Below are 72,089 nucleotides of genomic sequence, written 5' to 3'. Positions count from 1 at the left end.
ATACCGACTACCGAACCGAAAAATTAGTCGGTCAAGTCGGTAGGCGGTCGATGGTGGTTCGGTTTGGTTCGGTAAGCGGTCGGTAGGTGGTAGGCAGATAATTTGCCCACCCCTATTGGCCACAGACTTTGGTCTTCCGGATGGGATGTATCGGGCTAACCTTGTCAATCTTCAAGTTAGCATAAAATTCTCGCAAAAGTCTAGGATAGACTATGTTGGAAGTGTACAAGCTTCGCTAATTATTTTCTTGAAAAATATGGTCGATGAGATCAAATGGAGGCACCATCACATCCTGTCTGACAATGGCCCATTCTATTATGATGGTCCGTTGTTCGATCCTTGCCTTTGCAACTGCAATCTCAATCTTTGTCCTTCTATCTGTAATATAGAACAAAAACAAATATATCTAGAATATGCACCAATAATCCAAATAGTTAGATCCCATTTGCATGTCAAAAACAATATGACCAAACTAATAGCATAAGCATGCAGAAATAATCTAGTCCAATAATAATTGCACATGGAAAACTAATATAGGACAAAAAAATAAAAATCATGTGCTTGCATGCAATTAAAAACCAAAAATAGGATCATAGTAATGCAATAAATATTACAACCTCAGCAAGCAAGCAATATAAATATTCTCATGAATATTGAACAAAATTATTCCAACCCTAGCAAGCATTTAATCTCAAAAACAATTTTCACAATAGCAGAATATTCCAAAATCCATATATTCTCATAAACAAATAAAAAAAAATTGTAAGGGAAAGAAGAACATACCTGGAATATTGGTGAGAAGAGATAATGCCAAAAAAAAAAAAAAAAAAAAAAAAAAAAAAAAAAAAACCCAAAAACCCAAAAACCCAAAACCAAAAACCAAAAACTCAAGAGACACCATGAGAACTTGAGAAAGAAACAAAAACAACTCCAGAGAAGAATGAGGTGCGGCGGCTGGGAGAGAAAGTGATAAGTTTAAAAACCTAGGTCGCGCGTTCGGACGATCAAGATGCCTGTCTGGACAGGCCTAGCTGATTAATGCACTAATCAGTGTGTTCGGACTCTAGCAACCTAGGTTTGGACTCTCCACCAAAAAAAACAAAAAAAAACCAAAAATAGAGAAAAATAGCAGACAACGGAATTTTTTTAATGTTAGCTTCAGAACACGCATGTATTTAAAACTGATAACAAAATTAAATAGAAAATTAAAAATATGTAAACATATAATTGAGAGTCAAGTAATTAATGAGCCAAAGAATCTTTGCAGATGAAAAGTTTTGAAATATTTTACTCAACTCTTTCTATGCGTGTCGTGTGTGGAAGCTTTCTCAACAAGGCATATGTTCACTGATAAAGTTGAAAACACTTAATTTTCCATTAGGAGCTCTCTGTTGTGTAATTACTATGTGTTTGATTTGAGGAAAAACTTAAACAGATAGATGTAATATGGCTCTTTGGTTATGATTATTTGTTATAGAGGTTCATGTTATGATTTCCGCTATTTAGGTTTATGTTTTTCACTTCATAGATGGATAGATGTCATACTCTGATTATCATGTACATGTTATGGGGCATGTGTCATATGTTGGTTGAGGGACACATCGTCGTGCCATTGTGATGACTCGTTTTATGTTTGTATAAAAAAAGAAAAAAAAGGGGGGGGGGGGGGGGGGGGGTCGTCACAGCAAATGGTATCATAGCAGTTAGCTCTAGGATTTTTTAGAAAAGCAAAAATCTATGTTTGTATTAGAATCTAGGATAACAAAGAGCCTTAGGAATTTAAAAGCTTTAACAAAGACAAAAAGATTTAAATTAAGATCTTTGTGTGCATTGCATAATTATGGTAATGCATATGTTTGGATTTGTGTTGTGTACGTAGCATAGCTCTGTGTAGACAAGCTATGCCACTTAGACAATGACCTCTTCCTTTGTTCGGAAGTGTTGCATGCGTCTCGATTGATTTAAGTGCAACACCTCGATTGAGTCGTGTTGGTAGAGAATAAAGCCTTAGGTCAAAACATGCGTGGTCACTCTTGTGATGACGCTATTATGGGTAGTCCTAGGTGTCTAGTAGCTTAGTCTTTTAGAAGAGTCTAGCATGATTGTGTTAGGCTATAGGCGATGTAAGAGATAGCTTCTCATGAGGGTAGACTAATAACCGTCCTTTGAGAAGTGATGACTTATTCTTAGGGCGCATCGAAGGAGACTCGAATCTTGAAGAGCACCTTCAATTCAAGGAAGCTGCCTAACTACAACTACGAGGATGAACCATAGCAAGGAGACGACCATCAACGAAGATAACTACTCAAACGACGAGAGATGCATCCTCTAGGGTGTCGACCTATTGGTACGAGTTAGAATAATAAAATGTTAATGTGAAGCAAGCTAAACAAGTAAATAACTAAACATGATAAATCTTTAGATGTCTTATTTTAATAAATCATGAATTTAAGAACAATTTTAAAACTAGTAGTTAAGTTAAATATGACTATTTAATAAAATTTATGGCTAAGCCAAAATACCTTTGAAACACGATTTCAAACATAAGAATTAACTTAAAAGTTAGTAGTTCAAACATGCTTTATGTGTAAAGTATAGTGTTTAACACAAATGATTATCAAAGTAAAGGTGATAGTTCAAATATGAACTTCAATATATAATTGTACGTGTTAGAGAAAGCTATTTGAATTAGGTCCAAGTGTTAGAAAGAAGTTAATTGCTAGTTGATCTTTGGTGAAATAATGGTGTCATAGTATAATTTCAGTTGTAAAACAAATATTAAGTGTAAATTTATGGTTTAAAGGTACTGATCCTGGTGAAATAGTAAGGAGTTAACAAATTGGATAGATAAAATGTTGAGAATAAGCCACCAATCAGGAATAAGGAGCAAGTTAAGGCCTTGTAATATTAGGTTAAGTTTGAAAATTTCAATGGTTTACCTATTTGAGGATGCTAGTACCTAAGATTTAAAGAGAAATAGATCATAATATCACTTAGTGAGCCCACGCTAAATCTTTGGTGTCTTATAGGTCAAAATTGAGGCCAATTGGAGATGATCCAAGTATGATTTTAAGAGTTTATAAAGTAAACGATATAGGAGATTCATGTAAAGCAATTAAATCGTTGTTGAGGTTGCTTAAGGAATAAATTTCATGACTAGAGTCTTGGGGATAGTTTGCCACAATGACTAAGAGTTTGAGGCTCTAAGGATAAATCAAAGTATATTGTATAGAAGAATGAGAATGATTCACCTTAAGTCATAGTTTGGATAAAGAGTTTTAAACTAAGGAGGTGAGAGTTAGTGAACTGACTTGGACTTGTAATAAAAGAGACAAGTGGTACTTGTAAGGTTTTGTATAGTAAAGTGATATATGAGTTAAAGTGATTGAGGATTTTAGAGGACGATGTAAGCTCATATGAATAAAGTATAAGTTAACTGAGTGTTGGGACTAGATAAGACTTTGAGACTGAGGATAGGATGCTTGATGCAAATTATTTTTGAGGACCGTTGGGATAGTTTCATGTAAGCATGTGAGATTAAAAGAGTTGTCTACAAATTTCGAGGATGAAATTTTTCTAAGGAGGGGAGGATGTGAAGACAAAGAAATTAAATAGGAGATTTATCAATTAATAAATTGTATTTATTAAATAGATGTGACTAATAATTGTATTTCAGGTAATAATAATTGTGTTATCAAAATAAAATAAACTTAAGATAAAATAATAGAAAGTATAATAATTATTATAGTGGGTTCTAGTTGAATAAATAATTAATTACGTTAACAAAACTGTGGTTTAAATATATGTAGGGTAAAGTATTAATTATTAAATGATAAGATTTTTAATATAGTGGGGTCCTGTAGTAATTTAATAAAAGTTGGGGCTTAAATTAAAGGAAATCTCCCCCTTACCACTTGTCAGCTTGTGATTGGTTTGGAGAAGATTGCATGATCTCTTCCCCTTATTTCTTCACCAAACACGTCTCTTCCTATCTCTATTCCTCTTTCTTTTCTTTTCTCCCTTTTCTTCTCTCCTCTCTTTGGATCGCACGACAGTTCCTTTCTTTCTTTCCTTTTCCTTTCTTTCCCTCTTCCTCTTCTCCCCCGCACGCACATTACCCCATCCCCTATTTCAGTGCCCGAACCCCCTCTTCCATTTCTCCCTTCTCCTCTTCCCTTTGTCTTTCCTCCTCTCTTCCCTCACTATCTCGCACGCACAACCCTTTCCCTTTACCTTCTTCTTCCTCTCTTCATCTTCCTCTTGTACACCCACACACACCCTGCATCTGTGAGAGAGATGAACTGAGATTGAGAGACTTTGATGAACGGAATGCAGAGTTGGAGATCTTGATTGGAAGATAGAGCCGTGATTTTCGTGGGTCATGCTACTTGAAGGAGAATCAAAGAAGGTAAAATCCCTAACCCTATTTCCCTGCATTTTTCAGAATACCCATTGCCTAAATAGCATAAATTTGTATCTTTATCTTCTGGCTTTGATTGGGAAGAAATTTAGGGTTTCATATTGATTTTTGGGGGAGTTGGCCAAATGGTGTATGTCTCTTGGGATTTTGGTTTTGTGATGCTATATTTGTGTTTGATGATTTTAAAATGAGGTTTTGGATTTGTATTTTAGAATCATTGTTGATGGGTCTTTCCGTTTGGTCTTTTTGGCTATTGATTGAGGTGTGATTTTATGGGATTAATTTAGTTTAGAAATTCTGAATTTTTGAAGCCAAAATTGATTGGGTTTGTTGGTGAAATTTTCTGGATTTATTGTTGGCTGAATGAGTCTTTGAAGTTTGATTCTAGGTGAATGACCATATGATATTTGCTGTGGATTTGTAAATTTGATTGATGATTTTAGTTAGTTTATTGGAACTTTGAATGGGCTTACATGGTGGCCGGATCAATTGAGTTGTTGTTTGGGTTTGTGTTGAAGGGGTTAATGCTAATTGAAAATGGTTGAATGGTTTGGTTAGTCTCTTGTAGTGGCCATGTATGAAGAGAGTGATTTTAATGGGTGTTCTTGATGGGATTCAAATCTGGATTTTGGATTGATAATTTGATGATGTTGGATTTTTGATTAAGTTCCCATGGAATGTGAGGGGGCTGAATAAGAAAAACAAACGACTAAGGATTAGTAACTTGCTCAGAGATTGGAAGACGGATATCATTTGCTTCCAAGAAACAAAGATTCATGGTATTTCGAGTAGCTTTGTGCGCAGTCTCTGGGGCTGCAATCATGTGGATTGGTGTTGTCTAGACTCCTGTGGGGCATCAGGAGGTATTTTGATCATGTGGGATAATAGGGTGGTGGAGAAAGTTGATGTGTGTTTGGGGGTTTTTACTCTCGCTATTTCCTTTAGGAATGTAATGGATCGTTTCGTCTGGGCTTTCGCAAGTGTTTACGGTCCGAATTCTGATATGGATAGGAGTCTGCTCTGGGATGAGTTGGCTGGGATTCTTATTTGGTGGAGCTTGCCGTGGTGTATAGGAGGCGATTTCAATGTTGCTCGTTTCCCTAGTGAAAGGTCTAGTGAGGGTAGTAGGTCTGCTACGAGAGAGTTCTCTGATTTTATCTCTAAGATGGGTATCGTGGATTTTCCTCTTGCTGGGGGTGCTTTTACTGGGTCACGTACTTTTGATCCCCTTGTGTGGTCTAAGATTGATTGTTTTCTAGTCTCCCCTGATTGGGAAGCTCGGTTCCCTGTGTCGTCTCAAAAGAGGCTTCCTCGCCTTTATTCAGATCACTTTCTAATTCTTCTTGATTGTGGTGACTTCTCTAGTGGGAACAGGTCTTTCAAATTTGAGAACATGTGGCTTAAAGCAGAAGGATTTGTGTGGAAGGTGAAACATTGGTGGGATTCTTACTCGTTTCAAGGTTGTGACTTCCCACATCGCCTGGGAATGAGGATGGGCTTATATGTATAAATGTACCCTTTATGACACAACGCGTTTTAAAGCCGTGATGGCAATGAACCTATCAGAACTCCGCAGTTAAGCGAGCCGCCGCGAGACCAATTCCAGGATGGGTGACCTCCTGGGAAGTCTGATATGGGAAGCCAAAAGCGGACAGTATTGTGTCATTGGGGGTGGATCGTTACAATGGAACTCCTAGTTTTGCCTTAGCTTGTAAACTAAAGGCATTGAAAAAGAATTTGAAGATTTGGAATGAAGAGGTTTTTGGTAAGGTAGAGAGGAACAAGATGAAGTTGTTTGAAGAAATTCAGGCTTTTGATGCTATTGAAGAAAGTAGGGCTTTAGTTGTGGAGGAGCTTCAGAAGAAGACAAAGATCGTCAGAGAGATAGAGAGGTGTTCTCTTTTGGAGGAGGTGAGCTGGCGGCAGAAATCTAGAGTCTTATGGTTAAAAGAAGGGGACAAGTGTACTAAGTTCTTCCACTCCATAGCAAATTCAAACAGAAGGTTCAACTCTATTGACTCTTTATTGATTGGAGATACTCTTTCTTCTAATAAGACAGAAATTGGCGATCACATGGTTGAGTTCTATCAAAAGCTATTTCATGAGCCGAGTAGGTGGAGGCCTAGGGTGGACGGTATTTCCTTTGATTCTATTTCAGATTCTGATGCCAGCTGGTTGGAGAGAGCGTTCGAAGAGGAGGAGGTCAAGAAGGTAGTGTTACCTTTGAATGGTGATAAGGCACCGGGTCCGGATGGCTTTTCTTTGGCCTTCTTCCAAGCGTGCTGGGATGTCGTGAGAGTGGACATTATGAAGGTTTTTGATGAGTTTCATGCCAGAGGTCTGTTTGAGAAGAGCCTGAATGCTTCGTTTATTTGTCTTATTCCGAATGTTCCAAGGGCTAACTCCATCAAAGATTTCCGGCCTATTAGTTTGGTGGGAGGCATCTACAAGATTATTGCTAAAGTTCTAGCAAACAGATTGAAGTCAGTCTTGGAGAAGGTCATTTCCAAATCTCAGAGCGCTTTTATCAAAGGAAGACAGATTCTTGATCCGATTCTTATTGCTAATGAATGCATTGATAGTAGGCTCAGATCGGGGGTTCCAAGCATCATTTGCAAAATGTACTTGGAGAAAGCTTACGATCATGTTAACTGGGAGTTTCTTTTGTATATGTTGAGGAGGTGTGGCTTTGGGGAAAAATGGTGTAGGTGGATAGCTCATTGCATATCAACTGTGGGGTTTTCGGTGTTTATCAATGGCTCCCCTTTTGGTTTTTTCAGTAGCTCTCGAGGTCTGAGACAAGGGGATCCTCTGTCACCCCTTTTGTTTGTTTTTGTGATGGAAGCCTTGAGCCGTATGATCTCAGCTGCAGTTTATGGGGGTTTGTTGGAAGGTTTTAAAATAGGTGACGCAGATTTTTCGCATCTTTTGTTTGCAGATGATACTCTGATTTTTTGTAGTGCCCTTGATTCTCAGTTACGTAATTTGAGGAGTCTCTTCCTCCTATTTGAAGTAGCTTCGGGGTTGAAGGTTAATTTGGCTAAGTCTAATTTAATTCCAGTGGGGCATGTTGATCAAGCGGAAAGGCTAGCTGACATTTTAGGGTGTGCGTTTGCCACTTTGCCGGTTAAGTATCTCGGTCTTCCTTTGGGGGCCTCCTATAAGTCCACGCATATTTGGGACGGGGTTGTTGAGAAGATTGATCGTCGTTTGGCTAGTTGGAAAAGGATGTATCTCTTTAAAGGTGGTAGAGAAACCCTTATTAAGAGTACCTTAGCCAATGTGCCTACTTACTTTTTGTCTCTGTTCCATCTCCCGAGGAGTGTTGCCGCTCACTTAGAGAAGCTACAACGGGATTTTCTTTGGGGTGGTTTGGGTGAAGAATCTAAATTTCACTTGGTGAGGTGGTCGAAAGTCTGTTCCCCAATTCCAGATGGGGGGTTGGGTATTCAAAATTTGTTATTGTTCAACCAAGCTTTGTTAGGTAAATGGTTGTGGCGGTATGGTAGAGAGAGAGAGAAGCTTGGTGGAGAGTTGCGGTGGATGCCAAGTATGGTAGTTTGTGGGGTGGGTGGTGCTCCCGCGAGCCTGTAGGTGCTCATGGGGTGGGGCTATGGAAGAATATTAGGAAAAGGTGGGGGAGTTTCTTTGGTTTCTCTAGATTGGAAGTGGGGGATGGGGTTAGGACAAAATTTTGGCATGATCTGTGGTGCGGGGATAGGGTGTTGAAGGAAGCTTTTCCTGTTCTTTTTGGTATTGCTCAGATGAAGGATGCTTCCGTTGCGGATAATACGGAGGTTTTGGGAGGCTCTATCCAGTGGAATGTGAGCTTTGTTAGAGAGGCGCATGACTGGGAAGTGGTGTTTTTGCATCCTTCTTTCATGTGTTACATTTAGCCATGGTGAGTAGAGATCGTGCTGACAGGCTTAGGTGGGTCCCTTCCGAGAAAGGGGTGTTCAAGGTTAAATCCTATTTCAGCTCCTTGGCCGGTGGTGAGGTTAGTCAGTTCCCTTGGAAGAGTGTGTGGAGGACTCAGGCTCCTTCGAGGGCGGCATTCTTTGCATGGTCGGTAGCCCTTGGTAAGATTCTTACAGCGGATAATCTCAGGAAGCGAAAGATCATCATTGTGGATAGATGCAAAAGAGACGGGGAAACTGTGGACCACCTTCTTCTTCATTGTGATGTCGCTTCTACTTTGTGGAATCATGTCTTTCCTCGGTTTGGTATGTCTTGGGTCATGCCTAGGAGAGTTGTCGATTTATTTTCTTGTTGGTGAAAGGTGGGTAGGTCAAGGAGTGCGGCAGTTTGGAAGATGGTGCCTCTATGCATTCTTTGGTGTGTATGGAAGGAAAGAAATACTAGGTGTTTTGAAGACTTGAAGAATTCCATGGAGAATATTGTTTAATCGTTTTTACATTTGTTGTATCTTTGGACGGAGGCTTTGTTGTCACCCGTGTCTATTAGCTTTTTTGATTTTCTTGTTCATTTTTCTTTGCCTTCTTAGGCGTTTCCTTGTGTATACTTCCAGTGTACTTAGAGGGGCGCCTTACGCTTTTTTTCCTTATATAAAATTTCATTTACATATAAAAAAAGAAAAGAATTGTAAAGCATTAAGCATGTGCATAAAACCCGAGGGTAAGCTTCTTAATGAATTTTAAGGGTAAGCCTCATAAAGAGTTCAAAGGTAAGCCTCATAAAGTGCTCGAGGGTAAGCCTCTTAATAAATTTTGAGGGTAAATCTCATAAAGAATAATAAGACTATCATGAGCATGCATAGCATAGTTTACATGTGTGTGTCGTTTTTATGATATGTATATTTCTATTTGCATGATTTAAAGGCATTGAGCTTTGATATACTTAGATTACTACGCTACTGGATTTGAGTAATGTAAGTGTCTTGCAGTAGGTAGGTGGAATGTCATTTGTTCTTCAGTAAAGACGTGCTTGCATATTAGAGTTTCACTCTAGTGCTCGCATAATCAATTGTTGTTCAAAGGCACGAAGCTATAAGGCACTTGACACGAAGTTACTTACATTTGGCAACGTTGTATCTTTGTATTGCTGAGTAAGATGCCATTGATTTGTGCTTGATGTACTTAGATTACTACGCTTGTTGTGAATTTTAATTGTATTCGCAAGTGCACGAATCGTTTGCAGTTAATGGATTGCAAGTGCGAGGTCGATTCCACAGGGAATTGTGTTTTTTGAAAACAAATTTATGACTAAATTAATCTAATCCTAACCTAGTTCCAAAAATTAAGAAATTGTTTTTGCGAATAAAAATCAAGAGCATAAACAAATTTAAAGTGAATTTAATCAAGTAAAAAAAGCACTAAGGTATTGGAATCCGCACTCATAAATTCATAGCAACATATTACCATGATCAATAATATTTCCTAAAGTTCTCACAATAAAATCTTAAGTATGTTTTACTTTTGCTTCAAACAATTAATCAAAACCATCCCATGTATCCATTCTTTACACAAATCACAAAAGAAATCAAATTTAAATTAAATAACCAAGTATATCCGTAAATCACAGCAAGATATCCAGTTTAAATCAAAACATTAATTGTATCCGTAGAATAAATCACAAGGGATATCCAATTTTTTTTTTAACAAAGAAAACCAAGCACAACCAATTTTATGAAACTATCTTAAATCATCAAATGTATCATTGAATCACAAAAGATATCGAAAAATCATTCCACAAAAATGAATTGAAGTAAAACAATTGGAAAATCATACTCATTAAAATTGAAAAATATTACATTACCTGAGAATAGTGTTGCTAATCATACGTGAGGCTTCATCCTCAACCTTAGTTGAGAGTTTAGCCTCTTATGACTAAAAATAAAATGTTAACTTGTATTAAAAACATCAAAAACAAAAACTTACAAAAACAAAACGTTGCAAGAAGAACGGAGACGCATGAACGACATAAAAATTTGCTCTCTATCTTCACACACTTTTTCTTGAGACCTAAAGGTCTATTTATAGGGGTAAAACAAGCCCTAGAAGCCCTAGATATTCTAGAAAAATCAGAGGTTAGTCTTCTAGTTTGATTAGGAGACTCAAAACTCAATCCAAGAAGGAAAAGGACTCCAAATTCGGCCAGATTTGCGGTCTTTTATTGCGGGGAGATTTTGGCATAGTAGACGTCCAAATTAGGAAAATCCTATTTTACAATGATTTGTAGTATTTTGGTTTAGCTTTCCAACGCCGCTTGATTCACCTTAATCCAATACTTAAGCTGAAATTTATGGCCAAATATGCAGAATCTGAAATTTAATCCAATTCTATTTTGACTCCAATTAGAGAAATTCCGATTTAATCATTTCATTGATTTGGTTAAACATAACCACATCATCTAGTTCTTCTCAAAGTGTGCTTTCTTACAAGCTTTACATTTTTCACCTTAAAGCTACCATTTTCTTTTAACAACCTACAAAACACTAAAAACACAAATCTAACACAAAACATTAGATAAAGACACAGCTAAAAAATTAACTAATGTAAATTAAAGGGTTTAAATATTCAATATTTGGCACTCATATACGCTATTGGATTTGGGTAATGTAAGTGTCTTGCGGTAGGTAGGTAGAATGTCATTTGTTCTTCAGTAAAGATGTGCTTGCATATTAGAGTTCCACTCTAGTGCTCGTATGATCAGCTGTTGTACAAAGGCACGAAGTTGTAATGCACTCGACACGAAGTTACTCACATTTGGCAACGCTGTGTCTTTGTACATTTGAGCCACCAAATACAAAAGTATTATAGTAGGTGGGAATTTATGCAGTTGCTTCGAAGGTGGGATGACTGGAACTTTTATATATGTTCACAGCTACATAGTATGCTTTAAATGTTTTCTATTAGTCAGTGTTTGCTATATCAGCTACGGGGGTTTTCAAACAAAATTTTTGTAAATTGGTAGCTGTTATAGTATACGCGAGACTAAAAATGAAAAGTTAGTTATTTGCGAAAACTCAGTGAATATTATACCTCTAAGGTCTTAGTATATTATTTATGCTAAGATGATGGGCTCATAATTCTACCTGTGCGGATGCGGCAACCCTCTAAACCGTGTAGATTCTGATGTTGTGACTGTAGGTACTCCGGTATTGTGGATGCTTTGGTAGCAGTGTACTCAGGATGTTATGATTGAAGCTCGTCGCTATGGTCATAATTGCTGTACATTCGATAGAAATATACATAAGCTCTTTTCATTTAAGACCCTTATGCATATTAACACGTCTAGTAAAAACTACTCATAGCATTAAAACATCACTCATGAAACAATACTATACATGATATGCATGAACTGAGTTTATTGTTGTTTAACTGTGTTTACTGCTGCTTTACTGCGTTCTGTTACTGCTGTACTGCTGTTGTATGTATGTTCTATATTACATGCTCCATGCTCTATGCTCTGTGCCTAACCAGTATATGTTTGTCTACTGTATCATGCTGTTACTAAATCAAGTTCCCTCAAAACTAAACAAGTCCAACATTTCATCAAATACTTTGAAATCATTCAAAACATAGTTTCTTCATAAAACATAAACAGTTTCAACATGACATGTTCTCAAACAATTTGCATAATTTAAATCCCAACCACAGCACACTCAAACACTTTAACTCAATTCAACACATTTCAGTCTTGCATCAGTTCTTAAACATCATTGATATAATTGTACATAATCAAACTATTCAAATTATCCCAAAACATATATTTCATCATACAGTCGGTTTGGATTCATAAAACAATATACATTTTACAAATCCATAATACACAAAAATATATTTTCTCAATGAGTAGAATACTCACCTCAGATCGCTTGTACTCCTAACTTCAAATGACTCTAAGTTCATCGCAATATACCGCTAAAAATACAACACATTGTGTTATTTAGTATCCTAACCAATAACCGCTCTAAGTAGCATTTTTAATTGCTCAAAAGCTACACTACTATATTACCCATAAAATTCAAGGGTTTACTTTACTACTCATTAATTAACTAAACCTATACATAAAATTATTCTTAGGTTTACAATTAAAATCTCCAATTTATACAAATTACAAGCATTAGGACCTAACCCCATAAATATCTATTTTTCATGAAAGCCATAGGTAATTTGGAATTAATCAACACACTAAATGCAATAAATCAAGAAATTAACATTCTAGGGTTCAAGCACCTAAAAGCCCTAATTTAATTCAACTCATCAAATTTAGGGTTTCTCACCTACTCTTCAACAACCCTAAAATTGAAGTTTAGTCCAACAATAATCAACCCAAAGCTTGAATATCATGAATGAATTTATTGCAAATAAAGACCCCATGTCCATTCCAATAATTTCATTACATTCCTAAAATTAACCTAACTTTGAGAAATATTAGGGGATTACGAAATTACCTCCAAATAATCGATAGATTGGAAGTTCTAACACCAATAATCGTTACCCAAAGCTCAAAACTCGGGAAACTTCGATTTGGAACAACACCCATGCCAAAAACCGAATATCGTGTTAAAGACATGAGTAAGAAGATGAAAAACACATAAGAGGTAGAGAGGAGAAGAGACTTACGGTTCAGCCCAAAAAGAACAAAAATATAACTTCAAATGCTGAGACTCATAGCTTGCCCATAATCCATGTGAAAGAACAAGAGAGGAATGAAGAGTTTGAGAAGCTTTAAAAATAGGCTAGTTGTGCGTGAAGACTTGAGAGCTTGCTTCTTCCTTTCTTTTTGTTTTGAGTTAAGTGAAGAGGTGCTGAGTGCAACACGTGAGAAGTGAGAAAAATCAAAAGTGTTGTCTTAAGTGTTGAAAAGTTAAAGTGTATAAAGAAAAGAGAAAGAATAAGCCTAAGGTTTCCTATTTTTTTTTATAAAAAAACTAACGTGTGCTTCTTTTGTTGACCAGATCTGCTCGTTCTTTTACACATATATTTTTGCTTTTCCTTTTCTATTCTTTGTCTGATTGTTTTATTTGTTTGCTTTAAGTTTACCTTCCATTTCCTTTTCTTGTCTTTTAGTCACCTTACAATTTCCCTTTTTCTTTTATCTTTTATTTATTTATATTTCCTATTATCATTTATTTATTTTACTCTTAAAATGCCAACTAATATTCTGGACATTACACATGCCTATAAGTCAACGCCTTCCAATCAGACTACTTGTCTAAAGAGTTCTTCGATAGACTCCTTTAGCTTAGGGCTCCTTCCTAAGCTAGACTTCAATGGAACATTGATCAAATAACACAAATACTCCAAGAGAGTTAGCACATCTAACAATTTCTACCTAAACCCCATTTCTTAGCATAATAGAAATTACAGGTTCCTTACAAATAAGCAGCCTAGAAGCCCCTTTAAATAGGCTTCAGAAAACCTAGTTCTACTCAAACTCGAATTTCAAACGCGGGGTTCGAACCTGGCCTCTGGAGTCCGGACCTGCAACTTAAAACTTCGAGTAATCACTGAAGCGCGTCCAGACTTGCAAGCCTAGCGTCTGAATAGTTGCATAAACTACATCCACAGTCCGCTGTCACCGCATCAACGTCTGGACCTTCTTACAGACTTTTGCTCTCTGTGGCTCGCATCGGCTGGGCCGTCTGGACCTTCATAGGACTTTTGCTCCCGGTGGCTCGCGTTTGCTGAGCTATTCGAACCTTCATAGAACTTCTGCTGTCAATGGCTCATGTCCAGATGGGCTATAGGGAAAACTAACTGTTTGAGCTGTAAAGTCTCCAGAATATTTCCTCCAACAAGAACTTGTCTTCTTTACAGGTATTATGTGCATATTCATGTCTTGATCAGTCCATTCTATATTGGAATTAATATTCTGGAATATTCTTCTGGAGGATTCTGGAAATACGGTGTCCCTGTTATAGCAGTCCTTGATATGGAAGCGTTTTTGTCAACCATAATGTAGCCAATAACAATAAACCAACATTTGGAATACAACGAATGAAGTCTATCACGACGGTTGTAGGTGTTGGACTAGTGGATAGTCTGTATTTTGAGTAGATATTTTATATGTATGGCTTGCATCGTATGTGACACGCATTTTGTACAGCCATTCTTTTGTTTAACTAATATTTTAATTAAGCTTTAAACAGATAGACTATGTATTTGCTCTATTGATATAATCTACACTTGTTCGTCTATAAGATTTAATTCTGCTGCATAGTTAATATACAATGATATATCAGGTACATGTTATGGAATGTGTACTATGAGTTGGCTTTGTGATTATTCGTCAAGCCATTGTGCGAGTCTGTTTTGTATAAAAAAAAAGGGTCGTCACAGCTAGGGTTTCATATTTGTTTATTCCCGATTCCTCTCTCCTTTGTACAATCTTTTTCATGTACAACTTCTATGCTCTGACATACTACCTCCTTCTTTTTTCTTTTTTCTTTTGAGAATGCCCTCACTTTACAGAGAGCCTATATGCACTTTCTCCAATTCTATATTTTCTTTTAGTTCCTAATTATCCCAAGGGCTAAAAACCATGCGTGAGTGTAAAGTAGATTCATAATCATATGTATAGTACAAAGTGCGTACATACATAACATGTGTAAGTGGTTATCCCCCCCTCCCCCGACCCCCACTTACAAGATCATGGGTCAAACGTTCAACTCCCGCTAAACATTGTGTGTTGGTGTAGAAAAAAAAAAACTCAAAGTAATAATCGCTATCACGTGCAAACTGACTAACAAATAAAAGGTTAGCCGAAACAGATCGAGAAGGAAAAATATTTTTCATATGAAATTTGGACAATTTATTAGCAAGATAATAGGAACCAATATTTGAAATAACAAAACCAGCACCATTTCCTACTCCAACATGATCCCTGACATAATTTTCATGATGAGTAACCACTACACTCTAGAATCGAATCCCTTAATGCACAAGATATGTTTTCTACTGTTACTATATATACAAAGCTCGACTTAAGTTCTAGAATTCTTTATATGTAAAATTTATACCATTAAAGATGATATTGTGAACTACAATTCAAAAATCATGAGGACATTGTAGGGTCTTCCCTTACATCTATTCAAACCTCTTTAGGCCTGACAGGTTAGCGAGTTGGTATTTTCCGATATAAAGACCAATTAATAATGTTGTTTCATTATTATTGACAATGCCTCGATATAACTTAGATTTAAAAGAAAATATGAGCAAAGATTTATTGTTGATTTAAAGATATATTTATTTGTTGTTGAGTTTTATTTTTTTAAAAGAGATATCTCAAACAGTGTGGATTCAAAATGTAGTTAACTTTAATCATGCACTTGTTCTACCTCCATTATCACTCCGTGACCAGAAAATAATAACAAAAAAAAAAAGGAGAGAGAGACAGAGAGAGAGAGTGTATATAAGAAAGAATTTTATTTCATTGAAGTTATTGCTATGGCATTACAACATTGGAATAATGGCAAGCTCCATCTGAACCATCGAATGATTCAATTATTGGCAATTACAAATATTTATCTAATTATTGTCCCACTAGAACTTTTTCTGAAGAAAATTAATCACATTTCTGTCCAGTTGGAAGGCCTTGGCGAGAACATCAGCATTGATGGGAGGATTAGATCCAAAGACTGCATTTGCTATGGTGATGACCCCAGGATTCTGGCTGCTGAGACCGGCAAAGGCTACGGCATTGGTATGCCCAGAATTGAACTGAAAGTGAATGAGACCAATTGGAAAGACAAAGACGTCTCCAGCATTAAGAACTTTGGTGAAGAGACGGTTATCTGTGTTGGACGTGACAAAACCAACTAACAGAGTACCCTCTAGGACTACAAGAATCTCGGTTCCGCGAGGGTGAATGTGGGGAGGATTTAGGCCGTATGGTGCAAAGTCAATGCGAGCCAAGGATATGCCTAAAGTGTTGAGGCCTAGTATTTTGTCCACATTCAGGAGAGTGACAGTCGATCCAAGTGGATTTGACGTATCTCTAGGAATGTTTAGTCCGGAGAAGAAGAAGTCATTGGCAGTGACAAGCTTGGGGTCCTTGCAGAACTTTCCATTCACAAATACTGCGTGGAGAAGGAAAAGCTTGTTATATAAAAAGAACGAAGCATAAATATATTTGTATGTAGAGTATTAACAAGACGGGCAGGGTAAAACAACAAAAATACAAGATTGCATACAGATGCTTCAAATGACTTCATACCTCCAGAAGCGGAATCGTTGGTTGAAACGCAAAAATCTTGAAGAGGGCTGGGGTCATATGCAGAGGCCAAGGAGCATGCCAAAGCCAAGACGAGCACGGTTACCAGATACCTAGGAACGCCTTTCATCATTTTTGAGGTTATCTCCACCTTTGAGTATGCTGTGTATTCTTGCTTATTGGGTGAGGGGTGAGAAATGTTGCATTGGAAGGCACGTATTTATGGATTAGAGTCACTGAACAGGTCTATGTTTTAACTTCCACGGGGAAGATATAAGACTTGGTAAGTCTTCATTGGTTACCAATTTTTTATTTTAAGGGCGAACATTTCTTTAACAACTACGTACGTAATGAACGCTTATATATACACTAATAGAACATGCAGCCAAATTTGACGGTTTTGGTGAATGGAATAGTTCAATTCTACTACTGTTGCTTTGGCCCATTCCTCATTAGTGAATTTTACATTGATATATATATATATATTATAGGTATATGGAGTTGACCCTGTCCCTCATGATTGATCGAGAATATGTGATGTTAAAACAAAAATGAGTTGAACACGTCAGTGGAGTCCTAGAGACAACATATCCTCTATATGTCTCTCATTTGCCCAAATCAACATTAACGTATACCGTGTATTGGAACATCCCTCCGTGTCTTTTGCATGTCGCTCTGTTTTTATTTTGATTGTTTTGTTCGATGCAGTGATTAAATAAGATTGCGATTTCGTATGCCCAAGTGATTCTGTACGCACTTTCTCACTACGTAAGATTCGTAGGGATTGTCGACGCCATGAGAAGAGCTTAAGGTCTTTTTTTGTTCGTTTTAAGACCAGGGCTGGCTCAACTATAAGGTGAGATAGGCGGTCCCCAAGTGGAATAGGGCCCCCAAATACAGGTTTGTCTGAGAGTAAAAAAAAAAGAAAAAAGTCTGATCATAAGCTGAAACGGTTTCTTCCCAATGGAATAAGGCCCCCCCCAAAAATAAGTTTGTTTGAAGAAAAAAAAAAAACTCAATCATAATCTGAAACGGTTTTGAAAAATTAAAATAAGCATGATATCTTCTTTGGAGACTCTCTTCAATAGAGAAATAAACAGTTAGAAGCCCAAGAAGACACCAATTAAAACCAACAAAAAAAAGTACATTTTCTCTCTTATTAGGAAACTCAACTAAAAGGATGTGGACTACAAGAAAGCCAATGAAGAGAGTGGGGCCCACGGAAAAAGACTTATTGAAATATAAGTCATAATTCACAAAAACAACCATCATTGAGAGTGAGGAGCACAGAAAAAGGCATCGTTTAAAATTCTCGCCTTAGGCCTCAAAATATATTGAGCCAGTCCTATTTGAGACTTTCGCTCTTCGAAACCATCGTGTTTAATTTCATCTAAATTAAGACAACATGTCTAGCTGTATAAACGAGTCTAATTTAATTTCATCTAAATTAAGACCTTGCCGCATTTTCTAAAGCACCGAAATCTCCAAATTTAGTATGCCGCTATAAATGAGTTGGTTTAGCGTCGATTTTCCGAAATGACTAGTGTTGGTTCAAAAAGAGTTGCATTATTTGCACCCACACATATTATATATATACACTCACAATGGGTATGTGTACAAAAATCATTTTCTTTAGTTAAGTATGTTTAGTGGTAGCTTCTTGTTATTATTATTTTTTTAAAAAAGAAACAATAACCGCGGTTCCACAAAGCCGCTAATTAGAAACCATTTTTAGCGGTGTTTTTTCGACCGGCACTAACGAAAAAGGTCGATGAAAATATCAACTCAGTTGAACGGATAGAAAAAGGATTTGGCAAAAGTTGTAAGCAAGGTTTTGTAATGCAACGACGACATAAATAACTGGTTGATAAGCTGAATAATCGCATATTCCACATGGCGCTATGACAGTAGTCCTCGATTTACGTAGCAGAATATGCAGGCATCTTTTTATTTTTATTTTTTATTTCGACAAAATTTAAATTGCCCGAGTGCTCTAAATTGATTACACTTCATTTATATTATAAATTCATTACATACATTACGACACAACATTGTCTTTCTTACAAAAATGCCAAAGACGATAACATATTATATACGACTGATTTTCATAAAACTCAGTCGTACTTCGGATGCAGATTCTAAGTAGGCAGGGCTCCTCCTAGCCCACAGGAACAGTAATTTGGTTATAACTTTTTTTATAAGTGTCGAAATTGCGCGAATGACCTCAATCCGAAAACTCTTTCCGGGCTACATGCCGTTATTACCCAGGTAAAGATCAATGAGGTAATTTTTGAGCTCTAAAGCCATCGTTTTCACCTCTAAAACCTTATTTCATGCTATCCTATGCCTTCTGTACAATCTCTTTTCATGTACAACTTCTACCAAAAGTTTCTTCAGAACGCCCTCACTTTACACGTACATAGCCTATATGCAGTTTCTCCAGTTCCCTATTTTCTTTTAGTTCCTAATTTTCCCGAGCGCTAAAAAACATGTGAGTACTGTAAAGCAGATTCATAATCATATGTTTAAGTGGTTAATCCCCAATTACAAGATCCTGGGTCAAGCGTTCAACTCGTGCTTAACATTGCGTCATGGTGTCAAAAAAACGAAAAAAAAAAAACTATAATTCAAAGTAACAAAGGCAATCGCGTGCAAACTGGCTAACAAATAAAAGGTTAGGCAAAATAGATTGACAACGCAAAATATTTTTCCTACGAAATTTGAAGAATTTATTTGCAAGATGAGAGGAACCAATATTAGAAATAACAAAACCTGCACCATTTCCTACTCCAACCTGATCTTTGACATAATTTTCATAATGAATAGCCACTACCGTTACAATATATACAAAGCTCGAATTAAGTGATGATTGAGTTCTTTATATGTAATATTTTTACCATCAAAGATGATATTGTCAACTACAATTCAAAAATCATGGAGAAGATTGTAGGTCTTCCCTAACATCTATTCAAACCTCTTTAGGCCTCATAGATTGGCAAGTTTGTTTTTTCCAATATAAAGACTAATTAATAATGTTATTTCATTATTATTGATGATGCCTCAATATAACTTAGTTAGATTAAAAGAAAATATGGCCAAAGATTTATTGTTTATTTAAAGATATATTTACTTGTTGTCAAGTTTTATTTTTTTTAAAAGAGATATCTCAAACATTGTGGATTCAAAATGTAGTTAACTTTAATCATGCCCTTGTTCTACCTCCATTATCACTCTGTGACCAGAAAAAAAATAAAAATAAAATGAACAAGGAGAGAGAGAGAGAGAGAGAGAGAGGATATATGAAAGAATTTTATTTGATTGAAATTATTGCTATGGCGCTACAACAAAGGGAATAATGGCAGGATCCATCTGAACCATCTAATGATTCATTATTGGCAATTACAAACATTTATCTAATAATTGTCCCACTATAACTTTTTCTGAAGATAATTAATCATATTTCTGTCTAGTTGGAAGGCCTTGGCGAGAACATCAGGATTGATTGGAGGATTAGATCCAAAGACTAGGTCTCTGGGCCTTTTGGGTTATGGGTCTTCGTGGTTCAATGGGTCTTCGTCTGAAATCCCCTGGAACCGCCGAAAATCATCCAAAAACTCCAGAAAACTGGTCCTAGAGGGTCGGGTTTCATGGGTCATGGTTCACTGGGTTACGGGTTGCACGGGTTTCGCACACATATGGGTCAAGGGTTCACCGGAGATCGCATCGCCGACGTTCTCTGGTCTCATCGGTGCCACCCACCGGAGGATCAGGCTCCATCTCCCTCAATTCTCCCGATCTCACTCCCAATCTCTCGGCTCTCTCTCTCTCTCTCGGTCTCATCTCCCTGTCTCGATCTCACTCTCTGCTCTCAACTCCCTCTCTAATCTCCCTCTCAATCACTCCATCTCACTCTCTCGTCTCTCTCTGTGTGATCGGGCGAGAAGAACAAAGAAGAAGGAAGAAAAAATAGAAGAAAGAAAAGAGGAGGGGGGGGGGGGGGGGGGGGCTGTTGACCGGTTTAGGGGCTTATTCTATTTCTTTGTTGTTTTTTTATTTCTTAAATTAAAAAGAAGGATAAGATATCCCCCCATAGCCAATCCTAACATGACATGTGGCATGGATAAGATTACATTTTTCTTTAAAGCCTCCCACTACCTTAATTTATGATATTACCCTCACAATGTTATAATCCTATCTTTTAACAATTAATATCTGACCCCACATTTATTTTAACTGCCTTTTACCCATACAATCAACAATTTATTTAACTAGGACCCATTATTTATAATTTATTTCCTAGATACCCATTGGTAGTATTTTATTATTCTAATTCCGTTATTTTATCTTAGACTCATTTTATTTTGATAATATAATTATCGCCTTGAATCTATTATTAATCACATCTTATTTAATAAACATAATTTATTAATTGAAACATTTCCTATTTTATTTCTTGGTCTTTACATCTTTCATCACTTTTGAAATCATATTCATAAATTGTAAAAAGTGTCAATTTAGAGTATCCAACTTATAATTTTTATTTATTTTCTTTTAACTTTCACCCTCTATTATAATTTTCCATTAAATCCTAAAGGAGAGGTGTCGGAATTTCTAAAATACCCCTATTTTTTTTAGGAAAATGAAGAACAAAAAATTGTAAGGATTTAACCGTTGCTTAAGATAGATTTAACAGAATTTGAAAAAATATACATTCCTAAATAAATAATTTTTTTTTTTTTTTTAAAAAAAAGGTATTTTGGATATTTTGGCATGATTTAAAGAAAAATCCTAACGGACAAGTGAAATTAAAAAAAAAATTGAAAGCTAGATACACTAAATTAACACTTTTTAAAACTTAAAGGTATAATTGTACGTAAAAGTGATGAAATATCTAGGACAGTCAGTGAAACTTTCTCTATATGTTAAGTACCCTGTTGCTCCAATTTTGCTTTTCTAATGATTCAATCGATCGCGAGGTTGGAGTTTAAAATACGCCTTTCCAACAAAAATAGTTTTAATCGGTATTTCCAACCGAGTAAAACTACGCCTGCCCGTATTGGCTTCTAAACTTTGTTTATTTTTTCTTTTGAAAAAGTTAACTATTGTACTTAATTGGATTTTCCAAAATTTATAAATAAATTGAAATGGTCATATTACGGTTTTCAGGTAGACAGATTCACACGAGGAACAATAAAATAAAATACAATTTTAGGATGATTATCAGGAAGATGCTGAACGCATCATTGATGCAGCATCAATTCTTAAGTTGTTCCTGAATAGGTCAATTGTATTTTTAAACAGAAATCATTTAACTATGAACTTTTAAATTTTTGGAACAAAATCTTACGTAATCGAAACATCGTGAATTGACTGATCGAGTACTACGTGCATAGTAATATATTAACATGCACTGGCCAGCAGGCAGCAAGAGTAGTATACTTATAACATAACACATTTATCTATAAAAATAAAAAATAACCTAACACATTGACAATATAAGAAAAATGACTATTTTATTAAGAAAAATGAATAATTTTTATTATAAATAGAAGAAGGTGAAATATAATATTTTAGGTTACGTACGTTCGACACATGAAATGACTATTCTATTAAGAAATAGAAGAATATAAAATGAAATACTCATTATCATGATTTATGAGGGAATTATTATTCCTGAAATTGAGGAATAGTATTCGACTCGGATTTGAGAGGAAAAGTTATTCCTCAATTTAAGAAATAGTCATTTTCTATGGGTGATAAGAATTTTTATTCCAAGTGTTAGATCATTATCATATATTTCATTTCCTAATAAAAGCATATATGTGATAAGGGATAGAATCTTTATTATATACTTTAAAACTTAGAATGACTATTCTCAAGAAAATGATGGGCCGTGAGAATGGCTATTTTTTTTTAGTTCCTAATTTTCCCGAGCGCTAAAAAACATGTGTGAGTGTAAAGCAGATTCATAATCATATGTATAGTACGGAATAATGATCATACATACATAACATATGTTTAAGTGGTTAACCCCCGATTACAAGATCCTGGGTCAAGCGTTCAACTCGTGCTTAACATTGCGTCATGGTGTCAAAAAAAGGAAAGGAAAAAACTATAATTCAAAGTAACAAAGGCAATCGAGTGCAAACTGGCTAACAAATTAAATAAATGGTTAGGCGAAATAGATCGACAATGCAAAATATTTTTCATATGAAATTTGGAGAATTTATTAGCAAGATGAGAGTAACCAATATTAGAAATAACAAAACCTGCACCATTTCCTACTCCAACCTGATCTTTGACATAATTTTCATGATGAATAGCCACTACACTATAGAATCGAATCCCTTAATGCACAAGATATGTTTTCTACTGTTACTATATATACAAAGCTCGACTTAAGTGCTAGAATTCTTTATATGTAAAATTTTTACCATTAAAGATGATATTGTGAACTACAATTCAAAAATCACGAGGACATTGTAGGGTCTTCCCTAACATCTATTCAAACCTCTTTAGGCCTGACAGGTTAGGGAGTTGGTATTTTCCGATGTAAAGACCAATTAATAATGTTGTTTCATTATTATTGATAATGCCTCGATATAAATTAGATTTAAAATAAAATATGAGCAAAGGTTTATTATTGATTTTAAGATATAATTATATGTTGTCGAATTTTATTTTTTTAAAAGAGAATATATGAAGGGCACGTACCAAGAGAAGTTAGGTGTGATATCTCAAACATTGTGGATTCAAAATGTAGTTAACTTTAATCATGCACTTGTTCTACCTCCATTATCACACCGTGAAAAAAAATAAAAGGAAAAAGAAGAAGAAGAAGGAAGAAACAGAGAGAGAGAGTAAGGAAGAATTTTATTTCATTGAAGTTATTGCTATGGTGTTACAACGAAGTGAATAATGGCAAGATCCATTTGAACCATCAAATGATTCATTATTGGCAATTACAAATATTTATCTAATAATTGTCCCACTAGAACTTTTTCTGAAGATAATTAATCACATTTCTGTCTAGTTGGAAGGCCTTGGCGAGAACATCAGGATTGATTGGAGGATTAGATCCAAAGACTGCATTTGCGATGGTGATGACCCCAGGATTCTGGCTGCTGAGACCGGCAAAGGCTACAGCATTGGTATGCCCAGAATTAAACTGGAAGTGTATGAGGCCAATTGGGAAGACAAAGACGTCTCCAGCATTAAGAACTTTGGTGAAGAGACGGTTATCTGTGTTGGATGTGACAAAACCAACTAATAGAGTACCCTCTAGGACTACAAGAATCTCGGTTCCACGAGGGTGAATGTGGGGAGGATTTAGGCCGTATGGTGCAAAGTCAATGCGAGCCAAGGATATGCCTAAAGTGTTGAGGCCTAGTATTTTGTCCACATTCAGGAGAGTGACAGTCGATCCAAGTGGATTTGATGTATCTCTGGGAATGTTTAGTCCGGAGAAGAAGAAGTCATTGGCAGAGACAAGCTTGGGGTCCTTGCAGAACTTTCCATTCACAAATACTGCATGGAGAACGAAAAGCTTGTTATATAAAAAGAACGGAGCATAAATATATTTGTATGTAGAGTACTAACAAGAGGGGCAGGGTAAAAAAACAAAAATACAAGATTACAGACAGATGCTTCAAATGACTTCATACCTCCAGAAGCAGAATCGTTGGTTGAAACGCAAAAATCTTGAAGAGGGCTGGGGTCATATGCAGAGGCAAGGGAGCATGCCAAAGCCAAGACGAGCACGGTTACCAGATACCTAGGAAAGCCTTTCATCATTTTTGAGGTTATCTCCACCTTTGAGTATGCTGTGTATTATTGCTTATTGGGTGAGGGGTGAGAAATGTTGCATTGGAAGGCACGTATTTATGGATTAGAGTTACTGAACAGGTCTATGTTTTAACTTCCACGGAGAAGATATAAGACTTGGTAAGTCTTCATTGGTTACCAATTTTTTATTTTAAGGGGGAACATTTCTTTAACAACTACGTGCGTAATGAACGCTTATATATACACTAATAGAACATGCAGCCAAATTTGACGGTTTTGGTGAATGGAATAGTTCAATTCTACTACTGTTGCTTTGGCCCATTCCTCATTAGTGAATTTTACATTGATATATATATATATTATAGGTATATGGAGTTGACCCTGTCCCTCATGATTGATCGAGAATATGTGATGTTAAAACAAAAATGAGTTGAACACGTCAGTGGAGTCCTAGAGACAACATATCCTCTATATGTCTCTCATTTGACCAAATCTACATTAACGTACGTGTATTGGAACATCCCTCCGTGTCTTTTGCATGTCGCTCGGTTTTTATTTTGATTGTTTTGTTCCATGCAGTGATGGAGTTGAAATGAGAAACAAATTAAGCGTTTTCTTCTCTTGTATTGAATCGTCCCAACATAATAAAATAAGATTGCGATTTCGTATGCCCAAGTGATTCTGTATGCACTTTCTTACTGCATAATTAATTAAGATTGTTACTATTATTATTTTTTCTTTAAAAAAAAAAGGGCCACAAATTTTCAACCAAAGAACTCGATGAAAATATCAACCGAGCTGAACGAATAGACATAGGATTTAGCTGGTTCAAAAAAAAGAAGAAGACAGGATTTAGCAAAAGTTGTAAGTAAAGTTTTGTAAAGAGATGACATAAATAAATGGTCGATAAGCGGAATAATCGTATATTCCACATGGCATTAGTACAATAGTGACTTTTATTCTGAAACGCTCAAGCAACGATCTTAGTATCTTTTTAATGAGTTTTGCATCCGAGATCTTCTTCGCGAGCCTTACCATGAAATTTCTCAGGTCGCTGATCTTGGTGCAAAACTCATTAAAAGGTTCATCCTCTTGCATCTTTATTCCTTCGAACTGAGAAACTAACATTTGAAGCTTGTCAGATTTTTTAATTTTTGTGCCGTCGTATGTAGTTTTCAGTATTGCCCATGCTTCTTGAGCAATTTCACAATGTGAAATTCATGAGAATTCAAATGGTAAAAGAGTTTGACAAAGATCATTTAAGGCTTGACCATTGGAAAGACGAGTACGTGTTTCAACGGTAGTCCATTCAGCAACTGTTGTAGTCGGTGGGGTCCACCCAAACTCAACAATATGCCAAACGTCAATTGATTTTAAAAAGAATCTAATTTTAGCTTTTCAATAACTATAATTCGAGCCATCAAAAGCAATAATAGAATTAAGATTAAGAGACATGATATAAAAACAAATAGGAGTCTAGGATCCACTCAGGAATTTAATCGAAAAACGAGTGAACCTGCTATGATACCAATTGAAAAATAAATATGACTCCTAATGTGTGTGTGTGTGTGTGTGTGTGTGATCACAACCAAACATGCAACCAAAATATGTAAAGCAGTAAAGTAATTAACACATATATTTTGATGACGAAGTGGAAACTCTTTAGACAAAGAGAAAATAACTTCGGGGAAGCTAAACTCAGGAAATCCACTATTCAGAACAAAAAACTAGTTATAAAGCAGTCGTACTCACATAACCTAATGCAGTAGTCGTACCTTTAACTCTGATACATACCTATACGTGAATGCCTCCCAACCAGACCGCCTGTCTAAAGGGTTCTTCAATGGATTCCTTTAACTTAGGGCTCTTCCCTAAGTTAGACTTCAATGGTTGATCGAATCACACAAATACTCCAAGAGAGCTAGTACATCTAACATAGTGCAAAGACAAAAGGGAACACGTCTGATGATGGCATATAAAAATCTGGTCCTACGAATGGTGATATTCCTGTTTCTGGAGAGCGGCCATAAATTCTACATCATGATACGAGCTAGGAGCCGGTGAGGAGATTGCAGCCATCCAATGGGAATGTTCCTCATCTCTTCAAGGCCTTGAGGATCAAATAACATCCTCAAGTCTTCAATGGAGGGGGGTTCCACATGATTTGGATAAGGAAGTCCGGGAGCTACAATTATAGGAATGTGAGTCACGTCACTGATAAGATCAGCATCAACTATGATTGATTGGCCACTAGGGGTGGGCATCGGTATGGTAGGCGGTTAATTCGGTCGGTTAACCGACTTTTGTCGGAATGCAATCGGTGAATTTATGTTGGTTAAGTCGGTTAAGCGGTTAATAGGCAGTCGGTAAAGCGGTTAATAGGCGGTCGGTTAAGTCGGTTAAATCGGTTAACATTCGATGAAAATGGGTAATGAAACGACGTCGTTTTGATTTTTTTACTCCAACATGATCCCAGACATAATTTTCATGATGAATAGCCACTACACTCTAGAATCGAATCCCTTAATGCACAAGATATGTTTTCTACTGTACTATATATACAAAGCTCGACTTAAGTGCTAGAATTCTTTACATGTAAAATTTTTACCATTAAAGATGATATTGTGAACTACAATTCAAAAATCATGAGGACATTGTAGGGTCTTCCCTTACATCTATTCAAACCTCTTTAGGCCTGACAGGTTAGCGAGTTGGTATTTTCCGATATAAAGACCAATTAATAATGTTGTTTCATTATTATTGATAATGCCTCGATATAACTTAGATTTAAAAGAAAATATGAGCAAAGATTTATTGTTGATTTAAAGATATATTTATTTGTTGTTGAGTTTTATTTTTTTAAAAGAGATATCTCAAACAGTGTGGATTCAAAATGTAGTTAACTTTAATCATGCACTTGTTCTACCTCCATTATCACTCCGTGACCAGAAAATAATAACAAAAAAAAAAAAGGAGAGAGAGACAGAGAGAGAGTGTATATAAGAAAGAATTTTATTTTATTGAAGTTATTGCTATGGCATTACAACATCGGAATAATGGCAAGCTCCATCTGAACCATCGAATGATTCAATTATTGGCAATTACAAATATTTATCTAATTATTGTCCCACTAGAACTTTTTCTGAAGAAAATTAATCACATTTCTATCCAGTTGGAAGGCCTTGGCGAGAACATCAGCATTGATGGGAGGATTAGATCCAAAGACTGCATTTGCTATGGTGATGACCCCAGGATTCTGGCTACTGAGACCGGCAAAGGCTACGGCATTGGTATGCCCAGAATTAAACTGGAAGTGAATGAGACCAATTGGAAAGACAAAGACGTCTCCAGCATTAAGAACTTTGGTGAAGAGACGGTTATCTGTGTTGGATGTGACAAAACCAACTAATAGAGTACCCTCTAGGACTACAAGAATCTCGGTTCCGCGAGGGTGAATGTGGGGAGGATTTAGGCCGTATGGTGCAAAGTCAATGCGAGCCAAGGATATGCCTAAAGTGTTGAGGCCTAGTATTTTGTCCACATTCAGGAGAGTGACAGTCGATCCAAGTGGATTTGACGTATCTCTAGGAACGTTTAGTCCGGAGAAGAAGAAGTCATTGGCAGTGACAAGCTTGGGGTCCTTGCAGAACTTTCCATTCACAAATACTGCATGGAGAAGGAAAAGCTTGTTATATAAAAAGAACGGAGCATAAATATATTTGTATGTAGAGTACTAACAAGAGGGACAGGGTAAAAAAAAACAAAAATACAAGATTACAGACAGATGCTTCAAATGAGTACTTCATACCTCCAGAAGCAGAATCGTTGGTTGAAACGCAAAAATCTTGAAGAGGGCTGGGGTCATATGCAGAGGCAAGGGAGCATGCCAAAGCCAAGACGAGCACGGTTACCAGATACCTAGGAACGCCTTTCATCATTTTTGAGGTTCTCTCCACCTTTGAGTATGCTGTGTATTCTTGCTTATTGGGTGAGGGGTGAGAAATGTTGCATTGGAAGGCACGTATTTATGGATTAGAGTTACTGAACAGGTCTATGTTTTAACTTCCACGGGGAAGATATAAGACTTGGTAAGTCTTCATTGGTTACCAATTTTTTATTTTATGGGGGAACATTTCTTTAACAACTACGTACGTAATGAACGCTTATATATACACTAATAAAACATGCAGCCAAATTTGACGGTTTTGGTGAATGGAATAGTTCAATTCTACTACTGTTGCTTTGGCCCATTCCTCATTAGTGAATTTTACATTGATATATATATATATATATTATAGGTATATGGAGTTGACCCTGTCCCTCATGATTGATCGAGAATATGTGATGTTAAAACAAAAATGAGTTGAACACGTCAGTGGAGTCCTAGAGACAACATATCCTCTACATGTCTCTCATTTGACCAAATCAACATTAACGTACGTGTATTGGAACATCCCTCCGTGTCTTTTGCATGTCGCTCTGTTTTTATTTTGATTGTTTTGTTCGATGCAGTGATTAAATAAGATTGCGATTTCGTATGCCCAAGTGATTCTGTACGCACTTTCTCACTACGTAAGATTCGTATGGATTGTCGACGCCATGAGAAGAGCTTAAGGTCTTTTTTTTTTGTTCGTTTTAAGACCAGGGCCGGCTCAACTATAAGGTGAGATAGGCGGTCCCCAAGTGGAATAGGGCCCCCAAATACAAGTTTGTTTGAGAGAAAAAAAAAAAAAAAAGTCTGATCATAAGCCGAAACTGTTTCTTCCCAATGGAATAAGGCGCCCCCCAAAAAATAGGTTTGTTTGGAGAAAAAAAAAAAAACTCAATCATAATCTGAAACGGTTTTGAAAAATTAAAAGAAGCATGATTTCTTCTTTGGAGACTCTCTTCAATAGAGAAATAAATAGTTAGAAGCCCAAGAAGACAACAATTAAAACCAACAAAAAAAAGTACATTTTCTCTCTTATTAGGAAACTCAACTAAAAGGATGTGGACTACAAGGAAGCCAATAAAGAGAGTGGGACCCACGGAAAAAGACTCGTTGAAATATATGTCATAACTCACAAAAACAACCATAATTGAGAGTAAGGAGCACAGAAAAAGGCATCGTTTAAAATTATCGCCTTAGGTCTCAAAATATATTGAGCTAGTCCTATTTGAGACTTTCGCTCTTCGAAACCATCGTGTTTAATTTCATCTAAATTAAGACAACGTGTCTAGCTGTATAAATGATTCTAAATTAATTACATCTAAATTAAGACCTTGCCGCATTTTCTGAAGCACCGAAATCTCCAAATTTAGTATGCCACTATAAATGAGTTGGTTTAGCGTCGATTTTCCGAAATGACTAGTGTTGGTTCAAAAAGAGTTGCATTATTTGCACCCACACATATTATATATATACACTCACAATGGGTATGTGTACAAAAATCATTTTCTTTAGTTAAGTATGTTTAGTGGTAGCTTCTTGTTATTATTATTTTTTAAAAAAGAAACATTAACCGCGGTTCCACAAAGCCGCTAATTAGAAACCAATTTTAGTGGTTTTTTTTTCGACCGGCACTAACGAAAAAGGTCGATGAAAATATCAACTCAGTTGAACGGATAGAAAAAGGATTTGGCAAAAGTTGTAAGCAAGGTTTTGTAATGCAACGACGACATAAATAACTGGTTGATAAGCTGAATAATCGCATATTCCACATGGCGCTATGACAGTAGTCCTCGATTTACGTAGCAGAATATGCAGGCATCTTTTTATTTTTATTTTTTATTTCGACAAAATTTAAATTGCCCGAGTGCTCTAAATTGATTACACTTCATTTATATTATAAATTCATTACATACATTACGACACAACATTGTCTTTCTTACAAAAATGCCAAAGACGATAACATATTATATACGACTGATTTTCATAAAACTCAGTCGTACTTCGGATGCAGATTCTAAGTAGGCAGGGCTCCTCCTAGCCCACAGGAACAGTAATTTGGTTATAACTTTTTTTATAATTGTCGAAATTGCGCGAATGACCTCAATCCGAAAACTCTTTCCGGGCTACATGCCGTTATTACCCAGGTAAAGATCAATGAGGTAATTTTTGAGCTCTAAAGCCATCGTTTTCACCTCTAAAACCTTATTTCATGCTATCCTATGCCTTCTGTACAATCTCTTTTCATGTACAACTTCTACCAAAAGTTTCTTCTGAACGCCCTCACTTTACACATAGCCTATATGCAGTTTCTCCAGTTCCCTATTTTCTTTTAGTTCCTAATTTTCCCGAGCGCTAAAAAACATGTGAGTACTGTAAAGCAGATTCATAATCATATGTTTAAGTGGTTAATCCCCAATTACAAGATCCTGGGTCAAGCGTTCAACTCGTGCTTAAGATTGCGTCATGGTGTCAAAAAAACGAAAAAAAAAAAACGATACTTCAAAGTAACAAAGGCAATCGCGTGCAAACTGGCTAACAAATAAAAGGTTAGGCAAAATAGATTGACAACGCAAAATATTTTTCCGACGAAATTTGAAGAATTTATTTGCAAGATGAGAGGAACCAATATTAGAAATAACAAAACCTGTACCATTTCCTACTCCAACCTGATCTTTGACATAATTTTCATAATGAATAGCCACTACCGTTACAATATATACAAAGCTCGAATTAAGTGATGATTGAGTTCTTTATATGTAATATTTTTACCATCAAAGATGATATTGTCAACTACAATTCAAAAATCATGGAGAAGATTGTAGGTCTTCCCTAACATCTATTCAAACCTCTTTAGGCCTCATAGATTGGCAAGTTGGTTTTTTCCAATATAAAGACTAATTAATAATGTTGTTTCATTATTATTGATGATGCCTCAATATAACTTAGTTAGATTAAAAGAAAATATGGCCAAAGATTTATTGTTTATTTAAAGATATATTTACTTGTTGTCAAGTTTTATTTTTTTTAAAAGAGATATCTCAAACATTGTGGATTCAAAATGTAGTTAACTTTAATCATGCCATTGTTCTACCTCCATTATCACTCTGTGACCAGAAAAAAAATAAAAATAAAAATAAACAAGGAGAGAGAGAGACAGAGAGAGGATATATGAAAGAATTTTATTTAAAAAGATTGAAATTATTGCTATGATGCTACAACAAAGGGAATAATGGCAGGATCCATCTGAACCATCTAATGATTCATTATTGGCAATTACAAACATTTATCTAATAATTGTCCCACTAGAACTTTTTCTAAAGATAATTAATCATATTTCTGTCTAGTTGGAAGGCCTTGGCGAGAACATCAGGATTGATTGGAGGATTAGATCCAAAGACTGGGTCTCTGGGCCTTTCGGGTTATGGGTCTTCGTGGTTCAACGGGTCTTCGTCTGAAATCCCCTGGAACCGCCAAAAATCATCCCAAAATCGCCGGGAAACTGGTCCTAGAGGGTCGGGTTTCACGGGTCATGGGTCACTGGGTCACGGGTTGCACGGGTTTCGCACACATATGGGTCACGGGCTCACCGGAGATCGCATCGCCGGCGTTCTCTGGTCTCGTCGGCGCCACCCGCCGGAGGATCGGGCTCCATCTCCCTCAACTCTCCCGATCTCACTCCCAATCTCTCGGCTCTCTCTCTCTCTCTCGGTCTCATCTCCCTGTCTCGATCTCACTCTCTGCTCTCAACTCCCTCTCTGATCTCCCTCTCAATCACTCCATCTCACTCTCTCGTCTCTCTCTGTGTGATCGGGTGAGAAGAACAAAGAAGAAGGAAGAAAAAATAGAAGAGAAAAGAAAAAAGAAAAGAGGAGGGGGGGGGGGGGGGGCTGTTGACCGGTTTAAGGGCTTATTCTATTTCTTTGTTTTTCTTTTATTTCTTAAATTAAAAAGAAGGATAAGATATTCCCCCATTGCCAATCCTAACATGACATGTGGCATGGATAAGATTACATTTTTGTTTAAAGCCTCCCACTACATTAATTTATGATATTACCCCCACAATGTTATAATCCTATCTTTTAACAATTAATATCTGACCCCACATTTATTTTAACTACCTTTTACCCATAAAATCAACTATTTATTTAACTAGGACCCATTATTATTAATTTATTTCCTAGATACTCATTGGTAGTATTTTATTATTCTAATTCCGTTATTTTATTTTAGACTCATTTTATTTTGATAATATAATTATCACCTAGAATCTATTATTAATCACATCTTATTTAATAAACATAATTTATTAATTGCAACATTTCCTATTTTATTTCTTGGTCTTTACATCTTTCATCACTTTTGTAATCATACTCATAAATTGTAAAAAGTGTCAATTTAGAGTATCCAACTTATAATTTTTATTTTATTTTTTATTTATTTTCTTTTAACTTCCACCCTCTATTATAATTTTCCATTAAATCCTAAAGGAGAGGTGTCGAAATTTCTAAAATACCCCTATTTTTTTAGGAAAAAGAAGAACAAAAAATTGTAAGGATTTAACCGTTGCTTAAGATAGATTTAACAGAATTTGCAAAAATATACATTCCTAAATAAATAATTTTTTCATTTTTTTATTTTTTTAAAAAAAGGGTATTTTGGAAATTTTGGCAAGATTTAACGAAAAATCCTAACGGACAAGTGAAATTAAAAAAAAATTTGAAAGATAGATACACTAAATTAACACTTTTTAAAACTTAAAGGTATAATTGTACGTAAAAGTGATGAAATATCAAGGACAGTTAGTGAAACTTTCTCTATATGTTAAGTACCCTGTTGCTCCAATTTTGCTTTTCTAATGATTCAATCGATCGCGAGGTTGGAGTTTAAAATACGCCTTTCCAACCAAAATAGTTTTAATCGATATTTCCAACCGAGTAAAACTACGCCTGCCCGTATTGGCTCTAAATTTTGTTTATTTTTTCTTTTGAAAAAGTTAACTATTGTACTTAATTGGATTTTCCAAAATTTATAAATAAATTGAAATGGTCATATTAGGGTTTTCAGGTAGACAGATTCACACGAGGAACAATAAAATAAAATACAATTTTAGGATGATTATCAGGAAGATGCTGAACGCATCATTGATGCAGCATCAATTCTTAAGTTGTTCCTGAATAGGTCAATTGTATTTTTAAATAGAAATCATTTAACTATGAACTTTTAAATTTTTGGAACAAAATCTTACTTAATCGAAACATCGTGAATTGACTGATCGAGTACTGCGTGCATAGTAATATATTAACATGCACTGGCCAGCAGGTAGCAAGAGTAGTATACTTATAACAGAACACATTTATCTATAAAAATAAAAAATAACCTAACACATTGACAATATAAGAAAAATGACTATTTTATTAAGAAAAATGAATAATTTTTATTATAAATAGAAGAAGGTGAAATATAATATTTTAGGTTACGTACGTTCGGCACGTGAAATGACTATTCTATTAAGAAATAGAAGAATATAAAATGAAATACTCATAATCATGATTCATGAGGGAATTATTATTCTTGAAATTGAGGAATAGCTATTTGACTCACATTTCAGAGGAAAAGTTATTCCTCAATTTAAGAAATAGTCATTTTCTATGGGTGATAAGAATTTTTATTCCAAGTGTTAGATCATTATCATATATTTCATTTCCTAATAAAAGCATATATGTGATAAGGGATAGAATCTTTATTATATACTTTAAAACTTAGAATGACTATTCTCAAGAAAATGGTGGGCCGTGAGAATGGCTATTTTTTTTTAGTTTCTAATTTTCCCGAGCGCTAAAAAACATGTGTGAGTGTAAAGCAGAATCATAATCATATGTATAGTACGGAATAATGATCATACATACATAACATATGTTTAAGTGGTTAACCCCCAATTACAAGATCCTGGGTCAAGCGTTCAACTCGTGCTTAACATTGCGTCATGGTGTCCAAAAAAAGAAAGGAAAAAACTATAATTCAAAGTAACAAAGGCAATCGCGTGCAAACTGGCTAACAAATTAAATAAATGGTTAGGCGAAATAGATCGACAATGCAAAATATTTTTCATATGAAATTTGGAGAATTTATTAGCAAGATGAGAGTAACCAATATTAGAAATAACAAAACCTGCACCATTTCCTACTCCAACCTGATCTTTGACATAATTTTCATGATGAATAGCCACTACACTATAGAATCGAATCCCTTAATGCACAAGATATGTTTTCTACTGTTACTATATATACAAAGCTCGACTTAAGTGCTAGAATTCTTTATATGTAAAATTTTTACCATTATAGATGATATTGTGAACTACAATTCAAAAATCACGAGGACATTGTAGGGTCTTCCCTAACATCTATTCAAACCTCTTTAGGCCTGACAGGTTAGGGAGTTGGTATTTTCCGATATAAAGACCAATTAATAATGTTGTTTCATTATTATTGATAATGCCTCGATATAAATTAGATTTAAAATAAAATATGAGCAAAGGTTTATTATTGATTTAAAGATATATTTATATGTTGTCGAATTTTATTTTTTTAAAAGAGAATATATGAAGGGCACGTACCAAGAGAAGTTAGGTGTGATATATATCTCAAACATTGTGGATTCAAGATGTAGTTAACTTTAATCATGCACTTGTTCTACCACCATTATTACACTGCGAAAAAAAAAAAAAGAAAAAGAAGAAGAAGAAGGAAGAAACAGAGAGATAGAGTAAGAAAGAATTTTATTTCATCGAAGTTATTGCTATGGTGTTACAACGAAGTGAATAATGGCAAGATCCATTTGAACCATCTAATGATTCATTATTGGCAATTACAAATATTTATCTAATAATTGTCCCACTAGAACTTTTTCTGAAGATAATTAATCACATTTCTGTCTAGTTGGAAGGCCTTGGCGAGAACATCAGGATTGATTGGAGGATTAGATCCAAAGACTGCATTTGCTATGGTGATGACCCCAGGATTCTGGCTGCTGAGACCGGCAAAGGCTACGGCATTGGTATGCCCAGAATTAAACTGGAAGTGTATGAGGCCAATTGGGAAGACAAAGACGTCTCCAGCATTAAGAACTTTGGTGAAGAGACGGTTATCTGTGTTGGATGTGACAAAACCAACTAATAGAGTACCCTCTAGGACTACAAGAATCTCAGTTCCACGAGGGTGAATGTGGGGAGGATTTAGGCCGTATGGTGCAAAGTCAATGCGAGCCAAGGATATGCCTAAAGTGTTGAGGCCTAGTATTTTGTCCACATTCAGGAGAGTGACAGTCGATCCAAGTGGATTTGATGTATCTCTGGGAATGTTTAGTCCGGAGAAGAAGAAGTCATTGGCAGAGACAAGCTTGGGGTCCTTGCAGAACTTTCCATTCACAAATACTGCATGGAGAACGAAAAGCTTGTTATATAAAAAGAACGGAGCATAAATATATTTGTATGTAGAGTACTAACAAGAGGGGCAGGGTAAAACAACAAAAATACAAGATTACAGACAGATGCTTCAAATGACTTCATACCTCCAGAAGCAGAATCGTTGGTTGAAACGCAAAAATCTTGAAGAGGGCTGGGGTCATATGCAGAGGCAAGGGAGCATGCCAAAGCCAAGACGAGCACGGTTACCAGATACCTAGGAACGCCTTTCATCATTTTTGAGGTTATCTCCACCTTTGAGTATGCTGTGTATTCTTGCTTATTGGGTGAGTGGTGAGAAATGTTGCATTGGAAGGCACGTATTTATGGATTAGAGTTACTGAACAGGTCTATGTTTTAACTTCCACGGGGAAGATATAAGACTTGGTAAGTCTTCATTGGTTACCAATTTTTTATTTTAAGGGGGAACATTTCTTTAACAACTACGTACGTAATGAACGCTTATATATACACTAATAGAACATGCAGCCAAATTTGACGGTTTTGGTGAATGGAATAGTTCAATTCTACTACTGTTGCTTTGGCCCATTCCTCATTAGTGAATTTTACATTGATATATATATATATATATTATAGGTATATGGAGTTGACCCTGTCCCTCATGATTGATCGAGAATATGTGATGTTAAAACAAAAATGAGTTGAACACGTCAGTGGAGTCCTAGAGACAACATATCCTCTATATGTCTCTCATTTGACCAAATCAACACTAACGTACGTGTATTGGAACATCCCTCCGTTTCTTTTGCATGTCGCTCTGTTTTTATTTTGATTGTTTTGTTCCATGCAGTGATGGAGTTGAAATGAGAAACAAATTAAGCGTTTTCTTCTCTTGCATTGAATCGTCCCAACATAATTAAATAAGATTGCGATTTCGTATGCCCAAGTGATTCTGTATGCACTTTCTTACTGCATAATTAATTAAGATTGTTACTATTATTATTTTTTCTTTAAAAAAAAAAGGCCACGAATTTTCAACCAAAGAACTCGATGAAAATATCAACCGAGCTGAACGAATAGACATAGGATTTAGCTGGTTAAAAAAAAAAAAGAAGACTGGATTTAGCAAAAGTTGTAAGTAAAGTTTTGTAAAGCGATGACATAAATAAATGGTCGATAAGCGGAATAATCGCATATTCCACATGGCAGTATTACAATAGTGACTTTTATTCTGAGACGCTCAAGCAACGATCTTAGTATCTTTTTAATGAGTTTTGCATCCGATATCTTCTTCGCGAAACTTACCATGAAATTTCTCAGGTCGCTGATCTTGGTGCAAAACTCATTCAAAGGTTCATCCTCTTGCATCTTTATTCCTTCAAACTGAGAAACTAACATTTGAAACTTGGCAGATTTTATAATTTTTGTGCCTTCGTATGTAGTTTTCAGTATTGCGCATGCTTCTTGAGCAATTTCACAATGTGAAATTCGTGAGAATTCAAATGGTAAAAGAGTTTGACAAATATCATTTAAGGCTTGACCATTGGAAAGACGAGTACGTGTTTCAACGGTAGTCCATTCAGCAACTGTTGTAGTCGGTGGGGTCCACCCAAACTCAACAATATGCCAAACGTCTATTGATTTTAAAAAGAATCTAATTCTTGCTTTCCGATAACTATAATTCGAGCCATCAAAAGCAATAATAGAATTAAGATTAAGAGACATGATATAAAAACAAATAGGAGTCTAGGATCCACTCAGGAATTTAATCCAAAAACGAGTGAACCTGCTATGATACCAATTGAAAAATAAATATGACTCCTAATGTGTGTGTGTGTGTGTGTGTGTGTGTGTGTGTGTGATCACAACCAAACATGCAACCAAAATATGTAAAGCAGTAAAACAATTAACTCATATATTTTGGTCACGAAGTTGAAACTTTTTAGACAAAGAGAAAACAACTTCGGGGAAGCCAAACCCATGAAATCCACTATTCAGAAGAAAAAACTAGTTACAAAGCAGTCGAACTCACATAACCTAATGCAGTAGTCATACCTTTAACTCTGACATATACCTATACGTGAACGCCTCCCTACCAGACCGCTTGTCTAATGGGTTCTTCAATGGACTCCTTTAACTTAGGGCTCTTCCCTAAGTTAGACTTCAATGGTTGATCAAATCACACAAATATTCCAAGAAAGCTAGTACATCTAACACAGTGCAAAGACAAAAGGGAACACGTCTGATGATGGCATATAAAAATCTGGCCCTACGAATGGTGATATTCCTGTTTCTGGAGAGCGGCCATAAATTCTACATCATGATACGAGCTAGAAGCCGGTGAGGAGATTGCAGCCATCCAATGGGAATGTTCCTCATCTCTTCAAGGCCTTGAGGATCAAATAACATCCTCAAGTCTTCAATGGAGGGGGGTTCCACATGATTTGGCTAAGGAAGTCCAGGAGCTACAATTATAGGAATGTGAGTCACATCACTGATAAGATTAGCATCAACTATGATTGATTGGCCACTAGGGGTGGGCGTCGGTTCGGTAGGCGGTTAATTCGGTCGGTTAACTGACTTTTGTCGGAATGCAATCGGTGAATTTATTTTGGTTAAGTCGGTTAAGCGGTTAATAGGCGGTTGGTTAAATCGGTTAACATTCAGTTAAAATGGGTAATGAAACGACGTCGTTTTGATTTTTTTAAAGGAAAAAAAAATGATCAAAAGTTTCATTCTCACTAAAATGACGTCGTTTCGTTTTATGTCGGTTCAGTTAAATCAGTCGGAATAGAAGACGGTTCGGTTCGGTTACCGCTTAAAAGGCGGTTCGGTTGCTAATCCGGCTTCCGGAATAAAATTTTATACCGACTACCGAACCGAAAAATTAGTCGGTCAAGTCGGTAGGCGGTCGATGGTGGTTCGGTTTGGTTCGGTAAGCGGTCGGTAGGTGGTAGGCAGATAATTTGCCCACCCCTATTGGCCACAGACTTTGGTCTTCCGGATGGGATGTATCGGGCTAACCTTGTCAATCTTCAAGTTAGCATAAAATTCTCGCAAAAGTCTAGGATAGACTGTGTTGGAAGTGTACAAGCTTCGCTAATTATTTTCTTGAAAAATATGGTCGATGAGATCAAATGGAGGCACCATCACATCCTGTCTGACAATGGCCCATTCTATTATGATGGTCCGTTGTTCGATCCTTGCCTTTGCAACTGCAATCTCAATCTTTGTCCTTCTATCTGTAATATAGAACAAAAACAAATATATCTAGAATATGCACCAATAATCCAAATAGTTAGATCCCATTTGCATGTCAAAAACAATATGACCAAACTAATAGCATAAGCATGCAGAAATAATCTAGTCCAATAATAATTGCACATGGAAAACTAATATAGGACAAAAAAATAAAAATCATGTGCTTGCATGCAATTAAATACCAAAAATAGGATCATAGTAATGCAATAAATATTACAACCTCAGCAAGCAAGCAATATAAATATTCTCATGAATATTGAACAAAATTATTCCAACCCTAGCAAGCATTTAATCTCAAAAACAATTTTCACAATAGCAGAATATTCCAAAATCCATATATTCTCATAAACAAATAAAAAAAAATTGTAAGGGAAAGAAGAACATACGTGGAATATTGGTGAGAAGAGATAATGCCAAAAAAAAAAAAAAAAAAAAAAAAAAAAAAAAAAAAACCCAAAAACCCAAAACCAAAAACCAAAAACTCAAGAGACACCATGAGAACTTGAGAAAGAAACAAAAACAACTCCAGAGAAGAATGAGGTGCGGCGGCTAGGAGAGAAAGTGATAAGTTTAAAAACCTAGGTCGCGCGTTCGGACGGTCAAGATGCCTGTTTGGACAGGCCTAGCTGATTAATGCACTAATCAGTGTGTTCGGACTCTAGCAACCTAGGTTTGGACTCTCCACCAAAAAAAAAAAAAAAAACCAAAAATAGAGAAAAATAGCAGACAACGGAATTTTTTTAATGTTAGCTTCAGAACACGCATGTATTTAAAACTGAAAACAAAATTAAATAGAAAATTAAAAATATGTAAACATATAATTGAGAGTCAAGTAATTAATGAGCCAAAGAATCTTTGCAGATGAAAAGTTTTGAAATATTTTACTCAACTCTTTCTATGCGTGTCGTGTGTGGAAGCTTTCTCAACAAGGCATATGTTCACTGATAAAGTTGAAAACACTTAATTTTCCATTAGGAGCTCTCTGTTGTGTAATTACTATGTGTTTGATTTGAGGAAAAACTTAAACAGATAGATGTAATATGGCTCTTTGGTTATGATTATTTGTTATAGAGGTTCATGTTATGATTTCCGCTATTTAGGTTTATGTTTTTCACTTCATAGATGGATAGATGTCATACTCTGATTATCATGTACATGTTATGGGGCATGTGTCATATGTTGGTTGAGGGACACATCGTCGTGCCATTGTGATGACTCGTTTTATGTTTGTATAAAAAAAGAAAAAAAAAGGGGGGGGGGGTCGTCACAGCAAATGGTATCATAGCAGTTAGCTCTAGGATTTTTTAGAAAAGCAAAAATCTATGTTTGTATTAGAATCTAGGATAACAAAGAGCCTTTGGAATTTAAAAGCTTTAACAAAGACAAAAAGATTTAAATTAAGATCTTTGTGTGCATTGCATAATTATGGTAATGCATATGTTTGGATTTGTGTTGTGTACGTAGCATAGCTCTGTGTAGACAAGCTATGCCACTTAGACAATGACCTCTTCCTTTGTTCGGAAGTGTTGCATGCGTCTCGATTGATTCAAGTGCAACACCTCGATTGAGTCGTGTTGGTAGAGAATAAAGCCTTAGGTCAAAACATGCGTGGTCACTCTTGTGATGACGCTATTATGGGTAGTCCTAGGTGTCTAGTAGCTTAGTCTTTTAGAAGAGTCTAGCATGATTGTGTTAGGCTATTGGCGATGTAAGAGATAGCTTCTCATGAGGGTAGACTAATAACCGTCCTTTGAGAAGTGATGACTTATTCTTAGGGCGCATCGAAGGAGACTCGAATCTTGAAGAGCACCTTCAATTCAAGGAAGCTGCCTAACTACAACTACGAGGATGAACCATAGCAAGGAGACGACCATCAACGAAGATAACTACTCAAACGACGAGAGATGCATCCTCTAGGGTGTCGACCTATTGGTACGAGTTAGAATAATAAAATGTTAATGTGAAGCAAGCTAAACAAGTAAATAACTAAACATGATAAATCTTTAGATGTCTTATTTTAATAAATCATGAATTTAAGAACAATTTTAAAACTAGTAGTTAAGTTAAATATGACTATTTAATAAAATTTATGGCTAAGCCAAAATACCTTTGAAACACGATTTCAAACATAAGAATTAACTTAAAAGTTAGTAGTTCAAACATGCTTTATGTGTAAAGTATAGTGTTTAACACAAATGATTATTAAAGTAAAGGTGATAGTTCAAATATGAACTTCAATATATAATTGTACGTGTTAGAGAAAGCTATTTGAATTAGGTCCAAGTGTTAGAAAGAAGTTAATTGCTAGTTGATCTTTGGTGAAATAATGGTGTCATAGTATAATTTCAGTTGTAAAACAAATATTAAGTGTAAATTTATGGTTTAAAGGTACTGATGCTGGTGAAATAGTAAGGAGTTAACAAATTGGATAGATAAAATGTTGAGAATAAGCCACCAATCAGGAATAAGGAGCAAGTTAAGGCCTTGTAATATTAGGTTAAGTTTGAAAATTTCAATGGTTTACCTATTTGAGGATGCTAGTACCTAAGATTTAAAGAGAAATAGATCATAATATCACTTAGTGAGCCCACGCTAAATCTTTGGTGTCTTATAGGTCAAAATTGAGGCCAATTGGAGATGATCCAAGTATGATTTTAAGAGTTTATAAAGTAAACGATATAGGAGATTCATGTAAAGCAATTAAATTGTTGTTGAGGTTGCTTAAGGAATAAATTTCATGACTAGAGTCTTGGGGATAGTTTGCCACAATGACTAATAGTTTGAGGCTCTAAGGATAAATCAAAGTATATTGTATAGAAGAATGAGAATGATTCACCTTAAGTCATAGTTTGGATAAAGAGTTTTAAACTAAGGAGGTGAGAGTTAGTGAATTGACTTGGACTTGTAATAAAAGAGACAAGTGGTACTTGTAAGGTTTTGTATAGTAAAGTGATATATGAGTTAAAGTGATTGAGGATTTTAGAGGACGATGTAAGCTCATATGAATAAAGTATAAGTTAACTGAGTGTTGGGACTAGATAAGACTTTGAGACTGAGGATAGGATGCTTGATGCAAATTATTTTTTAGGACCGTTGGGATAGTTTCATGTAAGCATGTGAGATTAAAAGAGTTGTCTACAAATTTCGAGGACGAAATTTTTCTAAGGAGGGGAGGATGTGAAGACAAAGAAATTAAATAGGAGATTTATCAATTAATAAATTGTATTTATTAAATAGATGTGACTAATAATTGTATTTCAGGTAATAATAATTGTGTTATCAAAATAAAATAAACTTAAGATAAAATAATAGAAAGTATAATAATTATTATAGTGGGTTCTAGTTGAATAAATAATTAATTACATTAACAAAACTGTGGTTTAAATATATGTAGGGTAAAGTATTAATTATTAAATGATAAGATTTTTAATATAGTGGGGTCCTGTAGTAATTTAATAAAAGTTGGGGCTTAAATTAAAGGAAATCTCCCCCTTGCCACTTGTCAGCTTGTGATTGGTTTGGAGAAGATTGCATGATCTCTTCCCCTTATTTCTTCACCAAACACGTCTCTTCCTATCTCTATTCCTCTTTCTTTTCTTTTCTCCCTTTTCTTCTCTCCTCTCTTTGGATCGCACGACAGTTCCTTTCTTTCTTTCCTTTTCCTTTCTTTCCCTCTTCCTCTTCTCCCCCGCACGCACATTACCCCATCCCCTATTTCAGTGCCCAAACCCCCTCTTCCATTTCTCCCTTCTCCTCTTCCCTTTGTCTTTCCTCCTCTCTTCCCTCACTATCTCGCACGCACAACCCTTTCCCTTTACCTTCTTCTTCCTCTCTTCATCTTCCTCTTGTACACCCACACACACCCTGCATCTGTGAGAGAGATGAACTGAGATTGAGAGACTTTGATGAGCGGAATGCAGAGTTGGAGATCTTGATTGGAAGATAGAGCCGTGATTTTCGTGGGTCATGCTACTTGAAGGAGAATCAAAGAAGGTAAAATCCCTAACCCTATTTCCCTGCATTTTTCAGAATACCCATTGCCTAAATAGCATAAATTTGTATCTTTATCTTCTGGCTTTGATTGGGAAGAAATTTAGGGTTTCATATTGATTTTTGGGGGAGTTGGCCAAATGGTGTATGTCTCTTGGGATTTTGGTTTTGTGATGCTATATTTGTGTTTGATGATTTTAAAATGAGGTTTTGGATTTGTATTTTAGAATCATTGTTGATGGGTCTTTCCGTTTGGTCTTTTTGGCTATTGATTGAGGTGTGATTTTATGGGATTAATTTAGTTTAGAAATTCTGAATTTTTGAAGCCAAAATTGATTGGGTTTGTTGGTGAAATTTTCTGGATTTATTGTTGGCTGAATGAGTCTTTGAAGTTTGATTCTAGGTGAATGACCATATGATATTTGCTGTGGATTTGTAAATTTGATTGATGATTTTAGTTAGTTTATTGGAACTTTGAATGGGCTTACATGGTGGCCGGATCAATTGAGTTGTTGTTTGGGTTTGTGTTGAAGGGGTTAATGCTAATTGAAAATGGTTGAATGGTTTGGTTAGTCTCTTGTAGTGGCCATGTATGAAGAGAGTGATTTTAATGGGTGTTCTTGATGGGATTCAAATCTGGATTTTGGATTGATAATTTGATGATGTTGGATTTTTGATTAAGTTCCATAGTGTTGTTTTAATGACATTGGAGTTGGTTTTTGGCCTTTGATGCTTGTGGGTGCCTAGGCCCTTGATTTGGAGTTGATTCGGGGAATCCCTTCTATGTGGTAGCCGAATGGAGTTTATGTGGTGTTGATTTAGTAACTCTTGATTTCTATGGCTAAGGGATGTATGGGTTGAATTGTGTAGATTGGTTGAGGATTGATTTTCATAGAAAATTGATGAGTATGTGTTAGGCTTTGGTGAAGTTGGATTATGAGGCATGTGGGACCTTGAAAGTGAATGGTGGTTTAAGGATGATAATTGTTATAAGATGTTGGTAGAAGTTATTATTGATTGGGCTATGTAAATTGATGGTTAAGCATAGTAGCTGATGGCTAATGCTTTGAGGTGAACTAAAGGAAGAGTCTAATAGAATAAAAATGAAATATGTAAGGATTATAGTATGGGCGTCATAGTTCATGGTAAGGAGCTATTAATTTAGTAAATTAAATAGGATAAGTTCCATAATCTAAATTACCTAAATGGTTAGTAATTAATAAAGAGTAAGTGTTAAGCAATAGGCTCTATAAGTTAATTATCGGAATGATTACCAAATTAGAAATAAATTAAGGAAATATATATATATATATATATACATATAGGCTTGAAATCCGTTTAGAGTAGTAATTAAGTAACTAATCCACCTATTCATGTACACTAAGTATTTTAGTGTATCTTTGGATTGGGTTTAAGCATCGTATATTTTCATGTATACATGTATATAAATATATACATATATATGAGTTAAATATATATTGTTATCTTAGTAGGTGAGTAAACAAGTTATAAAAGCATTAACAATGATAATGTGGCATGATAATAATAATAATAATAAGTAGTTAAATAAGATAGCAAACGTGTCATGAGATAATAAGATGAATAAAATGATAACCTAATAATAGTTTAGGAAACTTAACTAGACTTAGACACGGGTAACGCAATGGGTGAGCACACGGATAGTTTAAATGCCATAGAATGATTTCCATAGTATAGTCTAACGTTATAAGTATTTGCAAGATTGTGTCACAATTGGAGACTTCGATTGGTTCTCCAATATAGAGTTTGAGTGACTAGAATCTAGTGGAAGTTAGAGTCAAGAGTCCAATGCAGCCAAGATGAGTATTCTACTCACTGAGAAAACTAATTTTATACAATTATGGAATTGCAAAATATATATTTTTTACAAATCCGAACCAACTGTATGTTGAATTATATGTTTTGGATAATTTGAGTAGTTTCGATTATGTTCAAATCATATTTATGAATTGTTGCATGAATGAAGGGTGTTGAATTGATTTAAAGTGTTTGAATGTGTATTGTGGTTGGGATTTAAATTATGTAAAGTAGAATGATAACAATGCATGTTGATTGATTCATTGTTTGAAGAAAGCATTATTTGCAAAGAGTAGGTTATAGAGTTGGAATTGTAAAGCATTTGTGTTTTGCATTATCAACGAAGTTAGTTATCTTTGTTAAATCTAGTACCCAGGTTCCCTTCTTAGGAAGACACACATATTCCCAAGCAACTTTAGCACCTTTGGTGCTCAAGTTAGTGCCCTTCCACAAGAATGATCTAAGGTTTGTTCAACGTGCTTGATCACTATCTAAGGAAGGATAGATAAGGAAGCTCAATAAACTTGGACGGCGAAGAGTCGTCTTCACCAGTTCTAATTTCCCAGCATAGAAAGGGTTCTACACATCCAACTTTTAGGCTTAACCTGATTTTATCCACTAGAGTTCTACATCTGAACCATTGAGTGAGGAAGAGATCAATGGCACTCTAACATATCTAACTGGGAGAGTATGAACACTATAACCTAGGGTTCTCAATGTTTATTCTCCTGCATTCACTGGTAGACCACACATGAGGACATGAGAAAGGCGTGATAGTTCCTTGAATAGATTAAGGCACTGAGTGACTTGGGAGATAGAGTTGACTTCAGCCTACAGAAGATGAAGAGGCCATCTGCCAAATATAAGTGTGATATTTAGTGACTAAGATTATGCTTTTCTGAGTGTTCCAAGTCGTAGTTAAATCTAGAAAATTAGAGTGTTTTGGTATGGGATTTTCAAGTAGTTGGTCGGTGGAATCCAATGAGTTTGAGTTGCGGGTGGTGGGAGGCGAAACAGGGCTTCGTATTCGTGAGTATTGTAAAGGGAGGAAGAGGTCTATTTTTTTGGAAAGGGATGAGCTAGCTTGGTTGGTGAGAATCCTTGAGGATTTGGTTAGAGTGGAAGACTCTCGGGTATTTTGGAACCAATCTCTACAAGGGTTCCCTTGGATTCTAGCGCAACGTTGCTTCAACAGACATGGTGGTTTTCTGGTGGTTGAGGAATTCATTGGTAATAGAAGAAGTGATTCGATTATCGTCCCGGAAGGTAAAACTGGTAAAGGTTGGGAGCTTTTTGGCTCAGAGTTAAGAAAGGTGTTTGAATTCTTTAGAGCTGGGTCCAAACCAGTGGCAGTAGATATTAAGGCCCAAGCGGGGAAGGAGAAGAGGAGAAGTTATGCAGAGGTGCTGGCGAGGTCGGCACCACCAGTGGAAGAGCCTTTTGGTGTTGTTTCGGAGCAGGTAGCCAAGGTGCCGAGGTGGGTAAAGGAACTTTTGGAGGGGAGGCATTGTGAGGGGATGCCCACGTCCAATTATGGACAAGTTTCAGTGTTGGGCAAACGGCGGTTCATAGCTCCGTCAGCTTCTTCGGCTCAGGTTAATCTTCCGGCAAAACTTCCTTCCTCAAACGGTGTTGGTCAGGATGCTGAGAAGGGGTATGAGGCTTCTGACATGACTTGCCTTCTTGGTGATAGAATCGATTTTCTCAACCTAAGAGATACGTTGCTGCAGCTAAAAGTAGACGTTGGTGCTTGCTTGGAGAGGGCAGATGGGTTGTTGGGCAGTGTGGAAAATCTGGCAGAGTTGTCCTTGAAATCTTGTCCAACGTGTATGATGGATAATTATTTGGGATCTCAGCTTAAAAGTGTAGAAACTTCTTTGGGTGGGAATGGTTTAAGGGCTGGTGTTTTCTCTAGTTATGTTGGGAGATCAAAGCCCAAGTCCAAGACTAAGCCTAAGCCTAAGCCTAAGCCCAAGCCAAGGCCCAAGGCAGTTTTCAAGTAAAAAATGAAGTTGGACAGGGGCGTGGATCCTAAAGGCGTGGCTCCAGCCTAGCTAATTTTGCAAGCCCAACTGGAGCTAGAGGGTGTGGATCAGCAGGAGCAGGTATGTCTTGAGCCCGATCCTAAGGGCAAAGCTATTGCCCAACCGATTTTTCAAGTCCTTTCTTGCTCGGACCGGTTGCCAGTGAGAAGTGAAGCGGGTCAGTCTAGCGAATTAGAGGCGTCGAGATCTTCCGGTGTTCCTCTAATTGTGCCGAGATCGTCGTTGCTCTCTGGTATCTCTCTTTCGATGGGTGGAACAGTGGGTCCTGCGGTTTCTTTGGATCCGGTGGATTTGATGTCTGTTGTGACTAACGGCGAGCTAATGGAAGTCATGTCGCCGGCGAGGGTCCAACCGGAGCTGAACTTGGCGGTGAGAGAGAGCAGGGTCGACGCTCTGGCAGATTTTTTTTCAAGTGCCGACAAATTTGCTCAGTGCGGTGTCTGAAGGTAGGGCTCGGATGTCTAGGCTTTTTGGTCCTTGCGCAGGTAGTGGCGGGGGAGGATCATTCGCTGGGAAATGGAATTTTTCAGGGGAGCTGCCTATCTCTGGGTTGAACGGGTGGGGGTTGCCGTTGATGCCTCTTCAGGATTATCCTTGTATGCAGGCAAAGGATGGTGTGGGGAATTCCAACAGCCAGCATACTGGATGTTCAGATTTGGTGGTGTTTCAAGAGGGTGATCAGCCTAATGAAGTGGCAGATAGTGGGAAGGTTTTCTGGGACGTGGATGTGGTGGAAAGAGAAGGTTCGGTGGGTTCGGTGTCTCCTCTAAATACCTATTCCAATTCAGAGGGGGATCTCTCAGGTTACTCTGATTGGGTCATTCAGCGTGCGAATGAGATTTATCCCATTTTAGGGATTTCGTTTGAGGGTCATAAGTTACAATTGCTGGATTTCTTGTTGTTTATTGAAGAGGATCGTCGTTTAGGTGAGGAGGGTTCTCTGTTTGGTGGGGGAAAGAAGGGAAAAAGGGAGGTTAAGAATTTGGAGTGTTCCATTAACTACGATGCTAGAGGTTCATGCTCAAGCCGCAGGAAAAGGAAGACGAGAGGGCATCGAGTTGTGTTATGAAGCCAAGAATTCTGTCATGGAATGTGAGGGGGCTGAATAAGAAAAACAAACGACTAAGGATTAGTAACTTGCTCAGAGATTGGAAGACGGATATCATTTGCTTCTAAGAAACAAAGATTCATGGTATTTCGAGTAGCTTTGTGCGCAGTCTCTGGGGCTGCAATCATGTGGATTGGTGTTGTCTAGACTCCTGTGGGGCATCAGGAGGTATTTTGATCATGTGGGATAATAGGGTGGTGGAGAAAGTTGATGTGTGTTTGGGGGTTTTTACTCTCGCTATTTCCTTTAGGAATGTAATGGATCGTTTCGTCTGGGCTTTCGCAAGTGTTTACGGTCCGAATTCTGATATGGATAGGAGTCTGCTCTGGGATGAGTTGGCTGGGATTCTTATTTGGTGGAGCTTGCCGTGGTGTATAGGAGGCGATTTCAATGTTGCTCGTTTCCCTAGTGAAAGGTCTAGTGAGGGTAGTAGGTCTGCTATGAGAGAGTTCTCTGATTTTATCTCTAAGATGGGTATCGTGGATTTTCCTCTTGCTGGGGGTGCTTTTACTGGGTCACGTACTTTTGATCCCCCTGTGTGGTCTAAGATTGATCGTTTTCTAGTCTCCCCTGATTGGGAAGCTCGGTTCCCTGTGTCGTCTCAAAAGAGGCTTCCTCGCCTTTATTCAGATCACTTTCTAATTCTTCTTGATTGTGGTGACTTCTCTAGTGGGAACAGGTCTTTCAAATTTGAGAACATGTGGCTTAAAGCAGAAGGATTTGTGTGGAAGGTGAAACATTGGTGGGATTCTTACTCGTTTCAAGGTTGTGACGTCCCACATCGCCTGGGAATGAGGATGGGCTTATATGTATAAATGTACCCTTTATGACACAACACGTTTTAAAGCCGTGATGGCAATGAACCTATCAGAACTCCGCAGTTAAGCGAGCCGCCGCGAGAGCAATCTTAGGATGGGTGGCCTCCTGGGAAGTCTGATATGGGGAGCCAAAAGCGGACAGTATTGTGTCATTGGGGGTGGATCGTTACAATGGAACTCCTAGTTTTGCCTTAGCTTGTAAACTAAAGGCATTGAAAAAGAATTTGAAGATTTGGAATGAAGAGGTTTTTGGTAAGGTAGAGAGGAACAAGATGAAGTTGTTTGAAGAAATTCAGGCTTTTGATGCTATTGAAGAAAGTAGGGCTTTAGTTGTGGAGGAGCTTCAGAAGAAGACAAAGATCGTCAGAGAGATAGAGAGGTGTTCTTTTTTGGAGGAGGTGAGCTGGCGGCAGAAATCTAGAGTCTTATGGTTAAAAGAAGGGGACAAGTGTACTAAGTTCTTCCACTCCATAGCAAATTCAAACAGAAGGTTCAACTCTATTGACTCTTTATTGATTGGAGATACTCTTTCTTCTAATAAGACAGAAATTGGCGATCACATGGTTGAGTTCTATCAAAAGCTATTTCATGAGCCGAGTAGGTGGAGGCCTAGGGTGGACGGTATTTCCTTTGATTCTATTTCAGATTCTGATGCCAGCTGGTTGGAGAGAGCGTTCGAAGAGGAGGAGGTCAAGAAGGTAGTGTTAGCTTTGAATGGTGATAAGGCACCGGGTCCGGATGGCTTTTCTTTGGCCTTCTTCCAAGCGTGCTGGGATGTCGTGAGAGTGGACATTATGAAGGTTTTTGATGAGTTTCATGCCAGAGGTCTGTTTGAGAAGAGCCTGAATGCTTCGTTTATTTGTCTTATTCCGAATGTTCCAAGGGCTAACTCCATCAAAGATTTCCGGCCTATTAGTTTGGTGGGAGGCATCTACAAGATTATTGCTAAAGTTCTAGCAAACAGATTGAAGTCAGTCTTGGAGAAGGTCATTTCCAAATCTCAGAGCGCTTTTATCAAAGGAAGACAGATTCTTGATCCGATTCTTATTGCTAATGAATGCATTGATAGTAGGCTCAGATCGGGGGTTCCAAGCATCATTTGCAAAATGTACTTGGAGAAAGCTTACGATCATGTTAACTTGGAGTTTCTTTTGTATATGTTGAGGAGGTGTGGCTTTGGGGAAAAATGGTGTAGGTGGATAGCTCATTGCATATCAACTGTGGGGTTTTCGGTGTCTATCAATGGCTCCCCTTTTGGTTTTTTCAGTAGCTCTCGAGGTCTGAGACAAGGGGATCCTCTGTCACCCCTTTTGTTTGTTTTTGTGATGGAAGCCTTGAGCCGTATGATCTCAGCTGCAGTTTATGGGGGTTTGTTGGAAGGTTTTAAAATAGGTGACGCAGATTTTTCGCATCTTTTGTTTGCAGATGATACTCTGATTTTTTGTAGTGCCCTTGATTCTCAGTTACGTAATTTGAGGAGTCTCTTCCTCCTATTTGAAGTAGCTTCGGGGTTGAAGGTTAATTTGGCTAAGTCTAATTTAATTCCAGTGGGGCATGTTGATCAAGCGGAAAGGCTAGCTGACATTTTAGGGTGTGGGTTTGCCACTTTGCCGGTTAAGTATCTCGGTCTTCCTTTGGGGGCCTCCTATAAGTCCACGCATATTTAGGACGGGGTTGTTGAGAAGATTGATCGTCATTTGGCTAGTTGGAAAAGGATGTATCTCTTTAAAGGTGGTAGAGAAACCCTTATTAAGAGTACCTTAGCCAATGTGCCTACTTACTTTTTGTCTCTGTTCCATCTCCCGAGGAGTGTTGCCGCTCACTTAGAGAAGCTACAACGGGATTTTCTTTGGGGTGGTTTGGGTGAAGAATCTAAATTTCACTTGGTGAGGTGGTCGAAAGTCTGTTCCCCAATTCCAGATGGGGGGTTGGGTATTCAAAATTTGTTATTGTTCAACCAAGCTTTGTTAGGTAAATGGTTGTGGCGGTATGGTAGAGAGAGAGAAGCTTGGTGGAGAGTTGCGGTGGATGCCAAGTATGGTAGTTTGTGGGGTGGGTGGTGCTCCCGCGAGCCTGTAGGTGCTCATGGGGTGGGGCTATGGAAGAATATTAGGAAAAGGTGGGGGAGTTTCTTTGGTTTCTCTAGATTGGAAGTGGGGGATGGGGTTAGGACAAAATTTTGGCATGATCTGTGGTGCGGGGATAGGGTGTTGAAGGAAGCTTTTCCTGCTCTTTTTGGTATTGCTCAGATGAAGGATGCTTCCGTTGCGGATAATACGGAGGTTTTGGGAGGCTCTATCCAGTGGAATGTGAGCTTTGTTAGAGAGGCGCATGACTGGGAAGTGGTGTTTTTGCATCCTTCTTTCATGTGTTACATTTAGCCATGGTGAGTAGAGATCGTGCTGACAGGCTTAGGTGGGTCCCTTCCGAGAAATGGGTGTTCAAGGTTAAATCCTATTTCAGCTCCTTGGCCGGTGGTGAGGTTAGTCAGTTCCCTTGGAAGAGTGTGTGGAGGACTCAGGCTACTTCGAGGGCGGCATTCTTTGCATGGTCGGTAGCCCTTGGTAAGATTCTTACAGCGGATAATCTCAGGAAGCGAAAGATCATCATTGTGGATAGATGCTACTTGTGCAAAAGAGACGGGGAAACTGTGGACCACCTTCTTCTTCATTGTGATGTCGCTTCTACTTTGTGGAATCATGTCTTTCCTCGGTTTGGTATGTCTTGGGTCATGCCTAGGAAAGTTGTCGATTTATTTTCTTGTTGGTGAAAGGTGGGTAGGTCAAGGAGTGCGGCAGTTTGGAAGATGGTGCCTCTATGCATTCTTTGGTGTGTATGGAAGGAAAGAAATACTAGGTGTTTTGAAGACTTGGAGAATTCCATGGAGAATATTGTTTAATCGTTTTTACATTTGTTGTATCTTTGGACGGAGGCTTTGTTGTCACCCGTGTCTATTAGCTTTTTTGATTTTCTTGTTCATTTTTCTTTGCCTTCTTAGGCGTTTCCTTGTGTATACTTCCAGTGTACTTAGAGGGGCGCCTTACGCTTTTTTTCCTTATATAAAATTTCATTTACATATAAAAAAAGAAAAGAATTGTAAAGCATTAAGCATGTGCATAAAACCCGAGGGTAAGCTTCTTAATGAATTTTAAGGGTAAGCCTCATAAAGAGTTCAAAGGTAAGCCTCATAAAGTGCTCGAGGGTAAGCCTCTTAATAAATTTTGAGGGTAAATCTCATAAAGAATAATAAGACTATCATGAGCATGCATAGCATAGTTTACATGTGTGTGTCGTTTTTATGATATGTATATTTCTATTTGCATGATTTAAAGGCATTGAGCTTTGATATACTTAGATTACTACGCTACTGGATTTGAGTAATGTAAGTGTCTTGCAGTAGGTAGGTGGAATGTCATTTGTTCTTCAGTAAAGACGTGCTTGCATATTAGAGTTTCACTCTAGTGCTCGCATAATCAATTGTTGTTCAAAGGCACGAAGCTATAAGGCACTTGACACGAAGTTACTTACATTTGGCAACGTTGTATCTTTGTATTGCTGAGTAAGATGCCATTGATTTGTGCTTGATGTACTTAGATTACTACGCTTGTTGTGAATTTTAATTGTATTCGCAAGTGCACGAATCGTTTGCAGTTAATGGATTGCAAGTGCGAGGTCGATTCCACAGGGAATTGTGTTTTTTGAAAACAAATTTATGACTAAATTAATCTAATCCTAACCTAGTTCCAAAAATTAAGAAATTGTTTTTGCGAATAAAAATCAAGAGCATAAACAAATTTAAAGTGAATTTAATCAAGTAAAAAAAGCACTAAGGTATTGGAATCCGCACTCATAAATTCATAGCAACATATTACCATGATCAATAATATTTCCTAAAGTTCTCACAATAAAATCTTAAGTATGTTTTACTTTTGCTTCAAACAATTAATCAAAACCATCCCATGTATCCATTCTTTACACAAATCACAAAAGAAATCAAATTTAAATTAAATAACCAAGTATATCCGTAAATCACAGCAAGATATCCAGTTTAAATCAAAACATTAATTGTATCCGTAGAATAAATCACAAGGGATATCCAATTTTTTTTTTAACAAAGAAAACCAAGCACAACCAATTTTATGAAACTATCTTAAATCATCAAATGTATCATTGAATCACAAAAGATATCGAAAAATCATTCCACAAAAATGAATTGAAGTAAAACAATTGGAAAATCATACTCATTAAAATTGAAAAATATTACATTACCTGAGAATAGTGTTGCTAATCATACGTGAGGCTTCATCCTCAACCTTAGTTGAGAGTTTAGCCTCTTATGACTAAAAATAAAATGTTAACTTGTATTAAAAACATCAAAAACAAAAACTTACAAAAACAAAACGTTGCAAGAAGAACGGAGACGCATGAACGACATAAAAATTTGCTCTCTATCTTCACACACTTTTTCTTGAGACCTAAAGGTCTATTTATAGGGGTAAAACAAGCCCTAGAAGCCCTAGATATTCTAGAAAAATCAGAGGTTAGTCTTCTAGTTTGATTAGGAGACTCAAAACTCAATCCAAGAAGGAAAAGGACTCCAAATTCGGCCAGATTTGCGGTCTTTTATTGCGGGGAGATTTTGGCATAGTAGACGTCCAAATTAGGAAAATCCTATTTTACAATGATTTGTAGTATTTTGGTTTAGCTTTCCAACGCCGCTTGATTCACCTTAATCCAATACTTAAGCTGAAATTTATGGCCAAATATGCAGAATCTGAAATTTAATCCAATTCGATTTTGACTCCAATTAGAGAAATTCCGATTTAATCATTTCATTGATTTGGTTAAACATAACCACATCATCTAGGTCTTCTCAAAGTGTGCTTTCTTACAAGCTTTACATTTTTCACCTTAAAGCTACCATTTTCTTTTAACAACCTACAAAACACTAAAAACACAAATCTAACACAAAACATTAGATAAAGACACAGCTAAAAAATTAACTAATGTAAATTAAAGGGTTTAAATATTCAATATTTGGCACTCATATACGCTATTGGATTTGGGTAATGTAAGTGTCTTGCGGTAGGTAGGTAGAATGTCATTTGTTCTTCAGTAAAGATGTGCTTGCATATTAGAGTTCCACTCTAGTGCTCGTATGATCAGCTGTTGTACAAAGGCACGAAGTTGTAATGCACTCGACACGAAGTTACTCACATTTGGCAACGCTGTGTCTTTGTACATTTGAGCCACCAAATACAAAAGTATTATAGTAGGTGGGAATGTATGCAGTTGCTTCGAAGGTGGGATGACTGGAACTTTTATATATGTTCACAGCTACATAGTATGCTTTAAATGTTTTATATTAGTCAGTGTTTGCTATATCAGCTACGGGGGTTTTCAAACAAAATTTTTGTAAATTGGTAGCTGTTATAGTATACGCGAGACTAAAAATGAAAAGTTAGTTATTTGCGAAAACTCAGTGAATATTATACCTCTAAGGTCTTAGTATATTATTTATGCTAAAATGATGGGCTCATAATTCTACCTGTGCGGATGCGGCAACCCTCTAAACCGTGTAGATTCTGATGTTGTGACTGTAGGTACTCCGGTATTGTGGATACTTTGGTAGCAGTGTACTCAGGATGTTATGATTGAAGCTCGCCGCTATGGTCATAATTGCTGTACATTCGATAGAATATACATAAGCTCTTTTCATTTAAGACCCTTATGCATATTAACACGTCTAGTAAAAACTACTCATAGCATTAAAACATCACTCATGAAACAATACTATACATGATATGCATGAACTGAGTTTATTGTTGTTTAACTGTGTTTACTGCTGCTTTACTGCGTTCTGTTACTGCTGTACTGCTGTTGTATGTATGTTCTATATTACATGCTCCATGCTCTATGCTCTGTGCCTAACCAGTATATGTTTGTCTACTGTATCATGCTGTTACTAAATCAAGTTCCCTCAAAACTAAACAAGTCCAACATTTCATCAAATACTTTGAAATCATTCAAAACATAGTTTCTTCATAAAACATAAACAGTTTCAACATGACATGTTCTCAAACAATTTGCATAATTTAAATCCCAACCACAGCACACTCAAACACTTTAACTCAATTCAACACATTTCAGTCTTGCATCAGTTCTTAAACATCATTGTTTTAATTGTACATAATCAAACTATTCAAATTATCCCAAAACATATATTTCATCATACAGTCGGTTTGGATTCATAAAACAATATACATTTTACAAATCCATAATACACAAAAATATATTTTCTCAATGAGTAGAATACTCACCTCAGATCGCTTGTACTCCTAACTTCAAATGACTCTAAGTTCATCGCAATATACCGCTAAAAATACAACACATTGTGTTATTTAGTATCCTAACCAATAACCGCTCTAAGTAGCATTTTTAATTGCTCAAAAGCTACACTACTATATTACCCATAAAATTCAAGGGTTTACTTTACTACTCATTAATTAACTAAACCTATACATAAAATTATTCTTAGGTTTACAATTAAAATCTCCAATTTATACAAATTACAAGCATTAGGACCTAACCCCATAAATATCTATTTTTCATGAAAGCCATAGGTAATTTGGAATTAATCAACACACTAAATGCAATAAATCAAGAAATTAACATTCTAGGGTTCAAGCACCTAAAAGCCCTAATTTAATTCAACTCATCAAATTTAGGGTTTCTCACCTACTCTTCAACAACCCTAAAATTGAAGTTTAGTCCAACAATAATCAACCCAAAGCTTGAATATCATGAATGAATTTATTGCAAATAAAGACCCCATGTCCATTCCAATAATTTCATTACATTCCTAAAATTAACCTAACTTTGAGAAATATTAGGGATTACGAAATTACCTCCAAATAATCGATAGATTGGAAGTTCTAACACCAATAATCGTTACCCAAAGCTCAAAACTCGGGAAACTTCGATTTGGAACAACACCCATGCCAAAAACCGAATATCGTGTTAAAGACATGAGTAAGAAGATGAAAAACACATAAGAGGTAGAGAGGAGAAGAGACTTACGGTTCAGCCCAAAAATAACAAAAATATAACTTCAAATGCTGAGACTCATAGCTTGCCCATAATCCATGTGAAAGAACAAGAGAGGAATGAAGAGTTTGAGAAGCTTGAAAAATAGGCTAGTTGTGCGTGAAGACTTGAGAGCTTGCTTCTTCCTTTCTTTTTGTTTTGAGTTAAGTGAAGAGGTGCTGAGTGCAACACGTGAGAAGTGAGAAAAATCAAAAGTGTTGTCTTAAGTGTTGAAAAGTTAAAGTGTATAAAGAAAAGAGAAAGAATAAGCCTAAGGTTTCCTATTTTTTTTTATAAAAAAACTAACGTGTGCTTCTTTTGTTGACCAGATCTGCTCGTTCTTTTACACATATATTTTTGCTTTTCCTTTTCTATTCTTTGTCTGATTGTTTTATTTGTTTGCTTTAAGTTTACCTTCCATTTCCTTTTCTTGTCTTTTAGTCACCTTACAATTTCCCTTTTTCTTTTATCTTTTATTTATTTATATTTCCTATTATCATTTATTTATTTTACTCTTAAAATGCCAACTAATATTCTGGACATTACACATGCCTATAAGTCAACGCCTTCCAATCAGACTACTTGTCTAAAGAGTTCTTCGATAGACTCCTTTAGCTTAAGGCTCCTTCCTAAGCTAGACTTCAATGGAACATTGATCAAATAACACAAATACTCCAAGAGAGTTAGCACATCTAACAATTTCTGCCTAAACCCCATTTCTTAGCATAATAGAAATTACAGGTTCCTTACAAATAAGCAGCCTAGAAGCCCCTTTAAATAGGCTTCAGAAAACCTAGTTCTACTCAAACTCGAATTCCAAACGCGGGGTTCGAACCTGGCCTCTGGAGTCCGGACCTGCAACTTAAAACTTCGAGTAATCACTGAAGCGCGTCCAGACTTGCAAGCCTAGCGTCTGAATAGTTCCATAAACTACATCCACAGTCCGCTGTCACCGCATCAACGTCTGGACCTTCTTACAGACTTTTGCTCTCTGTGGCTCGCATCGGCTGGGCAGTCTGGACCTTCATAGGACTTTTGCTCCCGGTGGCTCGCGTTTGCTGAGCTATTCGAACCTTCATAGAACTTCTGCTGTCAATGGCTCATGTCCAGATGGGCTATAGGGAAAACTAACTGTTTGAGCTGTAAAGTCTCCAGAATATTTCCTCCAACAAGAACTTGTCTTCTTTACAGGTATTATGTGCATATTCATGTCTTGATCAGTCCATTCTATATTGGAATTAATATTCTGGAATATTCTTCTGGAGGATTCTGGAAATACGGTGTCCCTGTTATAGCAGTCCTTGATATGGAAGCGTTTTTGTCAACCATAATGTAGCCAATAACAATAAACCAACATTTGGAATACAACGAATGAAGTCTATCACGACGGTTGTAGGTGTTGGACTAGTGGATAGTCTGTATTTTGAGTAGATATTTTATATGTATGGCTTGCATCGTATGTGACACGCATTTTGTACAGCCATTCTTTTGTTTAACTAATATTTTAATTAAGCTTTAAACAGATAGACTATGTATTTGCTCTATTGATATAATCTACACTTGTTCGTCTATAAGATTTAATTCTGCTGCATAGTTAATATACAATGATATATCAGGTACATGTTATGGAATGTGTACTATGAGTTGGCTTTGTGATTATTCGTCAAGCCATTGTGCGAGTCTGTTTTGTATAAAAAAAAAGGGTCGTCACAGCTAGGGTTTCATATTTGTTTATTCCCGATTCCTCTCTCCTGTGTACAATCTTTTTCATGTACAACTTCTATGCTCTGACGTACTACCTCCTTCTTTTTTCTTTTTTCTTTTGAGAATGCCCTCACTTTACAGAGAGCCTATATGCACTTTCTCCAATTCTATATTTTCTTTTAGTTCCTAATTATCCCAAGGGCTAAAAACCATGCGTGAGTGTAAAGTAGATTCATAATCATATGTATAGTACAAAATACGTACATACATAACATGTGTAAGTGGTTATCCCCCCCTCCCCCGACCCCCACTTACAAGATCATGGGTCAAACGTTCAACTCCCGCTAAACATTGTGTGTTGGTGTAGAAAAAAAAAAACTCAAAGTAATAATCGCTATCACGTGCAAACTGACTAACAAATAAAAGGTTAGCCGAAACAGATCGAGAAGGAAAAATATTTTTCATATGAAATTTGGACAATTTATTAGCAAGATAATAGGAACCAATATTTGAAATAACAAAACCAGCACCATTTCCTACTCCAACATGATCCCTGACATAATTTTCATGATGAGTAACCACTACACTCTAGAATCGAATCCCTTAATGCACAAGATATGTTTTCTACTGTTACTATATATACAAAGCTCGACTTAAGTTCTAGAATTCTTTATATGTAAAATTTATACCATTAAAGATGATATTGTGAACTACAATTCAAAAATCATGAGGACATTGTAGGGTCTTCCCTTACATCTATTCAAACCTCTTTAGGCCTGACAGGTTAGCGAGTTGGTATTTTCCGATATAAAGACCAATTAATAATGTTGTTTCATTATTATTGACAATGCCTCGATATAACTTAGATTTAAAAGAAAATATGAGCAAAGATTTATTGTTGATTTAAAGATATATTTATTTGTTGTTGAGTTTTATTTTTTTAAAAGAGATATCTCAAACAGTGTGGATTCAAAATGTAGTTAACTTTAATCATGCACTTGTTCTACCTCCATTACCACTCCGTGACCAGAAAATAATAACAAAAAAAAAAAAGGAGAGAGAGACAGAGAGAGAGAGTGTATATAAGAAAGAATTTTATTTCATTGAAGTTATTGCTATGGCATTAAAACATTGGAATAATGGCAAGCTCCATCTGAACCATCGAATGATTCAATTATTGGCAATTACAAATATTTATCTAATTATTGTCCCACTAGAACTTTTTCTGAAGAAAATTAATCACATTTCTGTCCAGTTGGAAGGCCTTGGCGAGAACATCAGCATTGATGGGAGGATTAGATCCAAAGACTGCATTTGCTATGGTGATGACCCCAGGATTCTGGCTGCTGAGACCGGCAAAGGCTACGGCATTGGTATGCCCAGAATTGAACTGAAAGTGAATGAGACCAATTGGAAAGACAAAGACGTCTCCAGCATTAAGAACTTTGGTGAAGAGACGGTTATCTGTGTTGGACGTGACAAAACCAACTAACAGAGTACCCTCTAGGACTACAAGAATCTCGGTTCCGCGAGGGTGAATGTGGGGAGGATTTAGGCCGTATGGTGCAAAGTCAATGCGAGCCAAGGATATGCCTAAAGTGTTGAGGCCTAGTATTTTGTCCACATTCAGGAGAGTGACAGTCGATCCAAGTGGATTTGACGTATCTCTAGGAATGTTTAGTCTGGAGAAGAAGAAGTCATTGGCAGTGACAAGCTTGGGGTCCTTGCAGAACTTTCCATTCACAAATACTGCGTGGAGAAGGAAAAGCTTGTTATATAAAAAGAACGAAGCATAAATATATTTGTATGTAGAGTATTAACAAGACGGGCAGGGTAAAACAACAAAAATACAAGATTGCATACAGATGCTTCAAATGACTTCATACCTCCAGAAGCGGAATCGTTGGTTGAAACGCAAAAATCTTGAAGAGGGCTGGGGTCATATGCAGAGGCCAAGGAGCATGCCAAAGCCAAGACGAGCACGGTTACCAGATACCTAGGAACGCCTTTCATCATTTTTGAGGTTATCTCCACCTTTGAGTATGCTGTGTATTCTTGCTTATTGGGTGAGGGGTGAGAAATGTTGCATTGGAAGGCACGTATTTATGGATTAGAGTCACTGAACAGGTCTATGTTTTAACTTCCACGGGGAAGATATAAGACTTGGTAAGTCTTCATTGGTTACCAATTTTTTATTTTAAGGGCGAACATTTCTTTAACAACTACGTACGTAATGAACGCTTATATATACACTAATAGAACATGCAGCCAAATTTGACGGTTTTGGTGAATGGAATAGTTCAATTCTACTACTGTTGCTTTGGCCCATTCCTCATTAGTGAATTTTACATTGATATATATATATATATATATATGGAGTTGACCCTGTCCCTCATGATTGATCGAGAATATGTGATGTTAAAACAAAAATGAGTTGAACACGTCAGTGGAGTCCTAGAGACAACATATCCTCTATATGTCTCTCATTTGCCCAAATCAACATTAACGTATACCGTGTATTGGAACATCCCTCCGTGTCTTTTGCATGTCGCTCTGTTTTTATTTTGATTGTTTTGTTCGATGCAGTGATTAAATAAGATTGCGATTTCGTATGCCCAAGTGATTCTGTACGCACTTTCTCACTACGTAAGATTCGTAGGGATTGTCGACGCCATGAGAAGAGCTTAAGGTCTTTTTTTGTTCGTTTTAAGACCAGGGCTGGCTCAACTATAAGGTGAGATAGGCGGTCCCCAAGTGGAATAGGGCCCCCAAATACAGGTTTGTCTGAGAGTAAAAAAAAAAAAAAAAAGTCTGATCATAAGCTGAAACGGTTTCTTCCCAATGGAATAAGGCCCCCCCCAAAAATAGGTTTGTTTGAAGAAAAAAAAAAAACTCAATCATAATCTGAAACGGTTTTGAAAAATTAAAATAAGCATGATCTCTTCTTTGGAGACTCTCTTCAATAGAGAAATAAATAGTTAGAAGCCCAAGAAGACACCAATTAAAACCAACAAAAAAAAGTACATTTTCTCTCTTATTAGGAAACTCAACTAAAAGGATGTGGACTACAAGAAAGCCAATGAAGAGAGTGGGGCCCACGGAAAAAGACTTATTGAAATATAAGTCATAATTCACAAAAACAACCATCATTGAGAGTGAGGAGCACAGAAAAAGGCATCGTTTAAAATTCTCGCCTTAGGCCTCAAAATATATTGAGCCAGTCCTATTTGAGACTTTCGCTCTTCGAAACCATCGTGTTTAATTTCATCTAAATTAAGACAACATGTCTAGCTGTATAAACGAGTCTAATTTAATTTCATCTAAATTAAGACCTTGCCGCATTTTCTAAAGCACCGAAATCTCCAAATTTAGTATGCCGCTATAAATGAGTTGGTTTAGCGTCGATTTTCCGAAATGACTAGTGTTGGTTCAAAAAGAGTTGCATTATTTGCACCCACACATATTATATATATACACTCACAATGGGTATGTGTACAAAAATCATTTTCTTTAGTTAAGTATGTTTAGTGGTAGCTTCTTGTTATTATTATTTTTTTAAAAAAGAAACAATAACCGCGGTTCCACAAAGCCGCTAATTAGAAACCATTTTTAGCGGTGTTTTTTCGACCGGCACTAACGAAAAAGGTCGATGAAAATATCAACTCAGTTGAACGGATAGAAAAAGGATTTGGCAAAAGTTGTAAGCAAGGTTTTGTAATGCAACGACGACATAAATAACTGGTTGATAAGCTGAATAATCGCATATTCCACATGGCGCTATGACAGTAGTCCTCGATTTACGTAGCAGAATATGCAGGCATCTTTTTATTTTTATTTTTTATTTCGACAAAATTTAAATTGCCCGAGTGCTCTAAATTGATTACACTTCATTTATATTATAAATTCATTACATACATTACGACACAACATTGTCTTTCTTACAAAAATGCCAAAGACGATAACATATTATATACGACTGATTTTCATAAAACTCAGTCGTACTTCGGATGCAGATTCTAAGTAGGCAGGGCTCCTCCTAGCCCACAGGAACAGTAATTTGGTTATAACTTTTTTTATAAGTGTCGAAATTGCGCGAATGACCTCAATCCGAAAACTCTTTCCGGGCTACATGCCGTTATTACCCAGGTAAAGATCAATGAGGTAATTTTTGAGCTCTAAAGCCATCGTTTTCACCTCTAAAACCTTATTTCATGCTATCCTATGCCTTCTGTACAATCTCTTTTCATGTACAACTTCTACCAAAAGTTTCTTCTGAACGCCCTCACTTTACACATAGCCTATATGCAGTTTCTCCAGTTCCCTATTTTCTTTTAGTTCCTAATTTTCCCGAGCGCTAAAAAACATGTGAGTACTGTAAAGCAGATTCATAATCATATGTTTAAGTGGTTAATCCCCAATTACAAGATCCTGGGTCAAGCGTTCAACTCGTGCTTAAGATTGCGTCATGGTGTCAAAAAAACGAAAAAAAAAAAACTATACTTCAAAGTAACAAAGGCAATCGCGTGCAAACTGGCTAACAAATAAAAGGTTAGGCAAAATAGATTGACAACGCAAAATATTTTTCCGACGAAATTTGAAGAATTTATTTGCAAGATGAGAGGAACCAATATTAGAAATAACAAAACCTGTACCATTTCCTACTCCAACCTGATCTTTGACATAATTTTCATAATGAATAGCCACTACCGTTACAATATATACAAAGCTCGAATTAAGTGATGATTGAGTTCTTTATATGTAATATTTTTACCATCAAAGATGATATTGTCAACTACAATTCAAAAATCATGGAGAAGATTGTAGGTCTTCCCTAACATCTATTCAAACCTCTTTAGGCCTCATAGATTGGCAAGTTGGTTTTTTCCAATATAAAGACTAATTAATAATGTTGTTTCATTATTATTGATGATGCCTCAATATAACTTAGTTAGATTAAAAGAAAATATGGCCAAAGATTTATTGTTTATTTAAAGATATATTTACTCGTTGTCAAGTTTTATTTTTTTTAAAAGAGATATCTCAAACATTGTGGATTCAAAATGTAGTTAACTTTAATCATGCCATTGTTCTACCTCCATTATCACTCTGTGACCAGAAAAAAAATAAAAATAAAAATAAACAAGGAGAGAGAGAGACAGAGAGAGGATATATGAAAGAATTTTATTTAAAAAGATTGAAATTATTGCTATGATGCTACAACAAAGGGAATAATGGCAGGATCCATCTGAACCATCTAATGATTCATTATTGGCAATTACAAACATTTATCTAATAATTGTCCCACTAGAACTTTTTCTAAAGATAATTAATCATATTTCTGTCTAGTTGGAAGGCCTTGGCGAGAACATCAGGATTGATTGGAGGATTAGATCCAAAGACTGGGTCTCTGGGCCTTTCGGGTTATGGGTCTTCGTGGTTCAACGGGTCTTCGTCTGAAATCCCCTGGAACCGCCAAAAATCATCCCAAAATCGCCGGGAAACTGGTCCTAGAGGGTCGGGTTTCACGGGTCATGGGTCACTGGGTCACGGGTTGCACGGGTTTCGCACACATATGGTTCACGGGCTCACCGGAGATCGCATCGCCGGCGTTCTCTGGTCTCGTCGGCGCCACCCGCCGGAGGATCGGGCTCCATCTCCCTCAACTCTCCCGATCTCACTCCCAATCTCTCGGCTCTCTCTCTCTCTCTCGGTCTCATCTCCCTGTCTCGATCTCACTCTCTGCTCTCAACTCCCTCTCTGATCTCCCTCTCAATCACTCCATCTCACTCTCTCGTCTCTCTCTGTGTGATCGGGTGAGAAGAACAAAGAAGAAGGAAGAAAAAATAGAAGAGAAAAGAAAAAAGAAAAGAGGAGGGGGGGGGGGGGGGCTGTTGACCGGTTTAAGGGCTTATTCTATTTCTTTGTTTTTCTTTTATTTCTTAAATTAAAAAGAAGGATAAGATATTCCCCCATTGCCAATCCTAACATGACATGTGGCATGGATAAGATTACATTTTTGTTTAAAGCCTCCCACTACATTAATTTATGATATTACCCCCACAATGTTATAATCCTATCTTTTAACAATTAATATCTGACCCCACATTTATTTTAACTACCTTTTACCCATAAAATCAACTATTTATTTAACTAGGACCCATTATTATTAATTTATTTCCTAGATACTCATTGGTAGTATTTTATTATTCTAATTCCGTTATTTTATTTTAGACTCATTTTATTTTGATAATATAATTATCACCTAGAATCTATTATTAATCACATCTTATTTAATAAACATAATTTATTAATTGCAACATTTCCTATTTTATTTCTTGGTCTTTACATCTTTCATCACTTTTGTAATCATACTCATAAATTGTAAAAAGTGTCAATTTAGAGTATCCAACTTATAATTTTTATTTTATTTTTTATTTATTTTCTTTTAACTTCCACCCTCTATTATAATTTTCCATTAAATCCTAAAGGAGAGGTGTCGAAATTTCTAAAATACCCCTATTTTTTTAGGAAAAAGAAGAACAAAAAATTGTAAGGATTTAACCGTTGCTTAAGATAGATTTAACAGAATTTGCAAAAATATACATTCCTAAATAAATAATTTTTTCATTTTTTTATTTTTTTAAAAAAAGGGTATTTTGGAAATTTTGGCAAGATTTAACGAAAAATCCTAACGGACAAGTGAAATTAAAAAAAAATTTGAAAGATAGATACACTAAATTAACACTTTTTAAAACTTAAAGGTATAATTGTACGTAAAAGTGATGAAATATCAAGGACAGTCAGTGAAACTTTCTCTATATGTTAAGTACCCTGTTGCTCCAATTTTGCTTTTCTAATGATTCAATCGATCGCGAGGTTGGAGTTTAAAATACGCCTTTCCAACCAAAATAGTTTTAATCGATATTTCCAACCGAGTAAAACTACGCCTGCCCGTATTGGCTCTAAATTTTGTTTATTTTTTCTTTTGAAAAAGTTAACTATTGTACTTAATTGGATTTTCCAAAATTTATAAATAAATTGAAATGGTCATATTAGGGTTTTCAGGTAGACAGATTCACACGAGGAACAATAAAATAAAATACAATTTTAGGATGATTATCAGGAAGATGCTGAACGCATCATTGATGCAGCATCAATTCTTAAGTTGTTCCTGAATAGGTCAATTGTATTTTTAAATAGAAATCATTTAACTATGAACTTTTAAATTTTTGGAACAAAATCTTACTTAATCGAAACATCGTGAATTGACTGATCGAGTACTGCGTGCATAGTAATATATTAACATGCACTGGCCAGCAGGTAGCAAGAGTAGTATACTTATAACAGAACACATTTATCTATAAAAATAAAAAATAACCTAACACATTGACAATATAAGAAAAATGACTATTTTATTAAGAAAAATGAATAATTTTTATTATAAATAGAAGAAGGTGAAATATAATATTTTAGGTTACGTACGTTCGGCACGTGAAATGACTATTCTATTAAGAAATAGAAGAATATAAAATGAAATACTCATAATCATGATTCATGAGGGAATTATTATTCTTGAAATTGAGGAATAGCTATTTGACTCACATTTCAGAGGAAAAGTTATTCCTCAATTTAAGAAATAGTCATTTTCTATGGGTGATAAGAATTTTTATTCCAAGTGTTAGATCATTATCATATATTTCATTTCCTAATAAAAGCATATATGTGATAAGGGATAGAATCTTTATTATATACTTTAAAACTTAGAATGACTATTCTCAAGAAAATGGTGGGCCGTGAGAATGGCTATTTTTGTTTAGTTTCTAATTTTCCCGAGCGCTAAAAAACATGTGTGAGTGTAAAGCAGAATCATAATCATATGTATAGTACGGAATAATGATCATACATACATAACATATGTTTAAGTGGTTAACCCCCAATTACAAGATCCTGGGTCAAGCGTTCAACTCGTGCTTAACATTGCGTCATGGTGTCCAAAAAAAGAAAGGAAAAAACTATAATTCAAAGTAACAAAGGCAATCGCGTGCAAACTGGCTAACAAATTAAATAAATGGTTAGGCGAAATAGATCGACAATGCAAAATATTTTTCATATGAAATTTGGAGAATTTATTAGCAAGATGAGAGTAACCAATATTAGAAATAACAAAACCTGCACCATTTCCTACTCCAACCTGATCTTTGACATAATTTTCATGATGAATAGCCACTACACTATAGAATCGAATCCCTTAATGCACAAGATATGTTTTCTACTGTTACTATATATACAAAGCTCGACTTAAGTGCTAGAATTCTTTATATGTAAAATTTTTACCATTAAAGATGATATTGTGAACTACAATTCAAAAATCACGAGGACATTGTAGGGTCTTCCCTAACATCTATTCAAACCTCTTTAGGCCTGACAGGTTAGGGAGTTGGTATTTTCCGATATAAAGACCAATTAATAATGTTGTTTCATTATTATTGATAATGCCTCGATATAAATTAGATTTAAAATAAAATATGAGCAAAGGTTTATTATTGATTTAAAGATATATTTATATGTTGTCGAATTTTATTTTTTTAAAAGAGAATATATGAAGGGCACGTACCAAGAGAAGTTAGGTGTGATATATATCTCAAACATTGTGGATTCAAGATGTAGTTAACTTTAATCATGCACTTGTTCTACCACCATTATTACACTGCGAAAAAAAAAAAAAGAAAAAGAAGAAGAAGAAGGAAGAAACAGAGAGATAGAGTAAGAAAGAATTTTATTTCATCGAAGTTATTGCTATGGTGTTACAACGAAGTGAATAATGGCAAGATCCATTTGAACCATCTAATGATTCATTATTGGCAATTACAAATATTTATCTAATAATTGTCCCACTAGAACTTTTTCTGAAGATAATTAATCACATTTCTGTCTAGTTGGAAGGCCTTGGCGAGAACATCAGGATTGATTGGAGGATTAGATCCAAAGACTGCATTTGCTATGGTGATGACCCCAGGATTCTGGCTGCTGAGACCGGCAAAGGCTACGGCATTGGTATGCCCAGAATTAAACTGGAAGTGTATGAGGCCAATTGGGAAGACAAAGACGTCTCCAGCATTAAGAACTTTGGTGAAGAGACGGTTATCTGTGTTGGATGTGACAAAACCAACTAATAGAGTACCCTCTAGGACTACAAGAATCTCAGTTCCACGAGGGTGAATGTGGGGAGGATTTAGGCCGTATGGTGCAAAGTCAATGCGAGCCAAGGATATGCCTAAAGTGTTGAGGCCTAGTATTTTGTCCACATTCAGGAGAGTGACAGTCGATCCAAGTGGATTTGATGTATCTCTGGGAATGTTTAGTCCGGAGAAGAAGAAGTCATTGGCAGAGACAAGCTTGGGGTCCTTGCAGAACTTTCCATTCACAAATACTGCATGGAGAACGAAAAGCTTGTTATATAAAAAGAACGGAGCATAAATATATTTGTATGTAGAGTACTAACAAGAGGGGCAGGGTAAAACAACAAAAATACAAGATTACAGACAGATGCTTCAAATGACTTCATACCTCCAGAAGCAGAATCGTTGGTTGAAACGCAAAAATCTTGAAGAGGGCTGGGGTCATATGCAGAGGCAAGGGAGCATGCCAAAGCCAAGACGAGCACGGTTACCAGATACCTAGGAACGCCTTTCATCATTTTTGAGGTTATCTCCACCTTTGAGTATGCTGTGTATTCTTGCTTATTGGGTGAGTGGTGAGAAATGTTGCATTGGAAGGCACGTATTTATGGATTAGAGTTACTGAACAGGTCTATGTTTTAACTTCCACGGGGAAGATATAAGACTTGGTAAGTCTTCATTGGTTACCAATTTTTTATTTTAAGGGGGAACATTTCTTTAACAACTACGTACGTAATGAACGCTTATATATACACTAATAGAACATGCAGCCAAATTTGACGGTTTTGGTGAATGGAATAGTTCAATTCTACTACTGTTGCTTTGGCCCATTCCTCATTAGTGAATTTTACATTGATATATATATATATATATATATATATATATATATATATATATATATATATATATTATAGGTATATGGAGTTGACCCTGTCCCTCATGATTGATCGAGAATATGTGATGTTAAAACAAAAATGAGTTGAACACGTCAGTGGAGTCCTAGAGACAACATATCCTCTATATGTCTCTCATTTGACCAAATCAACACTAACGTACGTGTATTGGAACATCCCTCCGTTTCTTTTGCATGTCGCTCTGTTTTTATTTTGATTGTTTTGTTCCATGCAGTGATGGAGTTGAAATGAGAAACAAATTAAGCGTTTTCTTCTCTTGCATTGAATCGTCCCAACATAATTAAATAAGATTGCGATTTCGTATGCCCAAGTGATTCTGTATGCACTTTCTTACTGCATAATTAATTAAGATTGTTACTATTATTATTTTTTCTTAAAAAAAAAAAGGCCACGAATTTTCAACCAAAGAACTCGATGAAAATATCAACCGAGCTGAACGAATAGACATAGGATTTAGCTGGTTAAAAAAAAAAAAGAAGACTGGATTTAGCAAAAGTTGTAAGTAAAGTTTTGTAAAGCGATGACATAAATAAATGGTCGATAAGCGGAATAATCGCATATTCCACATGGCAGTATTACACTACAAAAAAACCGGCCTTTGGCGACGCTTTTTAAACGTCACTATTCACCAAAAAACCGTTACCAATCACTTGGTGTCATTTATTCTGCGTCATTTGCTAAGTGTTACTGCTTAGAGGTCTGGAAATTTTTTTCACGACGCTTTTTTCGTAAGCGTCATAAATTCATGACGCTTCTTCCGCAAGCGTCATAAATTATTTTTTAATGACGCTTTTTCTATAAGCGTCATAAATTATAAATAATGTCGCTTTTTTGTAAATGACGCATTTTTGTGACACTTACACAATAAACGTCATTATTTTGTGACACCTACGGTATAAAGTAGCTTAAAAATTTATGACGCTTATGTATGAAACGTCATTATTTGGTGACGCCTAATATATAAAGGACGTTAAAATTTTATATCATTTTTTAGGTAAGTGTCACAAAATTATGTCGTTTACTCGGTAAACATCATAAACATTCTACAAACTAATTGTTTTTTAAAAAATAAAAACAAATTGATTATCATATGAAATTTCCTCATTTTTTAAATCTGTTTTTACCTCATAAAACATCTGCAAAATAACTTAATCGAAAAAAAAATCATATAGACAAAATACTATATATCATTAGATTGCCAACAATGTAGTCATATATATATTGCACCATTGTTTCAAAATAAGCAAACAACTAAAAGCAATGTACTCGTAGTACCATTGCTTCAATTCCTTAATCACAAAATACTTTAAAAAAAAAAAAAAAAAAAACATCATATTGCATGTTCTGTTTGACATCCTGTTGTATATATATCAGCCTTATTCTGCACCATTGAAATTCAACAACTGCTCTAAATCCTACAATCAGGGAAACAAAATGTTAGGGTCATCCATATAGTAGTCAAATAAATTAGTACTAGTAGTCAAAACATTACAACTAGACATCAAACTTAACATATATGGACACTATCTTTATTTCATACAACCATTGTAAGCGTTTTAATTTGTCTGTGTTCTAAGGAACATTTTGGTTTTGATGCCTATGCATGGGTGGAACAAGTATAAACAAACAATCTTCAAATCTCTGTAGTTCATCTAATGAATATTGCTTTAAGCCCACAAAGAAACGAGTAAATGGAAAAGGGTAATTGCTTCCAGGTTTCATAAACAACAAGTACTTAAGAAAAATATACCTAAACCAAGAAGAGAACTGTAAAAGTGAAGAAATAGACCAGAAGACAAATTGCATAACCTATCTGTTATCAAAAACGAAGAAAGAAAACTCAGGCACAATAATTTTAATAAAACAGGAAGAAGCTCCCTTGCTTTCCTTTCTATTTATTTCTAGTTCCATGTGGGCAATGGCTATACATGCACATACTAGAACAAGAGCAAAATGCAAACTTGTTGAGCTCAGAAACTGTCAGATAGCTGTATGATGGGCCAGGGCCACATATGTGGCACTTGGTAAGAATATAATAAGTCAGATACGTACCACCTTCCCAAGCCCCACATATAGATCTAATAGATCATCAATTCACCTTTACTATAGCTACTGATCAAGATATATTAGGAAGAGCAAATAGATAAAGAGATAAGATGTACATGTCTGATAATATCAGCCAATGGCACAACTCTGCGGGTGAGACCATTTCCAGGTGCGGCAACAGTGCATCAGCTACAGCACGCTTAAGAGAAAATAACAGTATCTAGAAGCAGCATCAAACATTTCCTCAGCCTGATCAATTAACACATGTTAGAACCCCCAAAAGAAAAAATTTCTGCTGCAAGAAGTGTTGATTGATACATTTTATACCTGATCTGGGTCTATATCCTTCAAACCATCAGTGTACCTGAATCAACCAAAGAAGTCAAAATAAGTTACATGCTAATTTAAGTCTGGTTCTGATAAATGATGATCGCATACAATCATGTTAAATGGTTGGCCAAACTCTTTCTTTCCCAGTATGTGTATGTTTGATCGCATAAGAAATTGACAAGTGCAAGAAATTCCTGACTAGGCCAGACAAAAACAAAATTGCATTCACAAGTGCATAAAGCACAAGGCATTTCATAACTTGAAATGGGCACACTCTTCTTTCTTATAACAATGTTCCATGTATATGTCACATGCATGAGCCATTCAATCCAAAAGAACTCTACTCCAGTTACCTAATATTTTAGGTTAGGAAGGTATCAATTAAGCTAATTAACCTGTTTAAATTCTACACATCATCAATGCGAAAAGGCAGTTATTATTAAACCCTATTCATGATAGAGTATTCAATATAGATCAAAAGTGTATAAGTTGCTTACAAGATTCATACAAAATTTCAAAGCTCTCAAGTATGTTCAGTGTTTTCTAGTGTGTTTCAAGTCTTCCATAAATGGTTACAAGGTGAGGAATATTTCAAAATATTTAGTTGGGTAATCAACTATCATACAACTGGAAGAAAGATTAACAATGAAGGATCAACTATAGCCTCTCTAAAGTTTATAAATTGTGCTGTTTTTTGGGTCATTTTCCCCGGCTTTGTTTTGCAAAATCTTTTCATGAAGCAAATAACCAAAGATACAGAACCTGAATTTGTAATCCAGCTAAACTCCACAGAAATTAACCATAAATTACAACTCTATTAAGTAGTGAAAACACCATCCAACAAATCCAGCCAAAGAGAGAGAGAGCCAGAGTACATTCGTTTTTAGCGTCGCTGGAGACAGATCTGGCCGCCAAATCCGCTGGAAACAAAACGCCAGTGAAGGAGGGTGGAGGGTGGCCGACCGCCGAGAGAGAAGCCGCCGAGAGGGATGTGGACGACCGGCACCGGAGCGAGCGGGAGAGAGAGGGGGGGCGGTTTCTGACGGAGGAGGCAGAGCTCTGTGAAGCGGCGCCGGGAAGGGGATGACGGGGACGACGGACGGAGGAGGCAGATCGGGCCACAGAGAGAGAGAGAGAGGTGCGTAGGAGACAGATCCGGCAAGAGAGAGAGAGAGAGGGTGGGAGGGACCGCCCCAGAGAGAGAGAGAGAGAGAGAGAGAGAGCGGCGGTTTCGACGGAGGAGGAGAACTCCGGTGAAGCAGCGCCGGCAAGGAGACTACCCACGACCAACTGTACGGAGGAGATTTCAAAGAGAGAGGGGGGGAGCCTGCGTACGTTGGAGGGGAAATGAAATTTCATTTCCCCCTCCAACCGGTTTTGAAGCTTTTAAAAAAAAATGAAAAAAATAAATAAAGAGATTGTACGTGCTGTGAACGTGGGAAAGCAACGCGGGCGTTTTGAAATATTTGTTTATGTCGTTTCTATTAACAAAGGACGTTAGTTAATTGAATAATTCAAGTCGTTTCGTTGCGCAAATGACATGAATTATTTACGTCCTTTTATAAAAAGAACGTGAAATTACGACGCTTTCAAAGTGACGTGAATTAACGTCGTTTTCTTAACAAACGACGCGAATTTACGTCATTTGTTTAGCAAACGACGTGAATTCCTGTCCTTTATATTAAAGGATGTAAATAATTCACGTTGTTTTCCAAATAAACGACGTGAATCCACATCTCTTTTAAGAGTGATGTGAATTCACGTCCTTTTTTAAGAAGGGGCGTAAATTCACATTCTTTTGTAGAAATGACGTGAATAATTCACGTCGTTTGTTGTTCGAAACGTCGTAATTTATTTAGTTCATGACGTTTATAGAAAAAGGACACTAAATTTATTAATTTTGCGTCTTTTAAACGTAAAGGACGTAAAAATTATGTCGTTTTTAAAAAAACGACGCTAACTCAAAAATTAATGTCGCTTGTTGTAAACGACACAAAAAAAAGGTCACAAAATACCGGTTTTTTTGTAGTGTTACA

General features: G+C 36.3%; 1 protein-coding gene, 2 long non-coding RNA genes and 5 pseudogenes across 3 annotated transcripts in view; all 8 read right to left on the bottom strand.

The window, feature by feature from the left end:
• Positions 1-15,798: 15,798 nt before the first annotated feature.
• LOC133880870 (germin-like protein subfamily 1 member 11) lies at positions 15,799-16,808 on the bottom strand (annotated as a pseudogene).
• Positions 16,809-23,456: 6,648 nt separating this feature from the next.
• LOC133882930 (germin-like protein subfamily 1 member 7) lies at positions 23,457-24,468 on the bottom strand (annotated as a pseudogene).
• Positions 24,469-27,383: 2,915 nt separating this feature from the next.
• LOC133880821 (germin-like protein subfamily 1 member 11) lies at positions 27,384-28,394 on the bottom strand (annotated as a pseudogene).
• Positions 28,395-35,074: 6,680 nt separating this feature from the next.
• On the bottom strand, positions 35,075-36,088 carry LOC133882912 (germin-like protein subfamily 1 member 11; annotated as a pseudogene).
• A 1,638-nt stretch (positions 36,089-37,726) lies between these two features.
• LOC133882913 (uncharacterized) lies at positions 37,727-56,020 on the bottom strand. Its single transcript, XR_009902753.1, has 5 exons — positions 55,875-56,020; positions 55,703-55,771; positions 54,343-54,476; positions 38,761-38,978; positions 37,727-38,201 (listed from the first exon to the last, which is right to left on the bottom strand). It is a non-coding gene; the product is annotated as an uncharacterized LOC133882913 (long non-coding RNA).
• Positions 56,021-58,665: 2,645 nt separating this feature from the next.
• Positions 58,666-59,600, bottom strand: LOC133881056 (germin-like protein subfamily 1 member 11). Its single transcript, XM_062320020.1, has 2 exons — positions 59,471-59,600; positions 58,666-59,381 (listed from the first exon to the last, which is right to left on the bottom strand). The coding sequence occupies exons 1-2, from the start codon at positions 59,598-59,600 to the stop codon at positions 58,798-58,800; spliced, it is 714 nt and encodes a 237-aa protein (XP_062176004.1). The 3' UTR covers positions 58,666-58,797.
• Positions 59,601-66,343: 6,743 nt separating this feature from the next.
• On the bottom strand, positions 66,344-67,355 carry LOC133880874 (germin-like protein subfamily 1 member 11; annotated as a pseudogene).
• A 1,591-nt stretch (positions 67,356-68,946) lies between these two features.
• Positions 68,947-72,089, bottom strand: part of LOC133882309 (uncharacterized) — a 4,322-nt gene continuing 1,179 nt past the window's right edge. The window contains exons 2-4 of the long non-coding RNA XR_009902650.1: positions 70,051-70,087; positions 69,840-69,972; positions 68,947-69,092 (exon numbers count right to left, since the gene is read on the bottom strand). This is a non-coding gene — a long non-coding RNA (uncharacterized LOC133882309). The remainder of the gene's footprint in view (positions 69,093-69,839; positions 69,973-70,050; positions 70,088-72,089) is intronic.

This window comes from Alnus glutinosa, chromosome 11 (genome assembly GCF_958979055.1).
Source record: "Alnus glutinosa chromosome 11, dhAlnGlut1.1, whole genome shotgun sequence".
Classification (NCBI taxonomy): domain Eukaryota; kingdom Viridiplantae; phylum Streptophyta; class Magnoliopsida; order Fagales; family Betulaceae; genus Alnus; species Alnus glutinosa.
Note: the sequence above shows the minus strand (reverse complement) of the source record. Positions and strands in the feature narration are given on the sequence as shown.

What these genes read in the sequence shown, in the direction of transcription:
- LOC133881056 (XM_062320020.1), bottom strand. Translation starts at nt 59,600, where the DNA reads ATGATGAAAGGCGTTCCTAGGTATCTGGTAACCGTGCTCGTCTTGGCT. An exon ending in CAACGATTCCGCTTCTGGAG is followed by an intron (nt 59,382 to 59,470) that starts GTATGAAGTCAT and finishes CATACAAATATA; the next exon opens with TTTATGCTTCGTTCTTTTTA.